This window comes from Manis javanica, chromosome X (genome assembly GCF_040802235.1).
Source record: "Manis javanica isolate MJ-LG chromosome X, MJ_LKY, whole genome shotgun sequence".
In the NCBI taxonomy this organism is placed as follows: Eukaryota; Metazoa; Chordata; class Mammalia; order Pholidota; family Manidae; genus Manis; species Manis javanica.
In genome coordinates, this window is record NC_133174.1 from 124,866,529 (window position 1) to 124,938,617 (window position 72,089).

Below are 72,089 nucleotides of genomic sequence, written 5' to 3' on the forward strand. Positions count from 1 at the left end.
TGACCTTGGGAAATGGCCTCCCAGAAACTGCATCCCAGGATGGGGCCTAGGGCCTTGTTCTGGCCTTTGTGCGCTGGGCTGGGAGAAGGGAGCTCCCCGACAGAAGGGCCTGATAGGCCTGCACGCCCGTCCACAGGGGCAGGCAGGAGACGTGTATCATGAGGGCCTGCCTCTTCTTCTGGCCTCCCCACCTTTCCAGGATCTTCCCCATGGGCTTAGTGGTCACATGTGGTTCAGTTAAGTTACCCTAACATCTTTGGAGCATGTGCTCTGAGAAGTCAGGGGTCATCTACTCACCTGACTTCAAAGAGTTCACTTTCCCGTGGGGCAGGTTCTAGAGCCAGACAGCTTGGGTTCAAATTCTGGCCTTACCACTCCCTACTTGTGTGGCACTGGGCAAGTTCCCTAACCTCTTGGTTTCCCAGTTTTCTCATCAATAACATCAGAACACCAGTAGCGCTGTAGATCTCTGCTATTGTACAAACTACCCCTGGAGGGGAGATCCCGGCCCCTGGGCAGCCATTTGGTGTGGGGACTGTGGAGGGGGTTCCGGGATCATTAGATGACTGTGAAGCACCCCTCCCCACAAGCTCCAAGGTCCTAATACTCATGAAGGATTTAGAACAGTAACTTGTGCATCCTAAGTCCAAGTCGAGTGTGAGCTATTGTTAAAGAGCAGGAGGCACAGTGTTTCCTGGGAGCACAGAAGAGAAGGCCAAACTCAGAGGGGATCAGGGAAGGCTTTCCAAAAGATGTGATGTGGGAAGTGAGTCTTGAAGGGTGAGTAGGAGTTAGGACGGAGAAGCAATGGTGAGAGAACTTTGTGGACAGAGCGAGGAACATAAACAGCAGCAAAGAAGCTCAAAACGTCTTGGCAAGAGCAGGGTGCTGGGGGTACAATCTGTTGCTGCGAGAGCTGGAGGCCTAGAGCAGTGAGCAGTGGCATAGGAAGCTGAAAGGGGTGGTGGCTGCAATGGCCGAGGGCCCTCCAAGCCTGACTCTTCTCCCCGAGGTCTCCTTTTCCTCCCGCTGAGCCAGGCCAGCCTGTTCTTGGCATGGGGCTTGCCCTGGATCTCAAGAGAACCTTGGCTGGGGTTCACAGGAGGCTGCAACAATCTCCAGGAAATGCCGAGGTGATGAGGATGGCCCTGCGTACGGCTAATGTAACTGTCACTCCAGTCTCCCCCAACTTCCCCCACTGAAACACATTTTTGTCTCTGTCTCTGGAAAACATGTGTGCAAGTGAAGTTTGGCTGGATGGCAGATGAAACTTTCTGGACAGGAGAAAGGCATCAACAGCCCAGCTACATGAAAGGCCCCAGCCCAGCCTCAAATGCTCACCTGAAAAAGAAGTCTGAAAGGCCCACCTCCCCTAAGTGGTCCCAGTTCACTTTGGGGACTGTCCCCGATGCATTCGTTTCCCTCTGACCTTACAGCACAGACCCGGCAGCAAAGGGACCCTACTGCCTCATGCTTGAGGAATGCTGCCCGGGCCCCCTCCCACCTCCAGCTTCCTGGCTTCCAGGTCTCAACAGCTCGCCTCTTGTGGGCCGGTGTCGGCAGAAGATGTTTGCAGACTTCATAGCCTGCCACTTCCAGGGGTAATTAGTAGTCAGGCAGCCAGCGTTTCACTCAGGTCTGCTGAAGGAAACCTCAGGAATGTGAAGCTGGGTGGGAGGGGAGGGAGAGGCTGGGGGTGTTTGTCTAAGGGAGGCTTGCCAGCCTGCCTAGCTGCTGAGTTTGCTAGGCCCTGGATTGTAGTCTCTGGCACACAGCTATCCACCTGAACACACCACCCAAGGAACCTGCTCTGCCTGCCCTCCACAGAACAGAGGGTCACTGGCTAGGCCCCCTCTTGTCCCGTGGCGCACCGAGTCATGGTGTAGCCTCCCGCCCTGCCGTGCAAACAGGGCAAGCAGGTGCCCTAGCTCATACCAAGACCTACTGGTCATGGACACCATGTCCACCAACGTCCCATCGCCTTGAAGATTTGGCATCATCTGAAAATTCCCCTCCCCTACTGTCACCTAACAAAGACACTCCTGGACTCTGAGCTCACAGACCCAGTTGGGTATCAAGCACATGGTGAGCAGTTGGGGATCTTTCTGAGAAGACTATGACGTATGCTGTGCTTTGGAGTTTCCTGCACTATTTTACTAAACCAAAGCAGAGTATAATTGCTTTGCTTCCTCATTTAAAAAAAATCTTTAACCCCCGTGGCATAAAACTGCTGTGACACATTGGTTTTTGTCAGGCCTCCAACTTTTGGCTAACACCCAGTTCCTCCCTGTGATAATTCAGTGCTATTAGTTTATTATACAGGCCCCTGAGTAACTTTGCAAAGAACTTCCAATCCTGCTGAATCACAAACTAGCTTAATAAGCTGGAATGACAGGGTATTTTAGAAAAATAAAATTTAACAGAAATCAATGTAAAGTCCTGTAATTTGGTCCAAAAAAACACCAGTTGCACAAATAAAGGATAGGAGAAAACTGGCTTAATGGTACACATGTGGTGGTGGGGGAGCTTAGGGATTTCTGGTGACAGGTCAGCCCACTGTAAGTCAACTGTGTGATGTGGCCAGTAAGCCACATGTATTCATGAAAAGCCTAGTCTTCAGACAAAGGAGCTCTGCTCTGGCCCCACTGATATGCAAAATCCTCCTGATTCATTGGGTTCCATTCTGGGCACTGTAGACTGGGGGTAAGAGGACAGAGGGCCGAGCTGGGTCGGAAGAGCTCTGACACTGGATGTCTGGCTCCACGGCAGACTGTAAACTCCATGAGAGCAAGAAGCACAGTGTTTCACCCACTGCTGTATTGCCAGCACAGAGGGCAGCGCCTGTCACACGGTTCTGTGCTCAGGAAACAGAATTGAGATGGAATAAATGAAAGGAAAATCTATTTTAGTCAGAGCCGGTCAAGAATTCCAAACTATCCCTGGAGGGGACATCCCGGCCCCTGGGCAGCCATTTGGTGTGGGGACTGTGGAGGGGGTTCCGGGATCATTAGATGACTGTGAAGCACGCCTCCCCACAAGCTCCAAGGTCCTATAATCTCCAGTGTGGGAAATGTAGAGGCTGACAAAGTACCTCCGGGGGTCCCGACACCCCAGCGGGCTGTGGGCTCAGAGGAGTCTGGAGCTTGGGTTCTTGCCTGCACTTCCTCGCTCACTCTCTCTTGCTCGCTCTTCCCTCCTATGTGGAGCTTAAATAGTGTCTGGGAGTGTCCTGTAGTAGCTGTACTAAAATCAGGCAGTCCTCAGTTATTTTCCAATGACTGACAATGATGGTGTTGCTAATCTAACCAGCCACTTGGAGGCACATCCCCACGCTGAAGAAAATACCTTTAATAAATACTAACCTTAATGAATTCATGATTCTGGGAATCCCACTCCTTGGAATTTACCCAAAGAAGCACTATTTACAATAGCCAAGGTATGGAAGCAACCTAAGTGTCCATCAGTAGATGAATGGATAAAGAAGATGTGGTCCATATACACAATGGAATATTACTCAGCCATAAGAAGAAAACAAATCCTACCATTTGCAACAACATGGGTAGAGGTAGAGGGTATTATGCTCAGTGAAATAAGCCAGGCAGAGAAAGACAAGTGCCAAATGATTTTCCTCACTTGTGGAGTATAACAACGAAGCAAAAAACTGAAGGAACAAAATAGCAGCAGAATCAGCGACTCCAAGAAGGGACTAGCGGTTACCAAAGGGGAGGGGTGTGGGAGGGTGGGTGGGGTGGGAGGGAGAAGGGGATTGAGGGGTATTATGTTTAGTACACATGGTGTGGGGGGGATCACGGGGAAAACAGTGTAGCAGAGAGAAGACAAGTAGTGACTCTATGGCATCTTACTACACTGATGGACAGTGACTGCATTGGGGTTTGGGTGGGGACTTGATGATATGGGTAAATCTAGTAACCACATTGTTTTTTCATGTGAAACCTTCATAAGAGTGTATATCAATCATACCTTAATAAAAATTTTAAAAAATAAGTAAATAAATTCATGGAGCTGATGAAACAGAACAAGCAACTCTTTCAGAAGTCATAAGTGTTACCCCAAAAGGGGGCCTTATTTGAAGAAATCCCATTTCACAATACACTAGCGAACGCGGAGGGGTGATCACTGATTGTAGAAGTTGCCGCACTAACAGTGCCCTGTAATAGGTGCCTGGGTGCTGGGTGAAGAGGGAAGGCAGGCTGGGGATGTCAGAGATGAGATCTGGAGAGTTTTTCCTCTTTATTGAATGCCCTGCTAGGTATGCCCTCAAATCTTGTCATTTCAGAGGCTCCTTCAGCTGTACTATTAGAGGCAGACTTGAGACTTACTGGGGGCTGTGGGGAGGCTCAAACTCCTGGGGTAAGTCATGAGAAGATGGGTATTTTTTTCCCTCTGTATCTGGGGAATCCAGTCAGTGCTGACAGAGAGAAACACACCAGGCTGGGAAAGAAGGAAGGAAGGAAGGAAGGAAGGAAGGAAGGAAGGAAGGAAGGAAGGAAGGAAGGAAGGAAGGAAGGAAGGAAGGAAGGAAGGAAGGAAGGGAGGGAGGGAGGGAGGGAGGGAGGGAGGGAGGGAGGGAGGGAGGGAGGGAGGGAGGGAGGGAGGGAGGGAGGGAGGGAAGAGAAAATAAAACGTTGAATGAATTTATGACCGGCTGTGAGAAAGGAAATGTCCCATTATTCTGTAGCCATTTCCTTTCAGCCTAGAAACTCTATCATGTGAAAGCCTCATCATAGTCCTAAAAATTAAATTCTACGAACAGAGAGATATAGTGACCCAAATGATCCCAAATGAGAAATGGCACAGGAAGCAGAGCCCACTCCGGTCCCCAGGCCCTCTGGCGGAAGGAGGCTGTTCCCGATTGCCACCGATTGCAGAGAGATGGTGCTTATCGGTGGTGCATGTCAAACACTGGCGAGGTTTGTGGCTGGTTAGGCTGACACTGCCTTTTATCTCCATCTGGAGAAGGAGGAATGGAGCTCACCCTGTTCTCTGATATAACTTAATCTCAGAACGAGGGCCCAAAGAGCTTCTAAGAGTGTGCCCTAGGTACTGCTGGCCAATTCCCAAATGTTCCTCATTTGTCTTTACTCTTCTGTTAATGAGAAAAAATATGACTGTAATCTAGCACAGGGCCAGGCAGCATTGTTCACACAGTCTCTATCTATTTTGGAGATGAAAGGAAAAATGTTCAACAGATGGATATTTCTAAAGGCTTCCATCCTTTGTTTTTTATGAAGCTACACATCTGTTGGATATGATTACAACAATCCCCTACAGGGGTGAAACACAAGAAGCTTGCCTTGGACACCCAAATCTGGGCCCAACAGCCCTTTTGGGAGCCATTTAGGATATGGCCTTTCTGTGATATTTCACAAGTTAATGGATAAGGGAAGATACTAAGGTTCTTCAAAAGGACCTGATATCGTGGATCTTCCCCAGAAATTGTAGCTTCAGGATGACATGTAGAAAAATATTCTAAGCATTAAATCCTAAGACTCATTTTCTCAGCTTCATGCTTCAAAGTCTCTTGGGAAGCTTGAAGAGGACTCGTGGAGACACCATCTTTGCAAAGCCAAGAGAGCCTCCATCCAAGGCCATTCAGGAAAGAAATGGGTAGGGCTTGGAGAAAAGGCAGGGAAGTTTTTGTGTCTTCAATACATCCAAACAAGGAAAGCTCACACATCCAATAAAAGAAGGCCAGAGTGAGAAAGGACTCAAGACCAAATAAACTTGATTCCTAGAGCATACTTCCCATAACCTCAACTGCAGGCACCATAACCCCAGGTTTCTGTCGTATACCGAAGTGGGTAATTTAGAGTCATGAAAAGTAAACATCAACAGCCTCTCAAACAGAGGTTGACTAGGTTCTCCACTTTCCTACTGGCTATGCTGGTTTCACACACACATGGTCCAAGGCAGACCACACGAACAGCTTTGGCGCTTCCAGGTAGTGGAAGGAGCTATTTTGGCGTGCTCGAGAACTTGGAAATGGGTTCCCTCATTGGTTTCCCATTCCCTCCTCTTCCTATATAGCTGGCAGTCCATATTAGACCCAGTCTTTCAGCAGAATGGGTAAAAGAGAACTTGGGAAAAGCTCTGCTCCCATAAAAAGATCCACAGGACAAGAGTTTGGGGATGTTTAGTAAGAGAAAATAATAATCAAGGAAACACCTACTGTTTACTCTCCTCAATTCTTAGCAGAAGGTTTTGGACAAATCATGGATCTCAGTGGCCCAATGCACAGTATGTGGAGAATAATAACATCAATTCCTCCAAGGCAGGGTAGCTGAACGGGTCTTCACTTGAAATCACATCCAACTCTGTGTCTAGGATCAGTAGACTTTGTTCTGGGCCAGTAGACAGCCATTGTCTCTCAACTCTGTTAATGGCTGAGCTGTTTTATAATCAAGAAGAAAAAGTACGCTATCGCATCTCGGCAGAGTTTACCACAGTTGGTGAGGTTTGCTTGTCCCCCTATAGGCCTCCCCAAACATTCCCTCTAACTGTGGCCTGGATACAAAGAGAAGTGGCCTTTTGTCCCCCTCCCTGTTGCCTCTGTCCCCAGAGGATATGGACAACCAACACCGAAAATCTGAGCTCACGGGTTCCTTTTGAGGCAGAGATGGAGAGCCTGAATTCCCAGATGGACAAGGTCACCACGTCATTGCTCAACCCTCTGTTGTTCTGGACGAGGCAGCCTAGCCTCTTTCCGTCTCCCCCAAAGGTAGAAGGCACATTAGCAGAGGCAGGAGCAGAAGGGGAGGCAGAAACAAAGGAGTCTTTCTTTAGCAGAGTGACCTTCCATAAGTCACTTAACCCTTCCATGCCCCTTGCTGCCATGTGACTCGAGTCATAATTTATTGGTTACAAACGTTTCAGTTGCTCAATGAAAAGTAATGGAAAAAGGGTGAACTTGTATAGTTATTCTACTAAGGAAACTTTGTCCATTCAAAATCAGGTTACAGAGTGGCCTTTATTTTAATTAAAAAGCATCTGGAAATTGAAATGCCTGTTTGGCCCAGGGCTTCCTTGGAGAGTAATTGATGCATGTCATCTGGCTGGGCCATCCCATGGTTCCCTCAGTGGGGGCTGCCGGGGTGGGGGAGCGCAGGCTGCCCAGGCCTGGCGCACTTTTTGTGACAGGAGCCGATAAGCTCCGCAGCACACACTGCTCCCTCCACAGCCGTTATGGGGGCTGCCCCTGCATACCATCTTCACCTAGTCCACACCCCACTGACCTGGCTCCCATGCGTTCGGCTTTGCTAGCTGCATTCTGAGGGAAGGAGGAATCTCTGACTTTAAGCTTGTATTCCTGGAGAGATGGTTAGAGAGCCTAATGCCAGGGTGCGTTCCTGCATTCCCTGACAAGGGCACTGATAGCAAAGCCAGTTTTAGATAACCTCTTGTGACTGCGTTTCTATGCGGACAGCATCTCCCCAGGCCCTGCTCCTCACAGAACACAGAATGACTGAACAGAATGGAACGCTCATTAGATGGGGAGACAGACACAAAACCTGTCTCATCCCCGACTGGTTTTAAAGGGGTCTGTTCTCTTGTCTCTACTTCAATGTCCTCATCAGAGAAATTTTATCTATGGGCCCCAGATACAGCTGATCACAGAATCTACTGTGCAGAGGCGGCATAGAATGGCAGTTATGAGCGTGGACCGCTTGGGTTTGAATTCTGACTACTACTTCCTACCTGGGTGACCTTGGGCAAATTACTTAACCTCCCTGTGCCTCAGTTTCCTCATCGGTAAAATGAAACTGTGACAGTATTATTGTGAGACTTAAATGAGTGAATATTTGCAAAGTACTTAGAACAGTAGCAGTAAGGGCTATGTAAATGTTACATAAGGAAACTTGTTCAAGATTCAGAGGTCTAGACCCTGCATGGGAGATTTTGATTCCATGGGTCTGGAAGGGGCCTTGGCAAAACTGACTTTTAAAAAGCCCTCCAGGTGATTCTGATGCCCAGCCATTTGATGGTCCTTAAGCTCCCGTGCAGCTGTGCACTGTGACAGAGGTACATCCACTCAGCAAACATTAATGGAAGGTCCATTGGGTGCCAGGCACTGTGCTGGGTGCTGGAGATTCAGCAGCAAATAAGTTAGGTATGAACCCTGCCTCAAGAAGCTTACCTTCTGATGGCAAGAGACAAATATTAAATAAGTAACCATGTAAATATATGATAAATTAAATAAATACAGGATATAATATAATTACAGACAGTAGTACATACTCTGAGGGAAAAAAGAAAATAGGCTGACTGTCAGGTTCCTACTTTCATGAGGGTAATCAGGGCAGCCTCTTGGAGACAGTGATAGCAGCTGAGAACACCTATAGTACTACCTAGTGGAATAGCTAGTACAAAGGCCCTGAGGTAGGAACAAGCTAAAAGGGTTCAAGGAACATAAAGGAGGCCAGAGTAGTTGGAATGTGGCAAGCCAGGGTGAGAATGGTAGGAAATGGGGACGGGTAGGTGGGAGCCAGGCAATGGGGACCTTGGTAGAGTAACTGCACTCTATGCACACTGGAAAACCACTAAGGGTTTTAAGCCAGAGAGTGCTGTGTTCTGATTTATCCTTTAAAAAGATTGATTTGGCTGCTGTTTGGGGAACAGACTAGGGAGGCAAGGGTTGAAGCAGGGAGACCAGTTTAGAAGGCTGTTCTGGTGGCCCAGGAAGAGGCGGTGGCTTGGACAAGGATGGTCTTGGTAGAGGTGGTGAGAAGTGGTCAGACTCTGGGTATATTTTGAATATGAATCTAACAGGAGTTTCCTGTGGATTAGATGTCGGGGATAGGGAAAGAGAAATCCGGAATGACTCCCAGGTTTTTGGCCCGGGTAACTGGATGGACGGTGATACCATTTCTCGCCTTGCACTGGCTGGAATCATCACCTACGCCTTACATGCTTGCCCTGCTGCTGCCCCTCATTCTCCGCCCAGCAGCTGGGTGATCTCAAAATGCAGATCAGGTTGTCATTTCCGATCGCCAGCCTCTAATGGTTTCTCATCACACTTAGAATAAAAGCCATCTTTTCCATGGCCCAAAATTCCCTACGTGCTCTACTTACTGCTAACCCCTCCGAACTCATTTCCTGCTGCTCTTCTGGTCACTCCCTAGGCAACAGTCACCCTGGCCTCTTTCTCAAACAGGCAAAGAGCCTTTCTAAAGGCCTTTGCATGGGCTGTTTCCTCTGCCTCTGGCACCGTCCCCCAGCCCTTCCCATGGCTCCTGTGCTTCAGTTCTATACTTAAATGTCACCTCTTCAAGAAGCTTTCCCTGAGCACCCTATCAAAAGCAGCAGCTCCTGTCATTTTCCAACTTCTAACCCTGCTTTCTTTTTCTTCCTAGCACTTTCATATTATATTGTGCTGTTATGTTGTAATATTATATAAGAATATCATACTACCCTATGCTATACTATATTATATCCTGATATTATATATTATGTCCTATCATTATATATCATAGTTATCCATTTATTACCTATCTCCCTACAATCTAGTATAATTTCCATAAGATCAGGGACTTTACTTTCTTCTCTACTGTATCTCCAGCACCTATAACATCCCTGGTATATATAATAGGCACAGTGGGTTGAATGATGGCCCCTAAAAAGATATGTCCTTATCCTAACCTCAAGAACCTGTGAATGTGACCTTATTTGGGAAAAAGGTCTTTGCAGATGTAATTAGGTTAAGGATCTCGAGATGAGACCATCCTGAAATACATGGGTGGGCCTTAAATCCAATCACAAAGTCCTCATAAGAGACACAGAGGAGAGGCCCAGGGAGAAGAAAAGGCGATGAGAAGACAGAGGCGGAGACTGGAGGATGCAATCAGAAGTCAAGGAAGACCTATGGTCCCCAAAGTTGGAAGAGGCAAGGAAGGATTCTTTCCCACAGCCTTTGGAGAGACTGAGGTCCTGCTGATACATGGATTCCGAACTTCTGGCTTCCAGAACGCTAAGAGAATAATTTCTATTGTTTTAAGCCTTACCAAGCTTATGGTAATTTATTACAGCAGCCACAGAAAACTGATACAGTAGGTGTGCAGTATTACATAATGTAAGAATGAATCAATGAATCAATGAATCAGTGAATGAATATGGCCAAAAATGAGATGGGAAAAGGGCAGGGTAAAGAGTCAGGAGTTTGGTGTTGGACATATTATCTGAGATGACTGTTACATGTGCAAGGCAATGAGAGGTTAAAGCTAGGGACACCCACTAGGGAGCCACCAACCTGGGACCGGGTGGTATAACCACCAGAGGCAGAACAGTTAAGCCTGAGGAGAGGGTTGATGGGGAAGCATTTACAGTGCTGGTCTGATTCAGCAATTGGTCTCAACCTGAGGTGATTTTGATACCCCCCCACCCCCAATGGGGGACATTTGGCAATGTCTGGAGACATTCTGGTTGTCATGGGTATAGGCAAAGAATGTTACTGACATCAACTGGGTAGAGGCCAGGGATGCTGCTAACCATTGTGCAAGGCCCAGGACAGGCCCCACAACAAAGTGTCATCTGGGCCCAGATTGTCAATGGTGCTCGAGTTGAGAAATGCTGGTATGTAGTGCCTGGTTTAAGTCTCTTGGATTTGTGTTTTTTTAACCTGCTTGTGCTGCACACATTTTTTCTTAACTCTAATTTATAAAAGATTCAGGAAAAAGATCCAGAGGTGGTAACCAATTCTCCACCACCAGTTTATTGTGTGACCTCAAGCAATTCACTTCCTGTCCTTTTTCTGAGATTCTGGGTCCTGTGGGAGGCTATGGGTGAAGGTGGGGAGGAAGTTGATTGCATTAGCTGCTCTCTGAGCTTCCTGCCAGGCCCTAGAGTCTGCATGTCTCTATTCGTTCTCCCAGTGAGAGGCAAATTACTGGTTGGTCAAGCCATTCAGCAGTTTTGGGGATTAGTTGGCAAAGAGAAGAATGTAATAGGCACAGACTGAATTTCTAGGACAGCTCCTATTTCAAACATCGTATCATCCTGAATCCCTAGAAGGACATGGTACTATTGTGTCCCAATATTTTGATTTGGAAAATTTTCTTCTCACAGAGACAGAGCACCTACTAAGTGACAAGCACTGTTTTAAGTGCTCCATGTACATCATGTCATTTAATCCTGACAACAACGCTGTGAAGTAGTACCACTATTATTCCCTTTTACTGATGAGGAAACTAAGGGTCAGAGGTTAAATAGCTCGACTAAGGTCATGCAGTCAACAAATGGCAGAGTTGAGATGTAGACCCAGGTTGGCCTGATGCCAGAGTGTCCCATCTTATCTACTCTACTGCCTTGCTTCTCACATCACATTCCAATGTGCCCTGTAGCTGTTGAGCAGTAAGGGGAGAGAAAAGGAGAAATAGGCTCTGCCTCAAATGTTAGCCTTTTCTTGGTCTTTGGAAGGGTTCCTACATGAGCCAGAATTCTAAAAAATGAAAACACTTTCCCTTATCCCTACATTACCTGTGTGTGGCCTCTTGAGAAAATGACACAGTTTAGGGCTTGGAAACCTGTTGTATATGTGGGTCACTGGCTGTAATTCCAGACTTTTCACTTGGCAGCCTTTATTTTGGCCAATATCCAACTGTCCATGCACTGCACTTTTAATTAGAACAGGGAAGACAGGGCGATGCAGAGGACTACCGGAGGAGGCACTGTACCTCTAATAATGGCTATTTCCACCCTTCCTGAGGGAGAAATCAGGCTTAATAGACAACTGCAAAGGAGTCCAGTGCCCAGAGGTCGACCCTCTTAGGCTCCAGGTGATACTGAATTTCAAAGGCCTAAGCCTTGCCCAGAATCAGACAAGAACGCTGGAGGAAAAACTGTGATCAGACTCACGTGACCAGGCCAGGAAAATTCTGCCTGTTGCAGGGTCCTCATCAGAGAACGGGTGGAGTGTCCCTCTCCCTCTGCTCGGAGCCTAAAATAGCATTAACTGCTCTTTTCTTAGGCCATCGTTGTTCTTTCCACAGGCTCCCTGGGAAACTGGCAATTATTGTACATTGGAGGCACCTACCCAAATTCATCAGCGGCCGCTAACATTTAGATAACCAAACTACAGCTTCTAAAGGTGTTGCAGTCCTGTGGGTGATGAGAATCAAATGAGCGGTAAATGCTTTGGCTGTGAAGAGGAGGTGATTCTCCTGGGAAGACGTCATTGAGAAAATGAGGCTGCCTTAAAGAGCAGTAAGAGAGAAGTGGAGGGTGCACGGAATGAGCTGAAGTGCTGGCAGGGAATGGTAATATACACCCAGTCTCAACACACATGCACACTCGCACACACTCATTCAACAACTATTTATTAGCACCCACTCTATGGTAGGTCATGTAGATCTATCTATTTAGGAGTCTCTCTGTAAAGGACCGCCAGAGTTCCAAGCTCAGTACTGCAACAGGGTGGGGACTCAGAAAAATATTTTTTGAAAAAAAAAATGATGCTTTTTTTTTCTCAGTTTTTTGTTTTTAAATTATTACATAAATGATGCTGTGTCCTCATTACATCAGGAGACACATAATGTAAGTTTGCTCCATTGTTACTGAGGTTACGTTTGTCATTTTGAAGGGGGAAAGATTTTTGTATAATGGAGAAATCAGGCAGACACCACCATAAAGAAGAAATCAAACTAGCATAGCCTCACACCCTAGAGTTTTAGCATATATTGATGATCACTGCTTGAATCCATTATTAAGATGATGGTTGCAAAATGATGATTGGATCATTGGCATTTCTCCCACCATCTGCAAAGATCCTAGAAATGTCAGCTAAATCACCCTTTCTCCACTGTGGGCCTACTCCCCCTCCATCATAAACAGCAAAAATGGAGATGTGAATTTCACAAGCTGGTTCAAATGGGCCTACTCAGGGAAAAGTCGAGAATCTAGGCTCCTTTTCTAGAAGAAATTCTGGTCAGCTCTCACACGATGGCACAAAGATCTGAGTGTCACAGATTTTTTTCACTATGGGTTGCCAGAGATTCGCAAACAGTGGCCTTGTATCATTTATATTTGCTTCTCATCACAGGCTAATGCAGCTCAGATTGAAAATAGATGATAGGGCAGGCTTTTGGTGAAGCCCCGGATAGGGTTCTTCCAGAGTCCTGTCCATAACTCTGAGCCCATACATGGAATGTCTATGTGACTTGAAAAATACTACAAAACTATCCATGCTAGCTATTGTGGCAAGAGGCTTGTAAGGATACTTATTCTCCCATGAAAGGCCTTCTGCTTCTGGAGCTGCCCAACCCCTCTTGGTGCCAACATCAGTCTGAATGGGTACCATGTATAAGGCCCAAAAATGGAGTTGGGCATCTGTAATCATGTTGGCTTTGATCTGAAGAAAAAAAAGCTAAATTGGCATGCCCTTAGGTGTGGCAGAATCCTCTTGTACACTGCCTGGCTGGACTGACCTAGTTTGGAATGCCTAGTCAGAAAGAGAGAGGGTGATCTCCTTGTCACCTGATGGGGAACTGGCCACATTAAGTGATGATCACTTTTGGACCAGAATTCAGTGGATGGGTGGAGTGTGAGAAAAGGACTGAGGATGGGACTTCGATACAATGTTTAAAGGACTGGGTAGGCTCAGCAAGACTTAGCAATAAGTTGAGTTCTAAAGGAAGGGGGCCCACCTGGTGCTAAGTATTTTCCCCCATCATCCTCAACAGATGGATCCCTTTTTGCATAGCTTGGCCTGACCCCAAGCTACGTGACGGCAAATGAATGTCCCTCCAAAACTTCTAATGGGAACTCAGGATTTGGCATCATTCAGCAACTAAAACAGGTCTAGGGAGTGAATGTCATCATCTCTTCAATAGCCAGAATATTATCAAATGCTCTGCCATTCAAAAAAACCAGACACAGCAGTTGGTCTCAGCTTTGATCTAGTCTAGCCTTCTTATTTATATTTCTGATACCAACAAACTGAAAATCTCAGTATTTTCCCACTTACATTCTAGGGAGACAAGAGACAAGTTGTGTATCCCAGCTACTTCCCATTGCCCTACTGAGTAGTTTTCCTTGCTAGGCCCCTTCATGCAAAGGTCACCCATCAGCTGATAGACTGACTGTCTGTGGGTCAGGTGCCCATCCATGACCTAAGAAGTCACCACTCAAGAAACAGACCAGGGCTGTTTTCTTCAGCAAGGGACTATGGGCCATGTAGTTCCCTTTAGAAGGAAATGGTAGAGATGGCAGACTCCATAAGTGACATGTCTGGTCTAGGATTTCTGACAGTAGAATGGCTTAAGTGGAGAGTTCACTAGAGCCCTATCAGACAGCCCTTACATCAGAATGTGTAGATGGTCACCTATTTCAGCTTTGCCTAAAGTGGGCCCTAGACATAACTCTCAAATCCCATAAGGTATATGCAGGGCCATTCCTGACTTGGACTGTGTAGGAGAAGGACAGCCTCACCCAAGCTGCCCTACTGATGGCAGAAGGTGATGGTGGAGAATAAAGGGCTCTTTCCATCTTGGAAGACTGCCTAGCCCCTCCAAAGGGCCTCAGCAGAGCAGCTGTGAGCCTCTATAGAGCAGAAGCCTTGGCCCTGCTGATTGAGTGGTCACGTGTCATGTGCCCTTCCTGGGAAACATGTTCCAACTTGAGTCCCCTGGTGTATTTGAGCAGTTGAAAGTAGCCCCAGCAGGAACTAAATTTCTACGGCATTAGGTGGCAACCCCAGATCATTACTTTTCCTGAGCCTAGCACTAGAGACACAGGGATCCCTTTTCAAATTCCTCACTCCACTGCCACCATCTTTTCCCTTAGGTTAGCTCCAAAATTAGTGCCCATGCTGCGCTGCAGGCTGGTGGGTACTGGGAGGTGAAGTGTGGAATTATATGGAATACAGCAAGCTGGCTGAAATGGCATTGTTTCCTTTTTTGGTCAGGACCGGGGAAATATCGGTTATTTCATGTGAATGGAAAAATCTGTGTCTAGAGTCTAGAAGCTGGTGGAAACACAGGTAAGGTCTTCTGACAGTTATTCAAGTTTGGACTTAAAAGCCGCTTTTCCAAAAATACAGGGCCAACCAGGCTGTTTCAAGTCAGAGGACTCTGCACACATCTTCTTTGACAAGGAGAAATCAACTTTCTGTACATCTGGTCCTGTGGGGGAGAGGGAAGACGGCAACAGCAGCTCTTTTGCACTCTCCAAGCTTGTGTTCCCTTATCAGGGCTTGTAACCGATGTTTTCCCTGCCCGGTATCTAAGGAGTCATTTCGAGACAGACATCTGTTTAGTAATCTGAGAGCCCCAGACAGAAGACAGAGACATTCATTCTCCTTTACTCACAGTGTAGAGGCCAGGGAGGACTGATTTTGTGGCAGTGTTCCATCCTGGCCTGCATTGCAGCTGATCTGGGAAGAACAATTCAGGATGATATTTAGGCACTATCCAAATGGCCTTGGATTACCAAACGTGTCCCAAAAGCCAGCTAGGAGAATACTTTGGAACCTGAAATGGATGTAAGCCAAGAGGCCCTTAATCGGAGGTCTGTAGCTGATGAGGTTACAATGCGGTGGAGTGGAAGAATGCTCGTCCAGGAATCAGGACATCTGGGTTCTAGCCCACAGCTAACTCTCTGCATAACCTTGAGCAAATTCAGCTCTTTCTCAAGCCTCTCTGTCACCCATCTGTGCAACTAAGGGTGGCATTTAATGAGTTATGAGTCCCTTCCAGCTCTGTAGTGCTATAGTTTGAAGGCGGCTAGGTTGGTGGCCAAGAGTATCTCTTGAAGGGAACAATGCCAAACCCAGGGTGTACCAAAGCAGGCAGAATTGCTGGCTTGACTTTTGTGTGGTTGGTTAGTTTTATTGAAAAGTAAATAAACAAAGAAAGACGTCTTTCTCTAGAAACATCCCCCTTCATCTCAACCAGCCATCTTGTTTGGCCCAGGGAGGACTAAGAGAGAGAGTATGAAGCCCTTGGTATGAGTCCTGTCTACTGCTGGACCAACACCTTAAAACTCAACCTACTCAGGGTGAGTCAGCAGCAGTCAGCTTCCCCAAGGTAGGACAGCATTTGCATTATTATAATATTTTTTTAAAGATCCTCCTTCAGCCTCCTGCACATCAGAGGCAGAAGACAAACAGTCCTAGTTTGAGCTCTGCATTGGTCAGCCATATAGACAGCAATGTGCTCACGGCCAGTGCAGACCCTTGATGAATTTGGTGGGAAGAAGCCTAGGCTTCTCTTGGTTGCCCAAGTTGCAGCTTGACCCTTACCCCTTTTCTTCTTCCCACATGACCAAGACTTGTGGTTCTTAGCCTTGGTCTTGGGTAACAATGGGATGAGCTAATCCCAATAAGGAACTGGGAGATAATTCAAGAATAGATGATAGCCTACCCTTTTAGAGGACTGGTAATTTAACAGGAGGATAAATGCAAATCATAAAGCTTTCCCAGTGCCCCTGAAATCTTGCGCCACTCTAAAGACTAATGTATCAGTAGACAGAGATTATGAAAGGGATGTTGACATTAAGGTCTGTCACAGATCAATCATGGGAGGGGCTAGATAGAAGTAAAGTGCGAACTCAAAATCATCTGGAAAGCCCAAAGAAAATGTGTGTTAGAGTTTCTTCATCTGAAAGCATCTAAAGAGTGACTGGAAACTTCTTGTCAAATCAAAACTCTACCTTTACTCATGACAAGGGTAGAAAATGTCTTTCCAGTTTCCTTTAAGCCATCAGTGGAGTCTGTCTTGGGGGCAGCTTTAAGGGCTTCTGGGAAGTTCATTGCTCAATATACGATGTGAGAGTCTACTGGTTGCTAGAGTTGATTTTGCTGCTTTCACTGGCTAGGTTATGCCCTTTCTCTTTCCTCTCACTCTGTGTGACAAAGAGTGATGTAGCAGAAAGAGTGCTGGACTTGAGTTTGTACCTTAGTGGAATCTACTTAACCTTATTAAGTTTCACTTCCCTAACCTGTACAACGAGGGAAATAGCAGTACTTACCTCATAAGTCTGTTTGAGGACTAAATGAGATAATGCACATATAAAGAACCTAGCAGAATATCTGGCACACTGTCAATTCTAAATACACAGTAGTTAGTACTAGTTTTAGTGAGGCTTCACAGTGGGGACGTGGGGCTGTGTGATAGCTCTGGGCACTTGGAGGCAAGCCTGGGGACTACTGAAACTAGTTGTGAGGAGAGAAACAGAAGACCAAGAGAGGTGAAGGAGCCAAAGAGAAATTTTACGTGTTTCCCTGATGACCAGTCGTGACCCCAAGAAACAGGTTTAGGAGAAAAAGCTCCCACAGTCCTTCTCTCCATAAATGTGTCCACAGCAAACCATTTTCCCTCTTGCTCTAAGAGCTCACTGGAACATCTGCTAAGCCTGTTTCCCCCAGCCCATACGTTTCCCATTAGTTTGACTCATCGAAATCAGAGATGAGACTTTGTGGGGGTTAACAAGTCCGAGAGTGTGGTCAGTCATGCTGAAAGGGGGATAGCCTTTCATACACTGAGTGAATATTCAGTAGACAACACAGCAAGTACTGTCAGTACTCCCATTCTCACTGTGTTACGTGATGTGGCATTACATGACGCTCTGATAGGAACCATTCAGGTAGCTGCTGTCCTGCATTAATTGCAGAGGAGCTGGATTCCACGCAAAGGGTTCCCAAAGGTTCATTACTAAGTACTCAGCCAGCAGTTCTTTGAAAGGTTGCATTGGGTGAAAAGGACACTGAATCCTTCTATGTGTTCAAGCTCTAAGAAAGGACAACTGGAATTAACACCATGGTTTTTCTCTTTTCTTTCCAGAAGAGAAAATTTATAATTACTCACTTGGGCCATTCCCACCCTTTCCTTGATGTTTTCTGGCTTTGAAGGCACCTAAATGCTTGCTCCCTTGTGTTTAGTCTTACACCACAATTTCTTTATGAAAACAATATATTTTTTAAATTAATGCTAAAGAAAAGTGAATATGTCACTGGAAGACCATCCTAATGTAAAGTTTCCAGAATTAAAATCAGTTTAATGACCTCTAAAGTCTAACCCAAGCTCCAATCTTGTATTTCAAGCTACCTGGAGACAGTCTCTGCTTGGATGGTCGACTATCACCTCAGACTCTCTATGTCGAAAACTAAATATTTCACCTTTGCTCCAAACCATCTCCTCATCCTCTTTCTTCATTTCAGTTGAGGGCACTGCCATGCCTCCATCACTGAAGCCTGGAAACCTTGGAGTCATCCTAGATCCCTTTCCTCCCTTTACCTGCCCTTTCATAGGCTACTAAGTTCTGGTTTTTCTACCTTTGACTTGCCTCAGCCTCTTTATTTACACTGCCACCATCTCGGTGCCGGTTCTTGTCACACCATGGCTGGACTCCTAGAAGAACCCAGTCACTGGTCTGATTTCATTCTATCCTAACCACTGCCAGATTAATTTTCCTACAAGCCTGGTTTTAGCATGTTACACCTCTGCTCAGAATTCTATAAGGGTTGACTACTGTTTATTGTATTGACTCTAAATTAACCATTCAGGAGCCTTCTATTATTTCAGAACATAAACCCACAGCTCTAGCCAAGGTTCCATTTTCACTGTGTCAGTATAAACCACAAACCACATTCGTTCTTATGTGTAGGCCTGTGTTTGCGTTTGTGCCTCTTCCCATCTCCTGTAATTTACACATCCTTCTATCTTTCAGGGCCTATGTCAAGTCACAGTTCCTCCATCAAGCTCTCCCTGACTTCTCTGGCCTACGTGGAGTGACCTGTGTCTGTGGCCTATACCATGATATTGTCACACCTAATCAGATGATACAGTAACACAGTTGGGAAAACTGGGTGCCAGCCCTGGCCATGCCTCTGACCCAATATGTGCCATTGGAAAAGCCCCTCCCCTTCTTTGGGCCTTGGTGTCCTCTTAAGAAAAATGAGAGAGTTTAACTACAATACTGTTTCTCAAACACCAGTCATTTGCACAGCATCTTCATGTTTGCTGTACGTATGATCTGCCTCTACTTTTACTTAAAATTTTTCTATCTTGCTTTTTTATTTAAATACATTTTTATTGTGGTAAAACATATATACCATAAAATATGCCATTTGAAACATTTTTAACTGTACACTTCGATAACAGTAAGTATATTCACAATGTTGGACAACTGTCACTGCCATTCACCTCCAGAACTCTTCCCATCTTGCAAAACTGAACAGACAAATTAAACACTAACTCCCCATTTCCCCCTCCCCAGCTCCCGGCAACCACCATTCTACTTCCTGTCTCTCTGAATTTGACTACTCTAGGGACCTCATATAAGTGGAATCACACAGTATTTGCCCTTTTGTATCTGGCTTATTTCATTCAGCATGTTCTTAGGGTTCATTCATTTTGCAGCACATGTTAGAACTAGGTATATTCTTAATAATAGGAAATTATTGTATCTCTGAGCTCATCGTTTTGTGGGATGTCTATTTTTCCCAATATACATAAAAATAAAGTTTGTGTGCCTCTGTTCCATCAATAGTATGCCCCACACTCTGGGAAACACCTGACTCCATCATCCCCGCAGGCCTGTCAAGTCCTAAAAATACATGGATCGCTGGAGCAGGGGTTTTCAAACATGACTGATTATCAGAATTCCTCAAGTGACTTTGAGAAAAGACCTGGGCTCTATCCCAGACCTACGGAATCAGAATCTCTGGGGATTCTGTGAGTCTGGGAACCTGGGAGTCTGTGTGTTAACAAGCTCCTAAAATGTTGATGATCAACCAGTTTTGGAGCCACTATTCCATGACTGACTTGTGGGCAGGGTGCCAGAGCTATGCCTCTTACATTTGCAACAGCACAGTGCTTGTCACAGAGGTCAAATTAAAAAATATTGTATTGACTGATAAATTGAGAATTTCCAGAAATAGAAGGGAGATAAGACTTTAAATTAATTTCTTCCTTTTCAGCAGTGTTCCCCCCTCCACACACAAGTTCCTCTGTAAAATAGGAGTAGTGACACTCTACCTTATGGGGTTGCTCAAATCAGATAACACGTGGGAAAGCAATGGCTGTTATTACATGAATAGTTGTTATACACTTCCCATAAGCCCAGCATCATGCCAGGAGCTGTGGAAGGTAGATAAGAAGTTTAAAACATGATTCCTGCTCTAACAGAGCTCAGGATCTGAGGATCTGCTCAAGGAAACTAAATTAACACAGCTGGAACAAGCGAGGAGCAATGACTTCTGAGTGGGGCAGAAATACAAGCCAGGTGTACTCTGGGTAGGCTTCATGGGTAAGACTTGAGCTGAGCCCTGAAGGAAAAATAGGATACCGAGAGAGATGGGAGAGGCCAGAATATTCTAACAGAGGGGAATGGCATCAGACGTGACTGAGGCAGTTACCTATGTGATATATTTAAGTTGGCCCAATAAAGACTTGTCTCATCACATAACACCCTGAAATAACTCTGGATATTTGACTGTTTAGAATTCTGTTCCTTAGGATGGCTCTTCTGGAAATGCAAACACACCTGGGCTAGTTTGTGTATGACTTCATTTGCACCTTAGTGTGCGTTAGTTAAATCAGTATGCTTTCTCCCCAACATCTGGACGAGATGGGTGGGCTGAGGGATGGGACTCTGATTGGTTGAGGTGCAAGAAGGGGTCATTTTGGAGCCCCAGAAACAGTTTCAACTGGGAATCAAGAAAACAGCATAGGGGCCCAGAGAGGGCAGCAGGTATCAGGGCTCTAAATTGTCAATGATGACATCACTTGGAGTATGAGGAGGGGGACAAGTCCTAACCAGAATCTGTTTCAAATGGCTTCTTTCATTGACGTACTTGGAGGCTCTTGCAAACCAGGATAACACACAGATGTATATTAGTAAAGTATCAAGCTTCCACATTGGGCAAATGAAGATTTGTCACAGACGGATTATTTCATTTGATGATTGTTTGGGAGGATGGACTGTGACAGGCATGGAGATGCGGTTCTTTGGAACTAGGGGTGTAAAAGGCTCTTTTCTTTCACTTCATACCCAGGCTTTCTCTCCCAGTTCCTTTCCAGTTTGACTCCTGGGCTTGACCTCAGGTTGGAACAAATTTCCTTTGGAAAGGCTCTATTTTTTTCACCCGGAGTCTACTGCTGACAGCAGAACGTGTTTCTCAAATAGGTGTGATAAAAGACAGAGGCCATTTCTTTTCCTTCTCTGGACTCTGAGGAAGCTGGTCTCCCCACAGGGCTATACTTGGGGCATCTCTTCCTGACCAGCCCTCCACTCTCTGCAGCCATAATACCAGTGAGTTCAGCCAGCTAGCCAGCCTTTATTTGGCTTGGCAGTTCCCCGGCTAACATAGGCAAAGGTATTTAGGAAAATGTTCAAAAATCTTGACACTGGGACTTCAGGAATAAGCCTATGACAGGAAGGCCTGTCCACCTTTCTTTTATTTTACTACTTTCCTCACAGAGTCAGCACTTGCCCTTCCTATGGGGCACTTTGTTTTTCTGCCCCTATTAGGCATGACATATTCAAGCACTGAATTAATTCACAAATTAGTCCTTCCAAGCTCACACTGTACTAAGCTCCGTGTGGTAGACAGGATCTGGAGGGCAAGGTCACATCTTCAGACAGCAGATATCTCTCTTTCTCCCCTCCATACACACCCACACACAGAGAGAAAGAACATTTAGTTCCCAAGATGAGGCAGTAGAAGGTTAAGGTCAAAATTATTGTGGGGGAAGAGCAATCAGTGTCAACAGAATTTGGAAAAGGAAGGGTGAGATCCAGGAGGGGAAGTGGTTCAGTAAGGTTTCCAGTAGGAAGTGGCTGTGAGCTGGACTTTGACAGATGAGCTGCACTGGGAATGTATCCTTAGGTAAGTTTTGTCATCTAACACCCTTGAGGGAAGAATTTCAAATAATCCCTGAGGAATCACAGCCTACTATTCAAGGCCTTCAATTATATGGCCCTACATCCTCACCTTCCCCCTCCAAGAGCAATCCTAATGTTCGACTACCCAGGCTTCCTCACCCACCTCCATTTACATCTGGTCTCTTGAGCATCCCCGTTCATCCATGCCTTGGCTTTCTTTGCACTTCACTTTTACAACTTCATTCCCCTCCAATTTTCCAATGTTACCCATTCCTTGCCAAGTTCAAAAATCATTTCACGACTGGTCCCTCCTTGCCAACACACATCTAGTCATGTCTCCTCCCATGAACTTCTTCAACACATAAGACAGGTCTCTCCCATTTAATACACCACATATAAACCACTTGTTGTAACAGTTAACAATGGGATGTGACTGGATGCAGCAAAAGCAGTTCTAATAAGGCAGTTCATAGCAATGCAAGTTTACATTAAGAAACAAGAAAAAACTCAGATAAACAACCTAACTTTATACCTCATGGAACTAGAAAAAGAAGAACAAACCAAGTGCAAAGTTAGTTGAAGGAAGGAAATAATAAAGATCAGAGCAGAAATAAATGAAATAGAGTCTAAAATGACAATAGAAAAGACCTGTGAAACTAACAGCTGGTGTTTTTAAAAAAGGCTAAACAAAACAGAAAAACCTTTAGATAGACTTACCAAGAAAAAAGGGATAGGAGTCAAATAAATAAAATTATAAGTGAAATAAGAGGCATTACAAATGATACCACAGAAATACCAAGGCTCATGAGACTACTATGAACAACTACATGCCAATGAATTGGACAACCCAGAAGAAATAGATATATCCCTAGAAATATACAACCTACTAAGACTGAATTGTGAAGAAATAGAAAATAAGAATAGACCAATTACTAGTAAGGAGATTAAATCAATAATCAAAAACCTCTCAACAGAAAAGTCCTGGACTAAATGGCATCGGGGTGAATTATACCAAACATTTAAAGAAGAATTAATACCAATCCTTCTCAAACTCTTCCAAAAATACAAAAGGAAGAAACACTTCTAAACTCATTTTATGAGACCAGCATTACCCTGAAAACAAAACCAGAGACACTACAAGAGAAGAAAATTATAACCCAATATCCTGATGAACATAGAAGCAAAAATCTTCAACAAAATATTAGCAAACTAAATTCAACAATACATGAAAAGGAGCAGATCTCATGGTCAAGTAGGGTTTATTCCAGGGATGCAAGGATGGTTCAACATCTGCAAATCAATCAGTGTGATATACCACATTAATAAAATGAAGTATAAAAAACATATGATCATCTCAACAGACGCAGGTAAAGTATCTGACAAAATTCAACATCCACTCGTGATAGTTCTCCAATAACTGGGTTGAGAATGTAAGTCAACATAATAAAGGCAATATATGACAAGCCCACAGTTATCAGCCTTAATGGTGACACTGTAAGCAAACCATTCTTACATGAATCCATTGATATACAGAAAGAAAGCTTAAGAGAGAGAGGAAGCAATTGATAGCATGTGGGTAATTCTATCTATTGTTCCATTCAATAAGCTTTGCCCTGTGAAAAAGACAGATGCACCCTCATGTTTATCGCTGTACTATTTACAATAGCCAAGATATGGAAGCATCCTAAATGTCCATCAGTAGATGAGTGGATAAAGAAGATGTGGTACATATACACAATGGAATATTATGCAGCCATAAGAAAAAAACAGATCCTACCATTCGCAACAACATGGATGGAGCTAGAGGGTATTATGCTCAGTGAAATAAGCCAGGCGGAGAAAGACAAGTACCAAATGATTTCACTCATATGTGGAGTATAAGAAAAAAGGAAAACTGAAGGAACAAAACAGCAGCAGAATCCAGAACCCAAGAATGGACTAATAGTTACCAAAGGGAAAGGGATTGGGAACGATGGGTGGGAAGGGAGGGGTAAGGGTGGGGAAAAAGAAAGAGGGCATTACGATTAGCATGTATAGTGCGTGGGGGGCACGGGGAGGGCTGCACAGCACAGAGAAGACAAGTAGTGATTTTACAGCATCTTACTACGCAGATGGACAGTAACTGTGAAGGGGTATGTGGGGGGGGACTTGGTGATGGGGGGAACCTAGTAAACATAATGTTCTTTCTGTAATTGTAGATTAATGATACCAAAATAAAAAAAAATAAGCTTTGCCCTGGAGTTAACTTGAACTGTGAGATGTGAATTCACTCTTCCCTTATATGGTCTCAGTTCCTGTGGGCCTCTCACTGTGTGATTCTCATGCTTAAATATATGTGCTTTATAAATTCAACATGGCCCCTAAATGCAAGCCAATTGGCTTAGTTCTCAACTAAAGAAAGAATGATCTGGTGTAATGTTGGTATAAACTTGTGTTAGACTTACTAAAAAATGGTATGTCTCTCCAATGTAGCACCTTTCAAAGGAATTTTTGAGGGGTATTTTGTTTGTTTGTTTTTCATCAGGAATCTAACGCCTCATATGAGAGGACTTCCCCATACTTGTCTTGTTTCCCCAGCTGGTGTGAAAACTGTGTGAGCAGGACCTATGTTCTAAACTTCTTTGTATTCCTCCAAAGTGCCTAGCAAAGTAACTTGAAAATAATAGGAGCTAAACAAGTCAATGTTAAAGAGTATTCACTAGACACACATTAATTTTTGCAGCAAGTTTAAGGTTACTGAGACACCCCTAAGCTCCCTGCAAAATGGAAGGAAAGATTTGTGCTATCAATCACGTATATTCCATGACTTGTTGGCATCCTCTGGGCTATTTCTAGAGATGGAATCTGTCTGTCCCCATCCCTAGCTGGATCAACTGAGCACCTGGCAGTTTCCTATTGATGCCTGTTCAGCTGTCACCTTCAGACTCCTGGTTGTGTTTGCTCAATGTGTCTCCTAGAGCAGGCCTGACTATTTTGGGTCTAAGCTACAGCTGTCAGCGTTTCAGGCGTACCTCACGTATTTCTAGTATTAGCTGGAAATACTTGAAGCCTGAAAAAGTAACTATAATGTTCTGAGTATGAAGGAAATATTTAGGCAAGTATCAACTGGCAGCATATAAGGCTAACTAAGAAAAATCAAGTCCCTGGTGATAAAATGAGATGAGAACAACATAGCTAAGCCATCTTGGATTACTTGCATTTTAGTAGCGTGGGGTGAGTTACCGAACTATATTATTTTTATTGGTATGCAATTATGGGCTTACCAAATGTAAGATGGTTTGCCTAAATGTGAAATGACAAATTGAAAGCATTTGTTTTGCTCTAAAAGAGAATAATTATAATTCCTCAGTTTAAAAAGTCATTCTGTTTATACACTTGTCCTAAGGATGCTTTAAAAGTCAAGTTGTACCTCTTGACCTCATTCTTTTAAATATTTGATAATAATTTCTGCTCTCCATTCTGACAGGATACAGTATTGACCTGGGGCAATTATGCTGTGGCTCTGTACCAAATTATTAAGATATGATTTGTTCTCTTGGACTCAGGCCCAGGAAAAGTATAGAGTAAATTTTATGGCATGGCTAGGCACCAAGGCAAGATGAAGGTGATAGAGACTTCTTCAACTTCCAAGATCAAATTAAATTTGATGATTTAATGTAAGCCAGTTCAGTCACATGTTCTCTTACATTTAACAGTTATTTTGGATTGCTTTATTTAGGTGTGTCGGGGAGGTGTCAAATCGCTCTTCATTTTTGTCTCTTAATAATTTTGTTTTTTCACAGTTTTGTTTATATAATGTGTAATGGGAAAAAAACTTTAAAAATAACCAATAAATCCTCTGTCACTAAGATCCTCCAGATAAGAGCTATTAGTGGAACGAAAGGTTCTGGACATGAAGGATGAAGTTATTATGGCACGAGTGAGACGAACACCATAGGCTCAATACTTGAAAGGACTGATTATCTTCATTTTCTGTCTATATTTACAGACTTCTTCCCAGATGATTTTGACCAGGTAGTCCAGGGACTACACTTTGAGAGTCACTACCTTAGAGACTAAACACAGTCATGTCCATGGTCTAAAGAAAATTAAAACCTTAGGAGTCATTGCCTTTAGACACTTTTTAAATTTTTCTTTTCACGGAAATATGTGCCTTTATGATAATTCTAATCTTGCTTCCTTCTAGCCAATAAATTATTGATAAAGAGATTACTGAAGTAGATCATGTGTTGACAAATTTGAAAACTTAAGTTTTCAGCCCTAGCACTAATTTATGGTCTAATTTTGACTTAATCAGTTACTTATTTTCCCTTTTTGTAAATTGAAAGTCCATCTAAGAAACATATGGCAAATTCTGGGTGAAAACCACTGAGAAAATGCTTCTTGTATCACAAAATGATTTTTTTTCCTAATATGGTTTCCAGCAAAAAAAAATAAAAATAAAAAGACACACAGTTAAATTTGAATTTCAGATACATGACTCATTTTTGGCATAAGTATACCCAGTGCAATATCTGGGATATACTTATACTAAAAAATTAATTGGTTATCTGAAATTCAGATTTAACTGGGCATCCTATATTCTATCTGGCAACCCTATCTCTACCAACACCCTTTTCCTGGAGCCCACACTTACTTTCCAAGACCTGGGGCAACCAAAGAAAGCATTTTTTAACTCAAGGCCAGGAAGGAAATGAGCACTTATTTAGCATAATATATAGCACAGGAGAAATGCTAACAGGAGGTTAACCTTCCACACATGAGAAATCTAGGTGTCTTCTGGTAATGAGGTGGGAGGGACTACTGTGGGGGAAGGGAAGGGAGGACAGAGAGTGACTGGACAAACACACACATGAAATCCCCAAGTGCGTCCAATCAGTTATTCAAAGAAGGTGACCCAACTTGCTGTTCTTATAGCCTCAGAAGAAAACGGAGAACCAAGGACTTCTTCAAAGAGAAAACTTCTGTCACTTTTCCACAGTCACCTCCAAAGGGAATATGGCATTTCTATACCAGACAGCATCATCTGGGAAACACCGCTTGGCTCTTCCATTAACTCCTATGTCCTTCCACAACTGTGAGTCAAGAATTTAGGTGGCAAAACTCACTGTGCTCTCTGGGTTCCACAAGCTCCACTCCCCACAGGCAGGTTTTGCAAGGGGTGCTCAGTCTCTTGTGTTATGCAGCTGTATTTTGAAAAACCCATCTTAACTCCTCTCTTTCCTCCAACGCACAGGTCTTTCTTCCTTGCAGCTCCTGTTGGTCTTCACCAACTAGTTCACTTTTCTTGCCTTCAGCTCTCCAAGAGCCAACATATCTCTTCGCTGTCATTCTGATCTTCCTGCCAAGATATGGATTTACAATGGCAAGCAACTGCTTTGCTCTGAATTCAGCCAAATAGGGGTACTTGGAGGTCACAGGTAACTGATGAGGGTGGAGGTGGTTTCAAAAAGTACAAGAATTTTCTTCATGATAAAAAGAACGAATGCTTGATAGTAACTATACCAGTTGGTGTGAGGATTTAATAATGTATATAACTTTTGAATCACTATGTTGTATACTTGAAACCAATATAATATTGTATATCAACTATACTTCAATTAAAAATATATCAAAAAAGAATGCATGCTTATTGGAAAAAATTCAAACTAAATATAAAAGAAAGGAAAATAAAATACCTTTAATCATAAGACCCGGAGATAACTACTCTGAACATTTTGCTGAGCATTTTTCAATATTCATTCATTTCTTCAAAAAGTATTTATTAGTGCCTCTCAGGCACTAAACACTGTTTTAGACTCAAAGGGAACATCAATAAATAAAGCAGAAAAACAAAACTCCTACCCTCATGGCCCTACTTACATACACACAAGAAACACATACATACATATAATTTTACATTAATGGGCTTATATTATATATGCTATTTTATAACCTATTTCATGTAATAATATGTTGAGGACCTCTTTATATGTCAATAAATATTGATTTATGGCACCCTCTTAATATCTGTCCAGCATGTTTCATAGTGTATATACCATGATTTATTTAACCTTTAATCGTCTCCCAATAGACATTATTTCCAGTTTCTCTATTATAAAAAATAGTGTGATGAGTGTACATGTACATGTACACATTTGTATGCTTGTCCAATCATCTTAATAGGATAAATTTCTGGTTTTACTCCTACCTTGCTTGCTATTTCTTCTCAGTCTCTTTTGTACTTCCCCTTCTCTGCTTGACCTCCAAACGTTAATGCATTCCAAGGCTAAATCTTTAGTCCTCTTTTCTAGCTTCAATACACTATAGATTGTCTCATATAATCCCATGATTTAAACAGTATATGCTGATGACCTCCAAATTTATATCTACAATCTTAGCATCTCCTCTTGAGCTCTAGATTCATATATCCCAGTGTCTGGGAATATCCACTTGTATATCTGTCACAGAATCTCAAATTTAATGTGACCAAAAGAGAATGCTTAATTTTACCACCAAAATGTATTCCTACCTCAGTCTTCCGTACTTTAGAAAAATGGCATCACCATGCACACTTATTCGGGACTCGAACAAAGCATCAGATCTGATTTCTCCTCTTTTCTTTACTCTCAGCCCTCTTTCAAGTCTACCTCCAGAAGATAGTTCAAATCCGTCCCTTTCTCTCTATATTTACTGCAACATTCACTTGCTACCACCTTAATCCAAGCCATTCCAGCCTTTCACCCAAGCTACTTCATTAGCCTTCTAACTGGTCTTTCAGCTTCTGCTGTCCCTCTACAGTAGCTCAACTTATCTTTTAAAGATATAAATCAGGTCTTGTTACCTCCATGCTTGAATCCTTCTAATGGTTTCAAGTCACACTCAAAATCAAATAAAAACTTGTTACAAGTCTACAAAATCATCTAGCCCCCATTTAATTATTCTACCCCATCTCATGCATGCTTCCTTTTGCTAGCCATACTCCAGCCACAGAGGCCTTTTTTTCTATTTTTTGAACACAGTAAACTCATTGCTGCCTCAGGTCAGGAAAGTTGCCTCTGCCTAACACACTCTCCTAAATATTCAGATGCCTGCCTCCTTATTTTTCAGGTTGTAGCTCATATATCACTACTTCTAAGAGGTCTTTGCCGATTATTCCATATAGAGTTATAGAGTAGCCTCCACCCTGTCATCCTCTATTTCATTACCCTGTCTTACTGCCTTTATAGTACTTGCGATTATATGAAATTAATTGTCTTGTTTGTTTATATATTTACTTGTTTATTCTCTTCATTCCATGAGAGCAAGTGCTTTGTACATCTTGTTTGCCACTGTACTTCCATATCCTAAATCAGTACTTCACCCAGTGTAGGTGCTCAATATAGTAAAACTTCTATTATTTAATCCCTTCTTTACTTACTGTCCTGATTTATCAACTCTTTCCATTCCTCCTGTAAAATATATTGACTGATATCTGCGAAATGCTGAATGCTTGAAGCTAGTAGGCCATTCCTTAATACATCTGTACACTTTTGCTCACACCAGTTGAGCTGTATATTTACAAGAGCCAGTTGTGTTGTCCCCAGTCTTGTGCTCTGTAATTTAAATAACTATTCTATAAACTGATGACAAAAAAATGTGAAAATGAAGAGCTCTTTCTATAAAATTTGAATGCTTTAGAAAGTCGCAATAAGGAAGACCCCCCCAAACCCCAACGCATGTTGGATTGTGTATAGACAAGACAACCATAAAAGCCTGTGGAAAATAATAATGATTAGAAGGATTGCTTTGTAAGTGTCTTTAAGACACTGAGCCACTTTTAAAAATTGGAAACTGCATATTGAAAACAATGTATTATGAGTATACTTTACGTAATGACAATAGGAACTAAGATCGAAGAAGTCCAAGTCTTCAGTAAGATAAATAAAATAAATACAAACCCAGAATATCATAGTGAAAACAAATAGAATGCCCTCAAAATAACCACAAAGACAAACTACAAAAACTGACTGACATAAAAAGAATAGACTGAAAATAGATAGCAGACAATAGACTTCCCATCAGCAACAATAGAACTCAGAAGACAATGGAATATTTGCAAGTGCTAAGGAAAAATAGCCATTAACTTAAAATTTTATATAGAGAGTTGAATTATCATTCATGAGTGAGGGCAAATCAAATAAAATCCTTTTCAAACAAGGACTAAGAGAGTTCATTAGTCAAAGACCCTCATGAAAAGAACTATTAAAGGATATATATCAAGAAGAAAATTGAACCCAGATTAAAGGAGTAAGGTTGAAGAAACAATGGAGCAAACAATTTGATAAACATATAGGCACTTGTAAATAAGCATCAGTGTAAATACAGGGTTTCTTTTTGGCATAATCAAAAATCAAACCAAATTCACCTGTTCTAAAATTGTAATTTATATCTCAACAGGGCTTTTTTTAAAGCCAAATAATAATAATATAATGACCAGTTTTGGGTGGGTATTGAAAAGTAAGGTAGAGCCAAGTTATTGTTCAAGATAGGAAGTAGAAAACTGAAGATAAAGAGAGGTAGTCTGCCCAAAAAAAGAAACCATCAATAAAATGAATAGCTAACCTACTGAATGGAAGAATATATTTGCAAATGGTATGTCCAACAAGGGGCTAATATCAAAAATATATAAAGAACTCATACAACCCAATACCAAAAAATAAATAATCCAGTTAAAAAATGGACAGAAGACCTAAATAGCCATTTTTCCAAGATGACATAAAGATGACCAACAGACACATAAAAAGATACTCAAATTGATAATCATCAGGGAAATGCAAATCAAAACCCCATTGAGACATCACCTCACACCAGTAAGAATGGTTAATATCAAAAAGACAAGTAATAAGAAGTGTTGACAAGGATATGGAGAAAAAAGAACTCTTGTGCACTGTTGGGAATGCAAATTGGTGCAGTCACTATGGAAAACACCATGGAGGGTCTTTAAAAAATTGAAAATAGAAATGCCATACAACTCAGTTATTCCACTTCTGGGAATTTACCTTAAGAAAACAAAATCACTAATTTGAAAAGGTTTATGTACTCCTATTTACAATAGCCAAGATATGGAGGCAATCTAAATGTCCATCACAGATGAGTAGATGAAGAAAATGTGGTACATATATACAATGCAATATTACTCAGCCATAAAAAGAATGAAATCTTGCCATTTGTGACAATATGGATAGACCTAGAGGATATTATGGTAAATGAAGTAAGTCAGACCGAGAAAGACACATATCATATGATTTTACTTATATATATAATCTGAAAAACAAAACAAATGAACAAATATACAAATAAAACTCATAAACATGGAGAACAAACTGGTGGTTGCCATGGGGGAGGGAGATGAGGGAATGGGCAAAATAGGTGAAGGAGATAAACTTCCAATTATAAAATATATAAATCACAGGGATGAAAAGTACAGCATAGGGAGTATGGTCAACAATATTGTAATAACTTGGTATGGTGATAGATGGTAACTACATTTGTCATGGTGAGCATCACTTATTGTACGTAATTGTTAAATCACCTCTGTTATGCACCTGAAACCAATATAATATTGTATATCAACTATCCTTCAATAAAAAGATAGGAAGTAGAGGATTGAAGATAGAAATTAGAAGGCTGTAGTTAAAACATACTAAGTTTATTTATTATTCAAGGGATGAATAGAAATATATATTAACCAAAAGCTGGGTCCAGTCAATGGGTGCATGTAAAAATTTTACAGGTAACCATTCAAGTAACAGAAATACAATTTCCAAAATTTTAGAGAAACACAGGAACTATGTAAAAAATTAATCCAAGGCAGGAAAGAAAGAAAAGAGAAGAAATGCAAAACTATAGTAACAGAAAATAAGATGTAAAAATAAATTTAAATGTAACTGAAGCACAATAAATAAAAAGAGATTAATGCCTATTTAATCACATTTTAAAGAAACACCTGTAAATGATAATTTCATAGAAAGTTTGAAAGTAAAGGAATAGAAAGGTATAAACCAGGAAAATATTAACCAAAGGAAAGCTTATATAACTATATCAGATTTTAAAGCTTAATGGTAAAATATCATTAGGAATAAAGAGGTCATTACCCATTAAAAGGAACACTTTAGCAAGACACTATAATAATCCAAGTGTATCTGGCAATAGATGCACTAAAGATATAAAAAAAATCTCATAATATTTTAAACCCTATGCTAATAAATTTGAAAATGGATGAAATAATCATTGTCTAATCCAGAGAACAGCAAAAGAAAAAAGTTCTGTCACTCATTTTATAAGGCTAGTGCAATTTGATCCTGGAATCAGACAAGAACAGTACAAGAAAGGAAAATATTGGACAAGTTCACCTGTAAACATAGATGCAGTATTCTGAAATAAAATAAAATAAATCCAAATCCAAATTTATGCATATGATCATGTGACCATATTCCAGGAATGCAAGGACAGTTTTACACTAAAAATATCTGTTGATGTAATTCACCATATAAATTGATTAAAAGAGCAAAGCCAAATGATCGCTGAAATAATGAAAAAGAAGTTGATAAAATACCCATTCATGATTAAAAAAATATCTTGCAAATGAGCAATAAGAGGAAACTTCCTCATTCTGATAAAGGATATCTACCAAAAAGCTACATGAATTATACTTGATAAAAGATTACAAGCATTTACTTTAAAACTCAGGAAAAAAAAGATAGGGATAACTGCCATTACCGCTTCTGTTTGACATTGCAACTGAAGAACCAACAGACAATAGCCTAAGAAAAATAAATAAATAAAATATATGAGGATTGGAAAGGAAGAAAAAAATCATAATACTTGCAGATGATATGGTTGCCTACATAGAAAATACAATAGAATGCACAAACCATTAGGGCTACTAAGAGAATGCAACAAGGGTGCCGGATATAGTAATATGAAAAATTGGTATCATTTCAATACACCAGAAACAACTATTTAGAATATGCAACTTTTTAAAAGGAGTGATATTAATGAAAAATATATTCTTAGCATCAATGATACTTCAATAATATATAGGCTCTAGGAATATATACAGAAAAGTTGTGTAAAACCTTTATGGAAAAAATTATGAAAAATTCTGAAAGTCATAAAAGATGATCTTATACTTCCATTCCAGGACAAGATGATGTAGAAGTACTTTTCCCTATTCTTCTCACTAAGTATAGCTTAAAGCCATGAATATTATGTATAAAACAAATACAAGAAGACTCTGACAGGTGGAAAGGACTCAGACTAGCTAGGGACCTTGGGAATTGAGAAGATACATCAGTGAGTTCCTTGTGTTTTCCTTTTGTCTCATCTATCCAAGACTGGGTTCTGGAGAAACTGGCAACCCAGAAACACCAACAAGAACAGATCAGAAAAAGCTCTAACAAAAGCCTGCTCTCTAACCAAAGTACCAGAAAAGGAGCAACCTGGTAGGACAGAAAAGTTTTAACAACTGTGCTCTATTCCAGCTAAACACACCCAGAAAAACAGTGTGATCCCACTCCCACTCACGCCAGCAAAGGCCAAGTGGGGAACCTGGACTTCACCCTCCCCAGGCTGTAAGGAGGAGCCTCAGTCAGTTGGGTTGTTACCAGAAAGGGACTAGCAGGAAGCCAGGATGTAACTAGATACCCATTGCCATGGTAACAGTGAAGACTACGTGGAGAGCCTGGACTTCCATCTGCAGCTGGCAGTAACAAGTGATGCCTCTTATTCCTCCACTGGAGCCATGTCAGAGGAGGCCTGCTAAAACAGAAGGCTTGAATAATATAATACCCCAAATACTGAAATTTCAATCAAAAATAACTTGTCATACCAGGAACCAGGAAAATCTCAAATGAATGAGAAAAAAATAATCAACAGATGCCAAGATTAAGGTGATACATATGTTAGAATTATCTGATGAAGATAATTTTAAAGAAGCCATCATAAAAATGTGTGAACCAGTAATTACAAATACACTTAAAACAAAGGGTAAGAGAATCATAGCAAAGAAATAAGACAATATAAAGAAGAACCAAGTGGAAATTTGGGAACTGATAAAAATAAGCAATCAAAATAAAAAATTCAATGGATGGGCTCAAAAATCTCAATTTATGGGCTCAGTAGAAGAATATAAGATACAGAGAAAAAAAGCAGTAAAATTAAAGATAGAAAAATGGAAATTATGCAGTATGAACAACAGAAAGAAAGTAAACTGAAAATATTTTCAGTTTCAGTAAACTGAAAGTAAACTGAATAGGGCCTCAGGGACCTATGGGACTACAGCAAAAGATATAGTATTCGTGTCATCAGAATCCCAGGAGAGAAGAAAAAAGATAGGGCTGAAAAAGTTGTCAAAGAAATGTGGCTGAAAAATTTCTCAAATTTGGCAAAAGACACAAACCTAAATTCAAGGAGGTTAGTGAATTCCAAATAGGATAAACCCAACAAAGTCCAGGCCATGATACATAGTCAAATTTCTGAAAACTAAAAACAGAAAACATCTTGAAAGCAGCTGGAAATAAATCATACCTTACCTAGAAGGGAAAAGCAATTCCAGTCACAGTGGATTTCTCATTAGAACCTATGGAGGTTACAAGGAGGTGGCACGATGTTTTTCAAGTACTGAAAGAAAATAATTGGGAACAAAGAATTCTACAACCAACATAAGTATTCTTTAGGAATGAAGGGGAGTTCAAGACATTATCAGATGAAGGAAAATTAAGAGAATTTGTCAGTAGTACACTAACCCTTAAAGAATGGGTAAAAGAAGTTCTCCAAGTGGAGAGAAATGGTAAAAGATAGAAACTTAGAACATCAGGAAGGAAGGGGGAACAAAGAAAGAGCAAAAAATACAGGTAAATACAATAGGCTTCCTTTCTCTTGAATTTTCAAAATTATGTTTGATGGTTCAAGCAAAAAGTAAAACATTTTCTGATATATGTACATGGAAGAAATATTTAAGACAATTATAGACTGGGGGGATGTAGTAAAGGGACATAAAAGGAGGCAAATTTTTACATTTTATTTTATTAGGTAAAATGATAACACCAATAGATTGTGATAAGTTTTGCATATAGCTCTACAAAGAGATACACTAAAAAACTTGCAGATGAATCAAGATGAAATTCTAAAAGGCATTCAAGTAAAAAGAAAATAAAGCAGAAAAAACAAGAAAATAAAGCCAGAGAAACAAAAGACAGAACAAAAACACCAAAAACAGAGACGACCAAAATGTCTTTCAATAAACAAATGGTTCAATAGACTTTGGTACAGCCATACCATGGGCTACTACTCAGCAATAAAAAAAGAGGAAAGTATTGATATACACAGTATCTTGGATGAATATCCAGGTAATTATGCTAAATAAAAAAAGACAACCTCAAAAGGTCACATATGTATGGTTCCACTTATATAACATTCTTGAAATGACAAAATGGTAGAAATGAAGAACAGAGTAGAGATTTCTGGGGATCAGAGATGGGTGGGTGTAACTATAACGGAGCAGCTTGAGGGATATCATTGTGGTGATGGACTAGTTCAGTATTTTGATTACTGTAGTGTTTACACAAATATACATGTGGTAAAATGGCTTAGAACTATACACACATTGTACCAATGCCGAATTCCTGTTTTTCATACTGTACTCTAGTTATATAAGATGTCATCATTGATATAAAGTTTTAGTTATACAAGATGAATAAGTTCTAGAGATCTGCTGTGCAGCATTGTGCCTATAGTCAACAATTCAGCACTGTACAATTAAAATTTTAAGAGGGTAGGTCTCTTACCACAAAATAGCCAAAAAAAGGGGGACACGAGGAAACTTTCAGGGGTGATGGATATGCTTATTACCTGTTTGTGGTGATGGTTTCACAGGTACATGCATGTCTCCAAGCTCATCAAATTTTATACATTAAATGTGTCCAGTTGTTTTAGCATATCAATTATACTTCAAATAAAGCCGTTTAAAAAACCAAGATGTAACCACTGTGAGAGAATAGGTGAAAAGTACAGGGGATGTCTCTGTACTACATTTCCATCTTCCTGTGAATCCTTAACTGTATCAAAATAAAAAGTTTAGAAAAATGTAACCTCAAAAAAGAGACATATGCAATGATCATGTATGGGAAGACTCAATATCAACTGGCAGTTCTCTTCAAATTGATCTATAAATTGAATTCAAACTCAATCAAAATCACAACAGAATTTTTTATGAATCTTGCAAGGTGATCCTAAACTTTACACAGAAGAGAAAGGCACCAAGAATAGACAAAACAATTTTGAAGAAGAGCAATAGGGCAGATTATGAAGACTTACTATAATGATACAGCAATTAAAATAGAGTGGTATTGGCAGATGGATAAACAAGTAGACCAACAGACTATCAAATAGCCTAAAAACAACTCATATAAATTTATGAGAACTAGGTACATGACAGAGGTGGATTACAAATCATGGAAGACATGATAGAGACTATTCAGTAAATGGTGTTAAAATTATTCATGGGAGAAAAGATAACATTAGATAACATCTTCAAATCCTACCTAAGAAACAATTCAAAATGAATGAAAGATCTAGATGTTAAAAGCAAAATTTCATAACATGTTGATGCAAATATAGAATGCTTTTACAACATCAGAGTAGGGAAGAATTTATTAATCACAGACACACAAAAAAACAAATTTTAATAGAAATGTGATAAATGTGACTGCATCAAATATTAAAATATCTACAGAAAAAAATAATACGATAAAGTGAAAGACAAGCCACATGGTGGGAGAAGACATTTGCCACACATAAAACTGAAAAAGAAACAGCATCCAAAGACATATAATAAATCAATATGAAAAGGCAATCAACCCAAAAGAAAAATGGGCAAAGAATACCAACAGGAAACAGAAGAAACTGGAATGACTTATAAATATATGAAAATACAGGCAGCCTCTCAGGGAATACAAAAAACAAAAAAAGATATACTATTTTTACTTGTCAGATTGGCAAAAATTAAAGTTCAGAAGTTGTCAATTGTGTGGTGCTGTGGGAACACACAGACCACTGGTGGCACTGTTACTTGATAGAGCCACTTGGGAAATCCACCTGCCAAGACCCAGGAAAACTTAAAATTCATATACTAAAGACTATCAGCAATCCTACCCTGCTTTCTAAAAGGTCCACATACCCTGAAAGAAGTTCCCATCCAGTGTACAAAAACACCTGGACACCAGTGGTTCATTGCAAGTTGTTTTTAACATTAAAAAAAATTGAAAACAACTTAAATATCCATCAATTGGGGGAATGAATAAATTACATGTGTCATGGTTGTACTATAGGTTACTGTTCAGCAGTGAAAATGAACCAGGTAGATATGTACCCACATGGACTGATCTCAAGAACATAATGCTGAGGGAAAAAGCATACACAAAGCCATGAATAATGGCCTAGAAGAAAACGTATCAAATTAAGGAAAATGGGTTGACAGGAAGGGGGAGATAAAGGGAACTTCAGCTTTTCCTGTAACATTTTATTCTTTCTATTTTAAAAAATGGAAGACAAAGTAAATATGTAATGTATTTCTACTCTGTGTAGCAAGAACACAAGTGTTTGCTATATTCTCTGTATTTTCCTTTATTTTTAAAGTTCTCAGTATAAATGAAAGGTGGGGTGTCAGATGGTTCTGATAAATACTCAGTTTGGTGAAACACTGTATTAAGGTACTAGTACCTTTTCAGGTTCACCTTCCCAGGGACATTTTCATTTTTAAAGAAGGTTGTAGTGTTTAATCCAAAGGCTGAGGCATTGCAGTGTTTGCTGTCACTTATGAGTTGTGGGTTATTGAAGTTTCGAAGACAAAACATCAAAAGATGTTATTTCCCTCCTATGGGCTAGTCCTGCAATTTGGGTAAGTTGCCACCGCTTTGACAGAATGATAGGCTTCCCTAGGTTGGGCAGTCAGAGAGAGGGAACAGTGTACATTTCCCCACTCAATTATACTCCCATTCCTTTTAAATAAAACTGCATTTCAAACAACTCCACATAAAAGAAAATTTAGAGCAAGATTTAGAGCAACACGGACACCTCCATGGAAACAAATCCATTCAAACTTTATCAAGCACTTATTCTACCTTCTTCTTCAACCTTGAGTAGATTTAACACAATTTAAATATTTCTTGGCTTATCTGCAGGGTATTTGAGGCTTGTAGGTGGCTTTGAGACTCCTACTCCCTTTACCCCCATCAACTCTACCAGTCGCTTAGACTGCTCAAATCTTTCACAGCCACGGTTTTCAAGTGAGTCTTTTTATTGCTTTGGACATGTTCCTTCTCCAAGCCAGTGCTCAGAATTTTAACTAACTATTTGATTTCTGTCTCTTTACATCGGGGAGAAACTGGATTTCTGTTCCACACAGTTTGGCAAAAGCTAGGTGGGAGTGAGAGATTAAAGCCAGATGTACATCTGCATGTCAGCAGCAAGGTCTGGGATGCTGCTTTTCAATCAGAAGGGAGTCATTTTCCCCCCTTGTGAAGGAGAGGGCCTCCTCCCTCCCACCAGATATTTGGCTGCTAGATGCTCACCAATTAATTACTGAGGTCGCATCTACACACAATCGGTCTTCTTAACAGCAATTTCAGCAGGCTTCCGGTTCATTCTAAAATGTGCTTATTTTTAAAAGAACTATCCTCCTTTTCCAAAGCATACATTTGAAAAAAGAAAAATAGTTAAAAGAACAAAGCATAGTTTTTGAGCAAATGAAGTGATTCCACCACAATTTCTAATATTAGAAAATCAAACAGCAGTGGGAGAGTATTTTCAGGGGCAAGGAAACATTTTGCGTACTGTTCAAATCAGAATACCAAGCCAATCGTTTATTCTATTTACACACGAGGTATCATTCCTAATATCTTCTGATCAAGTCCAGAAATCTGTTTTGTATTGGAAAGGTATGGCAACATAGGCATCCCTTCTCTGTACCCCAACGGCCCTCCACATGCCAAGTAGAGATAGCATATCAAGTTCATTATTAGTAAGTTTCATTTCTGGTTTGACTTATTACTGAGAATTTCCATCTGTTTTCCAAGACAGATATATGAGGTCCACAATACAATCACTCCATGAAACCTAACCTGGAAACTGCCTCTTAGGCCCCATTCTCATTTCTAAGGAGCTCAACATGCCAGGCAGCCAGTGTTAGTAGTTGATTGTTAGTATAATTATGGTTTCTCCAAGACAGGCTACATTTACAACTATGGGCTGACAGTCACTACTTTAAGATCCCATCTCTGTATTGGGAAATACTGGATCTGATCAATGAACAGTAGCTCTATGATATCAATGACAATTAACTGCAAAATTTGGGAGCAATCCAGCTGAGAAGTGTGTTTATTCAAGCTCTGGAAAGCTATACTTGCTCATTCTGCCTCCCCAGTTTCATCTCTCTTCATTCCCCCAGATAGCACACACCTTAGGGGCCACTCCAACAATTCTAAACTGTGATACAACTGACAGATGATATTCACATGTGTGACACACTCCCATGGGTGTAGCTGGGGAGTACATGATTGTTGTCATGCCAGCTACTCATTGGGCCCTTTTCTCTAACTCTCATTAAAATATAATGAAATCTAAGCAAGAGTGATGCTGTTATTATCAGTATAATCTTGAATCCTTTCCAGCTTATAACTAAAGTAAATCATTCAGAAACTGGTATGTTCACTATGACCAGTAACAAATTATTCCTTACACTTTAAAGCCAACCATGACACATCAACTGTGGTTGACACTGGCTACACTTGTCATATCGGCAACCTGCCATGCTCTCTCACACCTCTGAACATGCTTTTCCCTCTGCTCCAAAAGGTCCTAAACCTCACATAAGTCCACACAGTTTGTTGTTTGACTGAAGGAATGAATGAATGAAGTGCTTGAGACCTCCAATAAGCCACCAGCTGCATTTCTAACATTCCCACAGTGGGCCAGAGCCATGCATGCATGGAACATAATATTCTGTTACGAACAGGAAAGTCAACTGTGATTAGGGGCAATTTTCTTAACCAGAAAGCATCAAGTAGTAAGATGCTTTGCAGCTGTACATTTTTATTAAGCACTGTTTAAATAAACATAAAACATGTTTGCCAGAAGAGGGTAAAAAGACAGATGCAAATTTCAGTCAGAAAATAGGTACTTTCATTATTTTTTGCATTTGCCTTAAAATGTGCCCCTAAAATAGCAATTACCCTTGGATGTCATTTTCCACCAGCGACAGGGACTAGAAATAGTGACTTGATTTGGGCAGGAGTTTGCTGGGACATAATATGGCTACTGTGCCTGGAGTATTTCTTGGTCATAAAAGCAGTAAGGAAGTATGATGTAATGGTGTGACGGTAAATCATAGCCTGAGCCATTTTGGTTGGCAGAATTTGAAAGACAAACATTACTTCAGAAGCAGAGAAGACGTGCCTAATTACTTCCGTGCCTGAGCTGGGATCCCTGAAGCTTGTGTCGCTCCTGGACTCAGGTGTGTCCAAACAGACAGGGGCCATGAGTGCAGGGGCTAGGATGGTCCAGTGGGGAGGTAGGTCTGCTAGGGATGTGAGGAATGGCAGTCGAGTCTCCACAACCTCACACACAGGCAAGTCAGGCAGCTGAACCGAAGGAGAGGGCACGTCCAGAATGAGGAAAGGCTGGTCCCAGCCATTCTACCTTGGAAGGCGTGGGGAGTTGAGGAGCTGATCGCAGTCGTGAATCTCTGCCATTCTTATGTCAGGCCAGCCCAAATTACCCCTCCTTCCCTTCTGAGGTCTCCCTGCCTGGCTGTGGCCCAAATGGGCTTGGGAGCTCACCCCAGGTGACCACAGCCTAGGGGTGGAACCTTCTTTCCTCACTTGCTGCATTTTCAGAGCTCAGAAACCTGCATTCTTCTGTATCTTCTGTTTTACACTAAAGCCCCAGGCCATCCTCCTCCCCAGCTTCTGTTTCTGTCTCTCTCTGCCCCTTTATGGAAATCAGCTGCCCCCATATTAGGGTTGGATATGGTAGAACCCCAGCAAAGCTTTCACTGGGGCCCTCATCTATTTACCAGAGCTTTTCTTTTCTCTCACACATACCTTAATCCTATCAATTCTTGAACTTTTTTTTCTAATTGTGGTAATAGACACATAACATAAAATTTATCATTTTAACCATTTTTAAGTATACAGTTCAGTGGCATTGAGCACATTCACCTTTGCAACCATCCATCTCCAGAACTCTTCACCTTCCCAAATTGAAACTCTATACACATTCAACAACTCTTCTTTCCCCGCTACCTCCAGCCCCTCCAGAACCACCATTCTACTTTCTGTCTCTATGCATTTAACTACTCTAGGTCCCTCGTGTAAAGGAAACAATACAGTGTTTCTCTTGTTGTGACTGGTTCATTTAACTTAGCATTATCTTAGGTCCATCCATGTTGTAGCATGTGCCAGAATTTCCTTCCTTCTGAAGGCTGAATAGTACTCCATTGTATGGATACACCACATTCTGTTTACACTCATCCTCCATTGGATACTGGGGTTGTTTCCACCTTCCAAACTTCTCTTCGAACTGAGAAAACATTAGGAATGAACACCCAAAGTACTAAAGCTCTCAGGCACCCCATCCTCTGCTCCCCAGAATCCTCACCTTTGATCACACAGATCAGTTGCTACGTGCTTGGCATACTTGATCGTGCTCAGTCTTCAATCACACAATGCAGTGAGGTACGTATTACTTCCATTTAATAGGGTGCTACTGAAACTCAGAAAAGCTAAGCAACTTATTTGCCTAAGGTCAAACAGCAAGTATCAGAGCTTGGGTTTGAAACCCCCCATTCAGGCCTGTCTGCCTCCAAAGCCCCCACACAGAACCACCACTCTCTAGGGCCTGCTCAAGGCCCAAGGACCCTTTGCCACCAGTTGCTATATCCTTCTGTTGGTTTCAGGTTGGGTTGGTTTCTGAGAAAAGCAGAGCTGACTCTACACACTGGCAGACCACTGACCACATGTGCCTGGAAGTGCCCTTTGAATCCTGAAATCCTTACTCCTACTTACACACATGCACAGACACACACAAACACACAGAGTTCTGAAATCGTTCTACTTTAGAAATCATTCTGCTGCCAAGACTTTTCTTTTGCTGTTTAAACCAGGCAGTGAGTATTATTGAGATGCCAGGATTTGTTTTAACTTTGTTCGTCAATTAGCAGAAGACTGGACTAGAAGACCAGTGACTTGATTTGTGTTCTTGGATCTGTCACTCTTATGTAAGCTATTTGTTCCTTTCTTTCTCCTGAGGCTTTCTGCTCTTGTCTACCTTGAATGGATTAATTAAAGATGTGTGCAGCATTTTAAAATGCTAGAAGAATTAGGCTTGAGGCTGTTGGCAGATGTTTACCTGTTAGTGTTTGTCTTAGATTCCTGAGTGACACCAGGCTCCATTAAGAAGATGGCCTGAGGGATTTGTGGCTGAGACTGGGGTGTGTGTGTGGAAGGGGTGCCCCATGGAGGTGAGAAAACACCCAGTGGGGCAGGGAAGTTGCAAACATAAAACAAATGCCACTACCTCAGTTTTGCCAGAAGTTGGCTGAGTCCACAGCTCTCTCTGACACCACCCTAAAGACTGGCCAGAGTGGCTGTGCACATGCTGGTACCCTGGGCAGCAGCAGGCCCAGCTGGGTAAACAGGAGTGCAGGAGCAAAACAAGCCAATAAATCATGGCACAGCTCTGGCCCGTCCCAATCCACTCCTCCCCCTTCCTTTCCAGCTCCCCCGGGTCTCCCTATCAGGCAAATGGGGCCAGGTGTCCTTTGATCTATCTCCTTCCCCCATTACAAGGGAGAAATATATCTACAGGAAGGGTGGGCTCAGCCCCACCTGTGACCTGCCCCCAGTGTTCCTTGCAGGGAGCCATGAGCTTCACACATCTAGCTGCTAAGCAAAACAGGCAAGCAGACATGGGGTGCTTGAGAAACTTAGAGTTGGCCTATGGTTAAGGGGGCCCTGGGTGTTGACCTTCCCCTAGCTATAGAGATGAATGGAGCATGTTCTTCACCTCAAGCACTGGAGCATGAGTCACAGACTATACTAAGCACACAGAGCTTGGTTAGGACCAGAGTTGAGCTCAAACTCTACCACTGCCCCTTTGCCTCATGGCTTGAGTGTTTCATACATTAACTGTGTTCAAGTTGGAGCCCTCACATTTTTGAGATCCTTCATCCTGCTAGAAAATGGATGGATCATCCATTGTTATGTCACCAATCCCCAGAGGGCTTATTCCTTCAGGAGGTGCACACAGTGTCATGTTCCACTGAGCAGAGATCTTCTGACTGCTGTATCCACAGTGCCTAGAACAGTGCTCACACATCATTGGTGGTGACTAAATACTTGTTGAGTGAATGAATGAAATGGCATAGGGTAATCTTTAAGAGGTCAGTCTCTGGAGTCAGACAGATCAAAATTCCAGCCCAGGTTCTGCCAATTTGACCTTGGGAAAGATAACTGCTCTTGGCTTTGGTTTCCTTGTGTGTAAAATAAGTATAATAGCATAATAACAAGACTAATGTGTGAATTAAGAGAGATAATGTATATACTGCATTTAGCCAGTGCCTGATCCCTAAGTGCTCAGTAAAATGTTAGTTATTACTATTATTTTGTATACCAACTCCAGGCAACTGGTCCAGACTGCCAGGGGTGCTGGATCAAGGATTCTGTGGTTCCATCCTGACTCAATGGAAAAGAGTGTTGTAAGGCCTGCTATGGGTGAAGACAGTGAAAGTGGGAGCTTACTTGCAGGGGATTTGCCTTTTCTAGTTTGGCCATAAAGATGGAGTAGTCTTCAGGGAACAAAAGTACATGGCCTACATATGACAAGTAGCTTTCATCAGCCATGCACATGTGAGAGGAAAAACATGCCTTCACTAGGGACTGTCCCCCAGAGTGAGGGCAAGGGTTGAGGAGAGGCCTGCCTACTAAAATTCTGAAACCATTCAAATAGCCCATTACCTGCCAAAGGGCTGGAAACAGCATTCTGATTCCTCATAAAAGAGCTCCCCATCCTGAGTCTACCATCAGTAGAAAAGCAGGCCTCAGTGGGAAGTCACTTCCCTAATCTTGAGTGGAGTCCTTGGCTTTAAAAGAATGGCTGCCTTACCATGTTGCTTGAATTTGTCAAATGTCACACACTGTATTTCAAACATGTGAGTTGACATAATGTGAGCAATAGTGTACTCATTGCCAACACTATTTAGACTTCAAAGGACATGTCAGCCATATTGGCCTCACCTAAATGTCTGGCACTTTTGATCAACTGGTACCTGATGACCAAGAAGACTTAAAGGCCATGTGTAATTAGAAATGGAACCAAGAAAGGGAATTTTTGACTAAAGGTAAATGAACCCAAGTCTTGTAAAGTTTGAGTTCAGCTGTAAACACAAAGCACAAAAGGTCAGAGCAAGTCTTAAATTCTCTATCTGAAAACATTCCAATGACATCACCTTGAGTCTGGGAGTGTCCTTGGGTTCTGGAGAAGTGTGAACCAGGAAGCCTCTCTACAGAAAAAAACAATTTCCCCATTACAAAGTCTCTCCAGAGACTTTAAGCTCTCAAAAAAGCTGTAGGGTGGACTTGGACCATGAGTGGCACTGTGAGGTTAGGACGACAACCTTTCATTCCCTATTCTCTGAACCTTCTTCACTACATAACAAATTTGCCTATGTGCATTACTTAAAAATTATATAAAGAGCATCTCCAGAAATACCTTCTTCTTGGCCTCCAGCAAGACAGCTTTTTACAGCTTTGGGGCTTGACAGTCCTCATGGTCAGAGAACTTGGACAGGGTAGCTTAGAAGAACTTTAGCAAATAAGAACACGTGGTTCAAGCAAATGAATGCCACCAGTTAGAAAGCCTTGTAGACAAGAGACACTCAACAGGAAACCAATTTAGAGAGTAGTCTCAGGGCCTAAGGCCCCAGCTAAGGAGCAGAGACCTCAGAGATATTGTCCTGGGACCTGGCTACTTGAGGCCCCCAAGGGCTGGACACAGCATCAGTAAGGAGGGATTAGAGGGCAAAGAAAACGAATGTCTACATTTTGCCTAGAACCATGCTGGGAAGCCCTCCTCCCATATGGTCCTCCTTCTACCAGAGAGAAGGGAAAGCTGAAAAACTGCTCTCCTTCTCTCTGCCCACCTGCCTCTCTTGCCAAATCAACTGAGAACAAAGGGACCTGTGAATAATTGCGTTTGACAAAAGTAGGCCCCCTCTTTATAAACATTTGTAATAGTCATCCTCTAAATAGAAAGGATTTTACCCAAACGATTTTCCCCTCACACCTAGGCAAAAATGGCAACAAATATCCCCTATGAATATAGATGTAAAAATCCTCAACACAATTCAGAATAGGTAAATCCATAGAGACAGAAAGTTGACTAGTGGTTGCCAAGGGCTAGCGGGAAGAAAGAATGAGGAGGGACTGCTTATTGTGTATGGGGTTTCCTTTTGGGGTGATGAAAATGTCCTGCAACTACATAGTGGTGATGACTGTACAAAAGTGTGAATGTACTAAATGCCACTGAATTGGACACTTTGAAATGGTTGAAATGGTGAATTTTATGTTATGTTTATTTTACCACAATAATAAAAAATCCTCAACAAAATACTAGTAAGCTGGATTCAACAACATATAACAAGGCTTATTACATACAATGACCAAGTGGGATTTTTCCCAGGCATTCAAAGTTGTTCAACATATGAAAATCCATCAATGTAATATACTGTATTAATAGAACAGTGGACAAAAACCACATATTCATCTCAATAGATGAAGGATAATCATTTGACCAAATCCAGTATCATTTCACGATAAAAAAAACTCAACAAACTTTCTAAGAATATAAGGTCATGTCCTCAATCTAACAAAGGACATCTATGAAAAACCCAGTGTTGACATCAAATGTAATGGTGTGAGACTGAAATCTTTTTTGCTAAGATTAGGAACAAGACAGGGATCTATACTCTCACCATTGCTATTCAATAATGTACTAGAGGTTCTAGGCAGGCCAACTAGACAAGAGAAAGAAATAAAAAGTATCCATACTGGAAAGGAAGAAGTAAAAATATCCCTATTCACAGATAGTATGATATTATATGTAGAAAATCCTAGAGAATCTACCAAAAAACCCTATTAGACCTAGTAATTGCATTCACCCAGGTTGTAGAATACAAGATCAATATATAAAAATCAACTGTATTACTATACACTAACCATGGAAAATCTGAAAATCAAATTAAGAAAATAATTTCATTTACAATAAAATAAAATAATTAGGAATAAATTTAACAAAAGAAGTACAAGATGTGCACACTGAAAACTATAGAAAACATCACTGAATGAAATAAGAGAAGACCTAAGAAAATGGGAAGACATTCCTTGCTCATGGATTAGAAGACATAATATTGTTAAGATGGCAGTACTCCCTAAACTGATCTAAAGATACAATGCAATCCCTACCAAAATCCCAGCTGGCTCTTCTTGCTGAAATTAACATACTGATCCTAAAATTCATACGGAAATGACAAGAGACCCGGAGCTAAAACTGTAAAATCTAAAACTAAATCCCTTAGAAGAAAACACAGCTCTAAATCCTCATGACCTTAGATTAAATAATGGATTCTTAAATAGGACACCAAAAGCACAAGTGACAAAAGAAAAAAAACAGATAAATTGGACTACATAAAAATTAAAACAAAACAGAAATAGACACATACACACAGAGAACAGACTGGTGATTGCCCTAACCGAGGTGGTGGGGATGGGCGAAGTAGGTGAAGGGGAAAAAATTACTGAGAATGTTCAATATCTTGATCTGGGTGAGGTTACATGCATGTATACATATGTCAAAATATATCAAGCTGTACACTAAGATTTGTGCATTTTATTGTATGTACCTTAATTTATAAATAAATAAAGGCAGGAGGAAAAAAACAAAAAGGTCTTTTGTATGGAAAATTATACTATCCAGAAAGTGAAAAGACAGCATGCAGAGTGGGAGAAAATATTTGCAAATCATATAACTGATAACAGATTTGTATCTAGAATACAGAGAAATCTTACAACTTAATCATTAAAAAGTGGGTAAAATATCTGAATAGACGCTTCTCTAAAGAGGATATACAAATGGCCAATATGTACATGAAACGATGCTCACCATCATGAGCCATCAAGGAAATGTTCATCAAAACCACAGAGATACCACCTTCCCTACCAGGATGACTATCATAAAAAAGACAGATAACAACACAAGTGTTAGCGAGGATATAGAAAAATTGGAATGTTCAAACACTATTGGCAGGAATGTAAAATGGTGCAGTCACTTTGGAAAACAGTTTAGCACTTCCTTAAAAGGTTAAACATAGAGTTATCATATGACCCAACAATTCCACTCCTAGACATACATACCAAGAGAAATGAAAACATACGTCCACCCCCAAAACTTGTACACAGATGTTCATAACAACAATATTTACAATAGCCAAAAGGTGGAAACAACTCAGATGCCCATCAACTGATGAATGGATAAAGAAAATGTGGTTTATCCTTACAATGGCATGGGAGTCAACCATAAAAAGAATGAACCTTGAAAACATTAAGCACAGTGAAATAAACCAGACAAAAAAGGCCAGGTATTATCTGATTCCGTTTATATGAAGTGCTCAGAATAGGAAAATCCATGGAAACAGAAAGAAGATTGGTGGTTGCCAAGGGCTGGGGGATGGGAAATGGGAAGTTGCCAAAAAGTAAAGGATTTCATTTTGGTGTGATGAAAACATTCTGGAATTGGATAGTGATGATGGTTGTACCACTTTTTGAATATACTAAAAGTACTGTATTTTATACTTTGAAGGGTGCATCTCATGGTACATGGATTATATTGCAATAAAATACTGGGGGGATAGTATTTAGATTCCATTTAATACATTAAAAAGAGTGAAGCAAGTTTTATTTCAAATGCTCATATTTACGATAGATTGGAAATAACATCTTCATAACTATTTACACTTAAGACTTTAAAATTGTATGCCAAAAATGTGTAAGGGGACATTTAGGTATTAAAAGGTCAGGGAACACTGAGAATGGCACAGTATCATTTATTTGGTATTTTTGTCAAAAATGTATAAACTTCATTTAATCATGAAAAAACATCAGACAACCCTAAATTTGAGGGCTATTCTACAAAGTAGCTCGCCAATATCGTAAAAAGCATTAAGGTGATGAAATGATGAAAGAGAGAGAAAGACTGAAGAACTGTTACAGATAGAAGGAAACTGAAACAGGGCACCTCAATACCATGAGGGATCCTGGATTGGACTCTAGAATGAAAAAAAAAACTTCAGGGGAAAGACTGGGGGATTCTGAATAAATTATTTTGTTCAGTGCAATGGATTGAATGTATCCCCCACTCCCAAATTCATATGTTGAAACTCTAACACTGAATGTGATGATAATAGGAGCTGGGGCCTTTGGGAGATAATTAGTTGAGGGTGAAGCCCTCATGAATGGGAGAAGTGCCCTTATAAAGGAGGCCCTAGAGAGCTCTCTCTCCCTCTGTCCACAGTGTGAGGACACAGCAAGATGGCAGTCTGCAACTCAGAAGAGGACCCTCACCCAACCATTTTGGCACCCATTTCTCAGACTTTCAGCCTCCAGAACTGTGAGAAATTAATTTCTGTTGTTTATGAGCCACCCAGTCTTTGGCACTTCATTATAGCTGCCTGAACCAGGACGTTTAATTAGTATTATTGTCCCAGTATTAACTTCCTGGTTTTGATCACTGTACTATGGCTGGTGCGTTGTCCACTGACTTTAGATCGTTGGAGCCTATAGGCAAGAGAGTCCCATTAATCTGTCCATCAATGAGCATGCTGTTAACCTTCATTGTTAGAAGCCACTGTGATTTGTAGACCAAAAATTGGCCATGGAGTCGGATTTGGAATTTAGTCTTTCCTCTACCCATTGCTTAGTTGTGTGACATTGCACAATTTCTCTTTGTGAAGGAGCCACAGTGTGCTACAGGAAGCAATATGCCCCAGCAGAAGAAACATAGGCCCTAGAATCAGCCAGAGCTAGCTCAAATCCCAGCCATGCTGCTTGGCCTCTGTGCACTTTGGGGCAACCTTATGTCCTCTCAGCTTCCATGTTCTCATTTTTAATTGGAGGATAATAATGACACCTATCTCACAGGCCTATGAAATTCTGTGAAAGTTACTAGAACAGTATTCAAAAACGTTTGCTGATTCTGACTTACTTAAAGGTAAGCAGAATTACTGAATAGCAGAGTCCTCCAAAATCACGTGTTTCCAACGCTCTCACTCCACAGATGAGCATCTTGAGGACAAGATCTGGGAAGGTGGATTGTCCAAGACTACACCCTGAGTTCCATCTCTTCTATAAAGTCAGCAGGTCTGGATTCTCATTAGGGTGCTATATTATCTCCAGGTAAATTCCCCTTAACCTTGTAATAGACATTTAATATTTTTCTACATATGAGGAAAGGGAAGGGAAGCTGAGAGGAGGGGAAGGAGGAGAGGGGAGGGTAGGGGAGGAGAAGGGAGAGGAGGGAAGGAGAAAAGCCATGACACTAAACTAAGGCCCAAATCAGATATAAAAGTTCAGCCATCCAGAAGGAATTTTTTTAATTAAGTTATCATTGATATACAATCTTAAAAAGGTTCCACATGAGCAACACTGAGGTTATTACATTCACCCATCTTTTATCAAGTCCCTACCAAACACCCCATTGCAGTCACTGTCCATCAGCATAGTAAGATGCTATAGAGTTACTACTTGTCTTCTCTGTGCTATACTGCCTTCCCTGGGCCCCCACTACATTATGCATGCTAATTATAATGCCCCTTAATTCCCTTCTCCCACCTGTCCCACTATCCCCTCCACCCCCTTCCCTTTGTTAATTGCTAGTCCCTTCTTGGACTCTGTGAGTCTGCTGTTGTTTTGTTTCTTCAGTTTTGCTTCATTGTTATTCTCCACAAATAAGTGAAATCATTTGGTACTTGTCTTTCTCCGCCTGGCTTATTTCACTGAGCATAATACCCTCTAGCTCCATCCATGTTGTTGCAAATGGTAGGACTTGTTTTCTTCTTATGGCTGAATAATATTCCATTGTGTATATGTACCACCTCTTCTTCATGCATTCATTTACTGATGGACACTTAGTTTGCTTCCATATCTTGCCTAATGTAAATAGTGCTGTGATAAACATAGGGGTGCATATGTCTTTTTAAATCTGGGATCTTGTTTTCTTCGGGTAAAATCCTAGGAGTGGAATTCCTGGGTCAAATGGTATTTCTATTTTTACTTTTTTGAGGAACCTCCATATTGCTTTCCACAATGGTTGAACTAGTTTACATTCCCACTAGTAGTGTAGGAGGGTTCCCCTTTCTCCACATCCTCGCCAGCATTTGCTGTTCCTTGTCTATTCAATGTTGACCATCCTAACTGGTGTGAGGTGATACCTCACTGTGTTTTTAATTTGCATTTCTCTGATGACTAGCGATGTGGAGCATCTTTTCATGTGTCTGTTGACCATCTGAATTTCTTCTTTGGAGAAGTGTCTGTTCAGCTCCTCTGCCCATTTTTTAATTGGATTATTTGCTTTTTGTTTGTTGAGGTGCGTGAGCTCTTTAAATATTTTGGATGTCAACCCTTTATCGGATCTGTCATTTATGAATATATTCTCCCATACTGTAGGATGCCTTTTTGTTTTGTTGATACTGCCCTTTGCTGTACAGAAGCTTTTTAGTTTGATGTAATCCCATGTATTCATTTTTGCTTTTGTTTCCCTTTCTCAAGGAGATATCTTCAGGAAAAAGTTCCTCATGTTTATATTCAGGAGATTTTTGCCAATGTTGTTTTCTAACAGTTTTATAGTTTCATGACTTACATTCAGGTCTTTGATCCATTTCAAGTTTACTTTTGTGTATGGAGTTAGACAGTAATCCAGTTTCATTCTCTTATATGCGGCTGTCCAGTTTTACCAACACCAGTTGTTAAAGAGGCTGTCATTTCCCTATTGTATATCCATGGCTTCTTTATTGTATATTAATTGGCCATGTATGTTTGGGTTTATATCAGGGCTCCCTATTCTGTTCCATTGGTCTATGAGTCTGTTCTTGTGCCAGTACCAAATTGTCTTGATTACTGTGGCTTTGTAGTAGAGCTTGAAGTTTGGAAGTGTAATGCCCGCTGCTTTATTCTTCCTTCTCAGGATTGCTTTGGCTATTTGGGGTCTTTTGTGGTTCCATATGAATTTTAGAACCATGTGTTCTAGTTCATTGAAGAATGCTGTTGGAATTTTGATAGGGAAAGCACTGATTCTGCAGATTGCTTTAGGCAGGATGGCCATTTGACAACATTCATTCTTCCTATCCATGAGCCTGGGATGTATTTCCATTTATTGGTGTCTTCTTTAATTTCTTTCATGAGTGTCATAGTTTTCAGGGTATAGGTCTTTCACCTCCTTGGTTAGGTTTATTCCTAGGTATTTTATTCTTTTTGATTTCATTGTAAATGGAATTGTTTTCCTGATTTCTCTTTCTTCTAGTTCATCATACTGCTGATGAACTAGAATCAGAATGCCACAGATTTCTGTGTATTAATTTTGTATCCTGCAGTTTTGCTAAATTCAGATATTAGTTCTAGCAGTTTTGGAGTGGATTCTTTAGGATTTGTTATGTACAATATCATGTCATCTGCAAACAGTGACAGTTTGACTTCTTCTTGCCAATCTGGATGCCTTTTATTTCTTTGTGTTGTCTGATTGCCTTGGCTAGGACCTCCAGTACTATGTTGAATAAAAGTGGGGAGAGTGTGTATCCTTGTCTTATTCCCAATCTTAGAGAAAAAGCTTTCAGCTTATTGCTGTTAAGTATGATATTGGCTGTGGGGTTTTTTTGTGTATGGCCTTTATTATGTTGAGGGACTTGGTCTCTATACCCATTTTGTTGAGAGTTTTTATCATAAATGGATGTTGAATTTTGTTGAATGCTTTTTCAGCATCTATGGAGAAGATCATGTGATTTTTGTCCTTCTTTTTGTTGATGTGGTGGATGATGTTGATGGATTTTCGAATATTGTACCATCCTTGCATCCCAGGAAAAAATCCTTCTTGATCATGATGGATGATCTTTTTCATGTATTTTTGAATTCAGTTTGCTAATATTTTGTTGAGTATTTTTGCATCTATGTTCATCAGGGATATTGGTCTGTAATTTTCCTTTTTTGTGGTGTCTTTGCCTAGTTTTGGTATTAGAGTGATACTGGCTTCATAGGATAAGTTGGAAGTATTCCATCCTCTTCTACTTTTTGGAAAACTTTAAGGAGGATGGGTATTGGGTCTTCTCTAAATGTTTGATAAAATTTAGTGGTGAAAGCATCTGGTCCAGGGGTTTTGTTTTTATGTAGTTTTTTGATTACTGATTCAATTTCATTGCTGGTAATTGGTCTGTTCAGATTTTCTCTTTCTTCCAGGGTCAGTCTTGGAAGGTTTCATTTTTCTAGAAAGTTGTCCATTTCTTCTAAGTTATCCCATTTGTTAACATATAATTTTTCATAGTATTCTCTTAACAATTCTTTGTATTTATGTGGTGTCTATATTGATTTTTCCTTTCTCATTTGTGATTCTGTTTATGTGTGTAGACTCTCTTTTGTTCTTGATAAGTCTAGCTAGGGGTTTATCTATTTTGTTTATTTTTTTGAAGTACAAGCTCCTGGTTTCATTGATTCTACCGTTTTATTATTGTCAATTTTATTTATTTCTACTCTGATCTTCATTACGTCCCTCCTTCTACTGACTTTGGGCCTCATTTGTTCTTCTTTTCTAGTTTCATTAATTGTGACTTTAGACTGTTCATTTGGCAGTGTTCTTCTTTCTTCAGGTAAACCTTTATTGCTATGTACTGTCCTCTTAGAACTGCCTCTGCTGCATCCCACAGATTTTGGGGTGTTGAGTTGTTGTTTTCCTTTGTCTTCACATATTGCTTGATTCCTGCTTTTATTTGGTCATTGATCCACTCATTATTTAGGAGCATGTTGTTAAGCCTCCATGTGTTTCTGGGCTTTTTGTTTTCTCTGCATAATTTATTAGTTAGTTTCATACCTTTGTGGTCTGAGAAGCTGGTTGGTACAATTTCAATCCTTCTGAATTTACTGAGGCTCTTTTTGTGTCCTAGTATGTGATCTATTCTTGAAAGTGTTCCATGTGCACTTGAGAAGAATGTGTATCCTGCTGCTTTTGGGTGAAATGTTCTGTGGATGTCTGTTAGGTCCATCTCTTCTAATGTGTTATTCAGTGCCTCTGTCCATCCAGAAGAAATTTGTGAGACAATAACATTCATGATAATGTCTCACATATTACGGACCAGGTATTATTTGAAGTATTATTATGAGCACTTTTTATATTAATGTACTTAATCCTTACAACTTTATAATCCCCATTTTGCAGCTGAGGAAAGTGGGGCTCAGAAAGATTTCAGACCTGCCCACGTTTATACAGTGAAAGAGCTAGGTTTGCAAACTAGGTAAGCTGTCTAGGACAGCAGTTCTCCAGCCTGAGCCTGTATTGGAATAACCTAGAAAGCTTGTTAAAACACAGATGACTGGGCCCCACCTTCAGGGTTTCTGATTGCATATAGGTCTGGGATGGGGTTCAAGAATTTTCATTTTAAACAAGTCCCAGGTAATGCTGAATGTGCTGGGAGAGGGGCCACGATGTGAAAATCAGCAGTATACAGCGTCTGCACTCTTACCCACCTTATTAAACTAACCAGGTAATTCCCCTACAAAATCCTTCACTGACTCCCCCACAACCTTCAGGATAAAGCACAGATGCCTCCTTAAAACATGCAGGGCATTTCATGATCTGACCTTATTTAGTTTACTAATCTCATCTCCATCTGGTACTCTCCATACACCCCATGTCCATCCTCCAGAGCTATTTTTTTAAATTCCAGAATGTACCAGAAGCTCTTTTTGAATTTTCTCTTCCTTCTATGATACCCACACCCTAATACACTTCTCCTGCCAACACTTGATAAACTTCTTGTGCTCTACAATTAGAGATCACAGATCAGCATAATGAATATAATAATAATGAAATGTCTGAAATATTGTAAGAGTTACCAAAATGTGACAGAGATACAAAGTGAGCAAATGCTGTTGGAAAAATGGATTAGGAAAGCTGTGCTTAATTGGAAGAAATTAAGATTACAGATTCATGTTAAGCAATACCTCCTTCCAGACGTCTTACAGAACCCTACTTCCTACCCCCACTGCAAGCCTCCTCCGGGCTCCCAGCTCTCTGGCCTTCTCTCAGTCATAACCCTGCTCCCACTATACTGTAGTTTTCTATACATTGGTTTCCTCAATAATCACAAAGGACTTGTAGTGTTCATATCAATATTCCCAGTGCCTGACACTTCATAAATGTTGTTGAATGGATATTTAACCTTTACTCTTGAGGAACATCTCAAAAACACAAATAACAATCCAGGCATGCCTCATTTTATTGTACTTTGCTTTACTGCATTTCACAGACATTGCATTTTTTACAAATCGAAGGTTTGTGGCAGCTCTGCATCAAGCAAGTTTATTGACACCATTTTTCCAACAGCATTTGCTCACTTTGTACCTGTCATTTTGGTAATTCTCACAATATTTCAAACTGTTCATAATTACTATATTTGTATGGTGATCAGTGATTCTGACTCATTGAAAGCTCAGATGATGGTTAGCATTTTTTAGCAACAAAATATTTTAAAATTAAGGTATGTACATTGTTTTTTTAGACATAATTTCACACTTAATAGACTACAAAACAGTGTAAACATAACTTTTACATGCACTGGGAAACCAAAACCCCTTGCTATGCTGTGTAAGGAAGAGCCCTGGGCCTCTCCACCTAGCTGCCAGATGTGGCTCTCTGGAGGAAGCTCAAAGCATCCTGCCAAAGAAGGTCTTTAAGAATAAACAGCTCCTCCTTCATAGATTTCTACTGTATTCCTCACAGTGTCCCCAGCACAGGGATAGCCACACAGCAGATACTCAATAATTCCAGTTGAACTGAGTTCCCAAGAGGACCTACATAGTTCAGGGACCTAAGGAAAAGGCAGCTTTAGTGAGGAAATGCCAAGACTAGATATCATTCATTAAGTGCTTCCCATTTGGCCAGGCACCATGTTAAGTGTTTATTCAAGTTATTTAGTTTCACTCATATAAGAACCTGGTGAATTAGGTAGGTTCCATAACTATTTTCTTTTATAGAATGAAGAAACTGAGGCACCAGGCATTTAAGTAACTTATGTAAGGTCTCCCAACTGGTAAGCAGCAGAGCTGGAATGTGATCTCAGACAGTTTGACTCCAGAGCCCATGCCCTTTCCTCTCGATCATGATAGAAGTGTCTGAGATTTTTCCAGCTACAGATACTAGTTCCCAAATGAGGAGCTAAAATTCAGAGCCAGTAGTATAATTTCAGAAGTGCCAGAAAGGTGCCTTCTCCCAATATTCCCTTATTAACCCTCCAACTTGCTAGTTGATGCCTGAAATTCCACTGTTAGAAATTTGTTCCTTCGGCAAAGTTCCTGTCCCCTGAAACAAAGATTCAGGAAGGAACATATAAACCATTATGATATTCTTTCCAGGGAGACGCTTTTATTGTGCACATGAACAGAGCCAACATAAGATGCATTCATAGCCAGATTAGGGAGAAAACATGAGACCATAAGGGCCCAAGAACTCCATGGAAGAGAAAGGAACAAGGTAGAGAGCTGCAACAAATGTCACCACTTTGAAGAGGACCAGTCTTTGTCAAATGACAGTCATTGCTCTAGAAAATGCTCATAGACAGTACTGAGTTTCTGAGAAGGAACGTCAAGTGGGAGTTTCTGAGAGGGAAAGTCAGGGGAAGTGGTGTTGAAAACCCTGGAGTTGTCTGTTTATTCCAGAATTCCCTGTTAGCTGTCAAATATTACTCAGCATGAATTTCTGATTGTCAATACTGTTACTGCTACCTGGGAAACAACTCCTATCTGTAAAGCAAGAGGAAGGGGGTCGGGAAGCAGGATGAGGGACAAGTGGAGCAGCCTCTTGGTGTGGAGGTGGCCGCTGAGAGCTGCCCTTTCCCACTGAGCTTAAAGGAGCACCGATGGGGATATTGCTCTGGACTGAGCTTGGCTCTGCCCTTAGTTGCTGCATGACCTTGAGCAAGTCATCCTCTCATTTCTACCAGACTTCACTTGCCTTCTATATGCTTTTGACTCCTGTGCCTATATCTTTATACTAAACCATCCCACTAAGCTAGAGCTGTTGTCCTAGGTGGGCTGAGGACCCTTCCAGGGAACACTTACAAAAAGAAACATTCCCTTAATCTTATACCTCTGTCTAGAAGAAAAAGGATGCTCCCTGCAGCCTGACTTCAGAACCTGTACTCTACGCTATGCTGTGTTTTAATTCCAGTGCCACCACTTGAGAGCTAAGTGACCCAGATTAATGTGTCTGAGCCTCAGTTTCCTGATCTATAAAATGAGGATATAATAGTATCTGCCTGTCACATATTAAGCACTGTGCTTTGCATATATTAAGAACTCAGTATGTGCTTTTAAAAGTGAATAGATGAGCAATGGTTGGATTTGATTCCCAAATTTATGTTCTTGTATCAATAGAAGATTGGGTCTTTTCCCTATTTTTGAGACATTTAAATCAAATGAAGCCAATTTAAGCTTTAGAAATACTGGGTAAAGCCTTCACCTTTTCATCTACACTGTAAGTGACCCTAAACTTGCAAAGGCACGTGTGCCACCTGGTATTGTGTAAACACTCTCTACCGCACAGCCAGGGCAGAGTGCAGCAATCGGCACTGTCCGGCCACAGACTCAATGTGGCCTACTTGGTGGAATTTCTGGGGCATTGGGAAGCCCCCACCCCCCACCCCGTCCCATTTTCCAATCACTCCCTCCTGATGCCTAAAGTGCTCACAGTGTCTTTTGAAGAGTTTCAATCCAAAAGTGTCTACACTGTCAATTCTCTTCCCAGCACTGGGGCCTCCATCCATGGAGGTGTCCTGCCTCTCTAAGCCTCCTGTTAATATGCAAGCCTGCCTGTTATGCCCCAGGCTCTTACCAGCTAACTTCCAACCACAGTGAATTCCTTAGCAGACCTCCACAGAGGGGGCGCAGACCGAGGATGTGAACTAGAGGGCTGACTGACAGCAGGAAGTCACATGGTGGTGCTGGAGGAGGTGAGGGCCTGGGGACCGGAGCCTATGCCCCAACCTCACTGCACAGAGCCTTGGTGTCCCTCCCTCCCGTCTACCTAAAGCTCCAGACAGAAACTGAATCCAGCATCTCAGCAGCATGAGAGTGGACCATCAAGTCATAGCAATTTTGGCTAACGGGTGCCGAGAAGGCTGGTCTACATTAAGGAACATTTTCCAAAAAAGATACAGTTTTATTACTGCCCAGCCAGTCCATTAGTAGCATGGAACTAATTGCTAACTAAGGGCTGCCAAGTCCCAGGCCTGCCAGATCCGCTTTAATGACAAGATAAGAACCATTGATAATTAGCATACTTGGTCTGTAAATGAGCCCCACTACACTCCTAGCCAACAGTTTGTTCCCAGGGTTGTGATGAGCATGTACTCCCAATACTTACTCCATTTTTAACTCAAAGAGGGATCTCAAAGAATACCCAAGTTTTCTGAAGCTCAGCTCCTGAAAAATGCTCTCAAACGCTGAGATCGGGCCATCCAAAGCAGTGACCGAAGCTTGGCTGCTGCCAGATCATGAAAAAGCAGTACTGTGGGGTGGGAGAGCTCCAGGCCTCTGTTGGAACGGAACACCGGCACCCTGAGAAATGGATGGCCCCAGACTCCCTCAGGCGCTATGCAGAGTCTCCCCAGACATCAACTGAACATGCTTTTCTCTGGGCATCAAGTGGGGACCAGGATGTAGTCCGAAACCAGAGATGTAACTTTTTTGTTATGCCAAACCAAACTGCTACTAAAAGGTATCCCAAGCAAGCTGGAAGGAGAGATGGTGGGGAGATTCTGCCACTGCCCCCTAATACTGCTAGGGGTAGACACCCACTTCTGTCTCCTCCCAAGAAAAGTGACAGTACAACAAGGATCTTGTGTGTATCCTCCTGCCACGCGCACACACCCCCTACCCCCGTACGTAAGTCCTTTGTTGAGATCCAGGGCAGGAAATGGGAAATTTAAAAAAGCCTGAGAAGCCATTTTATTTCATTTTTAGGGGGGCTTCTTGCCATCCTGCAAAGGAGCCAGCCCCAAGTGGTACAGACCGGAGCCCCTCATGGAGTCTTATTTCTCTTCCTAGACACAAAGGAGAGAGCCTCTAGGGCTCAGGACAGGAGAAGCTCTGCCTGATGGGGAAATCGATGCAGGCTCTGGAAGTGACCCAGAGTCGGTCTGTGGGTGTGATGGATTGGTGTTTTGGAGAGGTGAACATAAAAAAGAGGTGAGCGTGTGCAAGAAAACAAAAATCACAGGAAAAGTGCCAAGAATCCACTCAAGCTGGGTCTGAAGGAAGGGGTAAGCAAACAGAGAGGCTCAGCTTTCTCCTTTTGAGTTCTTTGTCCTCTGCACTAGTGAGCGAATTTGGAGTTTATGAGGATGAACACACAGGCAGCATGTACCCTGGAGCCCCGATCCAGGCGATAATGTGGGGCCTAGTGGTACCTGGGACTGTTTCCTCAGAGAACTGGACATGTGAAAGGACAGAGAGGCTTTGGCTCATCAAAGAGCAAGAGGATTCCAGATGGAGGAAAATAAAGCTTACAGGCAAAAATGAGCATGGTGGGGTGGCGAGGGTGCTGGGGACTGGGATGAGGCCAACCTTGAACAGACGGCCCCAGGCCAGGAACTTTGAGGTGAGGAAGTGGGAAAAAACAAACAGATTGTACTTGTCAGATACTACAGGTTATTGGCATGACAGTGCTCACTGCCCTTCCCTCAGGGAAAAATGTTTGCAGACCTATGTGAGTTTATGTGTTGGGCGCTCCAGCATGAGGTCTGCTCAGTGGCTTCACCTTTGGGGAACATATCTCTTGCCTTCAAAGATCTGCGTAGGTCCTAGGAAACCTGGGTGACGTTCCTTCTCGGATGATATACAGTGAGCCGGGACAGCGGAGCCTGACATCTCATGAGTCAAGCAAGGAGGGCTGCGCCTGGCTCTGCCTTGTCTGGGAGCAAAACCTTCCAGGGGAGGCCCCCACTCCCTGCCCCTTCTAGGCCTCCCTGCTTCCACTCTGCTCCCTCAGCCTCAGCGTGGGGAGCCTTCTGAAATGTGTTGGGTTGAAGGCTGAGAATAAATCCTAGATGTGGGTCCTTTCCAAACTCCATCCAGGGTGGCCCTCCCACACTGAGCTTATTGTCCCCAGACCACTGACAGTGACCTAGGTCTGACCTCAAAGGCAAAGCCTGGCTGGTTTCTGGAGAAGTGTAAGCACCGGGAAAGCATGGGAGTCAGGGGTCTCAGAGCCCAGCAATCCTAGTGCTGTCTTTCCCTGCTCGTGGAGCCTCCAGGAGTTAAAATGCAGGCTCAGTCCCCTACTCCACACCTGCGGAGGGAAGCAGGCCTGATCTTCCCCCAAAGGCTGGCATACAGGGACCTCATTCACAATTCACTGCAGTCAAGGGCATTGCCTCTCACAGGCTGCTCTTCCATGGCGCCTCCTTCTAATGAGTTGCTGCTGCTCACAGGCCACTCTAATCTTGCAGATAGGCCTGAACCTCCCTCCCTCAGCACATTTTTTAGAAAGGGTGTTTTCTCTCTCTCTCTCTCTCTCTCTCTCTCTCTCTCTCTCTCTCTCTCTCTCTCTCTTTTTATCATCATCAAAATATATTCACAAAACACCCACATCTCTGTCCACACTATAAATCAGGGTGGGGAGCCTCTGGCCCACAGCCCAGATCTGGCCTTCAGCTTGATTCATCTGGCATGTGGGGGATACTGTACTGGCTGCCACAGCTGCAGCCCAGAGAATAATGCCTGCCTCCCTCCCAGCACCCCCCACCCTGGACTGCAGGGGCCAGCCCATTCCAAAGGGGGCCTCGAAAATCACCAGATTCACATGGGGGTGGCTCCTGTGACTCCTTCAGTTGCTGTTAAACAGGAAACAGGATGACAGAGCCAAGGAGGTGATTTTCATAATGAGAAAAGTCAATATTTAGTGGCTACTTGGCTAATTTCCAGGACTGACCTGACAAAGCCCATCACCTACATTTTCTCATTTAACCTTCCCAACCATTTTGTGCTAAGAACTCTTGTTTTCATTGGAATGTAAGAAGCAGGGGCTCAGGAACTTGCCTGGCCCCAGAGCTAGCAAGCAGCCCAGCTGAGAATCCACAGGCGGCTTACATCAGCGCCTCTGCAACCATTCGGCACTACTGTCTACTGTATCACTGTGACACGCTTGCTCCCCAATTCTAGGGTCGTATCTTTTCCCTGTCTCTTCAGTATATGCAATAACCATGTGGTACTTTTAGGGTGACTGTAAATTGGACTCCAGTTACTTAAGTGTGACAACTTCTGATCTAAAGACTTATAAAGCAAACAAAATTGAAGGGTAAACCATCAGTAGATGAATGGATAAAGAAGATGTGGTCCATATACACAATGGAATACTATTCAGCCATAAGAAGAGGACAAATCCTACCATTTGCAGCAACATGGATGGAGCTAGAGGGTATTATGCTCAGTGAAATAAGCCAAGTGGAGAAAGAGAAATACCAAATGATTTCACTCATCTGTGGAGTATAAGAACAAAGGAAAAACTGAAGGAGCAAAACAGCAGCAGACTCACAGAACCCAAGAATGGGCTAACAGTTACCAAAGGGAAAGGGACTGGGGAGGATGGGTGGGAAGGGAGGGATAAGGGGTGGGAAAAGAAAGGGGGCATTATGATTAGCATGTATAATGTGGGAGGGGCAAGGGGAGGGCTGTACAACACAGAGAAGACAAGTAGTGATTCTACAGCATCTTACTACACTGATGGACAGTGACTATAATGGGTATGTGGGGGGGACTTGGTGATGGGGGGAGTCTAGTAAACATAATATTCCTCATGTACTTGTAGATTTATGATACAAAAAAAAATTGAAGGGTCGAGATTATGTTTGATCTACTTAGAATTAAAAAAATTGTAAAAATTCCAGAGCCCCAAAGAAATAAAAGAATGCTAGGGGAGTTTATCACAGACTCCCCTTTCCTATTTGCCTAGATAGGTCATGACAAAATAGGGGTGGGGTTAGGTGGGAAGGGAGAGAGAGAGAGAAAAAGGCCGAGCAAGCCCTCTCATCTGACTCTCCAAGACCTTCTCAAACTTTCCCATGGTATCTCCATGCACCACTGGCACCACTCTTCATCTCCAAAAACACTGTGTTGGGATGGCATCTCTGGACAGGTGAGCTGGAGCTCAGAATTTATGCCCCAATAAAACAGAGTATGGCTCTGGGGGCCAAGAAAGATGTCATGCATCCAGAAATACCCAGCAGTTGAATGCTTAAAAAACGAAAAGGGAGCAGAGGAGTAAGTTCAGTGTCAGACCATCTGTCTACCTTAAAAAAAAGAAATATAAGCTTTTGCCTGAGGTAAAATCTGCAAAAATACCAATGGACCCACAAATACCCTTTGCTGACACTCTAAGGCAGCAGACAACTGCTTGGGTTTAGGAAAAAGTGGGGGAACTCTAGACTGATCCAGGAAAGAAGAGGCAGCTGCTTGTTGACAGAGCCCCAGAGCCCCCCTGACTCCTAATTCTCATGGCCCAAGTGACCAGAGGTATAGAATAAGAGAAAGACTTGGCTGGGCCCCTAACTCCACCAACAGGGTGGTCCCAGAATGCAACAGCTGGTGCTAATAGCCCTAGCAGTGCGATACTCCAAATGAGTACATCTCATCCTCGCAAGATCCTTGGAAATGGAAGCTTTGTTATGCTCATTATTGAGAAGGCTCTGGCACCCTCCAACCAATTTGTATCTCCTCATCCTCTCTCTAAACATTTGTTGTCTGGCAGGCACAGCTGCAGGCTCCTAAAATCCCTGGCCTCAGACCTCCAGGAGACCCCACCAAAAGGGGTCAAGGTGAGGAGCAGCAACCTGAAGGGCTTCTATGTCTGATTCCTGGAAGCAGGGAGACCTTGCAGGCCTGACCACATAAAACCCGAGCCTATTTTCAGAACCTGCTGCATCTTTCCCCGTGTAGCACTCTAGGAGCCAGTAACCAGGAGTTTGATTCTACCCAGAGAGAAGTGTATAAAAACTGCAAGAGTCTAAGGAAGTAAATCAAAATAACAGTGCATCAAGCAGCCTGGTGACCTACTTCCTGAATTGGATGTTGGAACTGCCTTCCCACAGAATGGCCAATTGTGATGTGTTAGTATTTTCATGCGGCGCAGCCCTCTGGCATGGAGGCGCTGCCCCATTCCTTCCCAAGGAAATTCCACTGCAGGCAATGTTATGATTAGTGGACTAATAACACTTGTCGTTGGAACACTCCAGACAAAGCTGCAGTGTGGACTGGCCTCCAAGTCCCTTAATCACCTATTTCATCATCTCGACACTGGAGCCCTGGCAATGGGGATGGGCTTGTGGATCCCAATAATTAACCAAAGGGACAGCTGCTTGCTTGCATGGGGATCTCCCTTCCCTTCATTCATAATCCCAAGCACATCTGGGGTGTTAACTGGTGTGGTTACCACGTTCAGTACTGGATGGCAGCTAGAAAAAGAGAGGCTGCAAACTACTTCTGAAACCGGCCGTCTGCACGTTCGCTTCTGACATTCATGCACACTTTTTCCTTGTGATGTGCTTGCTGAGGTTCTGAGAAGGGGCCAGAGGACAGTCCGGGAAGTATGTGTGTGTTAACGTACCCATGACCTGATGGGGGAGCACTGCCGATTCCCAACACTGCACTGACAAGCTCCTTTACCCTCGCCTGTGACATTGCATGGGGCTGTGGTAGAGATATGGAATCTCTAATCACACCAAGGCCTCCAAAGAAGCCAATAGAGTCTATGGGAAATGAGGTGGAGGCTGAAGAACAGGCTGCTCTATTCCTTCATTCTGGCCCTTTTAACTGGGCTTTGAACCAAATCAGAGTTAATTAGCTGAAGGCAGACGCTTACAGCCTTTGAATGAACTGATTAAGTGAGCAAATAAAGAAAGAGAATATGATAGTGTAGAGCAGTAGGGGAGAGTGAAGCTGATACAATCATAGAGAGAGGAAAAGAATCTCCTGGGACTTACTGATTTCTCAGAATTGTTGGCTATCCTGAGACCAGTGGACTTGACCCCCTTTCTAACCCTGAGAGCCATCAGAGCTTCCTGGCCACATCTTTGAGGAAAGGAATAAATATATAAAGAGAAAACTGAGTTGGGGGGTGGGAAATGAGTAGTGAGAGCAAGACAGAGGGGGTGAGAAGAAAGAAAAATAAAAAAGGAGAAAGGTCAGTTATTGTTGGAAGGTAGAGTGCTAACAGCAACATTTGCAGGCCCTTAGCAGAAGCACCGGAGCTCTGGGGTGCCTGCAACTGGCTTCAGGGAGAAGTGCTTTCCCAGTGCACACTATGTGATTATTTGAAACACATCAGCGGTTCTCTAGATAACAAGACAGAAGGCAGACAAGCCTCGGCAATTTTCTTCCCACAGATGCTGTGTTCATTCTCCAAGGTTCTTGATGTAACTGTTCATGGGGTTCCCAGGGCGAGATGGCTGCCCCCAAGCAAACTAGGCAAATCCCAGGTGTGCAGCACCATTGCACCCAGGTACCAAGAGAGATCAGCTCCCTCCCTGAGAAGTACAAACTGTCTGGGTGACCAGACAACTCATGGAGCAAAGGCGCAAACGATCTCTGGGAAAGTCCCACCCCAATCCCTTTCCCACTGACCTTTCCAAAATTCATTTGGCTTTGTTTTGGGCTCCACAAGTTATGAAAGTTAGCTTCCAGGGGAGCTAGAGATGAGGCATTCCCAATGTGGGATTTAGAACTCTCTTAATTTCCACCAAACGGCCAGAGTATAGTTTGGGGCTGTTTCTCCCTCATATTTAGACAATGACGCAAAATCTGTTGATTTGTTTAGACATAATTGTCCCTCAGCAGGACAGATGGTATTCAACAGAATGGAATAATTAGGAGATTTTAAAGAAATAATTATGTGGGAAAATACAGTTGGACTCAAATATGTCTGGTAATCTATATGAAGAATTCACATTTAAAATGTGCAAAAAAATTGTCATTATAGATTCTGTTGCCTTGTTATCCTGAGGTAAAACAACTCTTCTTTATCGACAAGAGATGTTTCGTATCATGCTGTTAAAGACAAACATGATTTTTTAAGAATCGTGGGAACAGTGACATGAAACGTTCAGTTTATTTTCATCTCTTCCTGGGGAAACTCAAGTTCCTGGTGAAACAACTTTATGAGGCAATGGCTTAATTACTCTAAATGGTTTCTAAAAAATAACACAGCAGGGTGGGAGTGGGGGTGGGAGGAGCTATCTTGTGAAATTGTTTTGTTTGACTTTGAGCTGCCTTGGGCTTTCCAGAGCTCAGGGTTCAAAAGACGGGACTCTTTTCTGAAACTTCTTCAAATGAAAGCTTCATGCGTAATGCTCTTTACCTGGCACATAACACTCCACTGTGCCCACGAATGAGGATGAAAAAGCCTGCCTGAGACACTTAAGCCTGAGCCAGCTGACTCCAGAGCAAACAGGAGGCCTAAATGCCAGGAGGAAGCCAATTAACTCCAGCTAACACTCTCAGCCACATGGTTTGCTTCTTGCCTCCCCCATGGCCAGTGCCACCAAGCTCTCTTCACTTGTGATCTGACCATGCAGAGTGATTTGGGCTCAGCACCTGGCTCAGGTACTAAGCCAGAATGACAATGTGCAATAAACTCTGCCCAATTCAAAAGGTCTGGGGCCAAGGGGGAAGAGTAGGCTTTGAATCAAGTGGATTTGGGATGACTTGATTTTCATTTAAGTGAGTCATCTGGTCTTGATCTCAAAAATTCATTCCACCTTTAGCTGTAACTGTCTGACACTATCTACCAAAGCTGAACATACACACAACCTAGGACTCAGTAATCCTTCTCATAGGTATACTCCACAGGAATGCATGCACAAGTGCTCCAAAACACATGTACAGAAACATTCATAACAGAATTATTCATAATAGCCAACACTGATAATAACTCAAAGGTCCACCAAGAGTATAATGGATAAATTGTGATAAAGTAATTCAATGGAATACTATACAACAAGAATGAATGTTCTATAGCTATAAGCAAACATGTACATAAGTCTAACAAGCATGGTGTTGAGTAAAAGAAGCCAGACACAAAAGAATGCACCTTATATGATTCCATATATATCAAGCTCAAATGCAGACAAAGCTAATCTATGCTGTAAGTAGTCAGGACAGTGGTTAACTTTGACAGGGAGTGGCTGGAATAGGAGATGAGGGGTGTAGTATGTTGAAGGGTGGCCCCCAAAAAGATATATCCACATTCCAGAACATGTGCGTGTGACATTTGGGCGATGGGCCTTTGCAGATGTAATGAAGTCAAGGAGCTTGAGATGCGATCATCCTGGATTATCTGGACGGGCCCTAAATCCGAAGACAAGTGTCCTTATAAGCCATGGAAGAGAAGACACAGAAAAAGGAGAAGGAGAAGGGCCCTGTGAGGAAGTGAGCAGAGACTGGAGTGAGGCAGCCACAAGCTGAGGCCCACATGGCATCATCAGAGCTGCAAGAGGCAAGGGAGGATCCACCCTTGGCACCTCCCCGAGGGGAGCATGGACCCTGATGACATCTTGATTTCAGACTTCTGTCCTCCAGAACCGTGAGAGAATAAATTCCTATTGTTGTAAGCCACTAAACTTGTGGTAACTTGTTATGGTGGTCCTAAGAAACCAATACAGGGAAGTTGTTCTGTTTCTTGATCTGGGTACTAGGCACATGGGTATGTTCATTTTGTAAAAATTCATCAACTTGTACACTAATACTTTGTGTACTTTTAAACATATATAGTATACTTCCATGAAGATCAGTTTAAAAATCTGTCATTCTATAATCTAGTTTCCAATTACCCACCATGGTGAGTAAACAGAGGTTGGCTTTATGAGGTTTTATTATTTGTGTTTAAGCTGCACTTCACAACAGGAAGGAAAGCCTTTCACCAAATCAAAACAGTCTGCCCCTAAAAAAAATGTACACTTGTAGTCTTTCCCTCTACTGCAGTGTGGGGAGGGAACATTGGAAGACAAATTGTCAGCAGCAAAGAGTGGACATCTATTTTTCATCTTTTCCTTTTTGTTGTAGGTAGCGGGGTAGCTAAGGGATAAGAAATCTCCAGGACAGGCACTGTCTGGAGGTTTTGGGTAATGACAGAGTGCCCAACACGTTACTTTTGCTCTAATGGGATCAGTTGTGAACCCTCTGTGACCAACAGTAGGAAGCCAAACCCTAACCCCACTTTATCTGGCCATTTAGCAGTGACTGAGAGAAACCCTGCATTTAGTTTGTGTGTCCTTAAGAATGAGATTCAAAGATGGTTTCCTCTGCCTTGGAAAAAGAACACACTTGGCAGCCTACAAACAGTAAACCAGTGGAGGTTTCAGATTTTTTCCAAAAGAAGAAGATGCCTCCAAAATGAACATGTTTTCCATTTTCCACTCACTCCAACCCCAGGCAGATGATTTTGAACATGCACTCTCCTCACACTGGCTTTGAGGAAGTCCGCACTTGCCAGAACTGTGGACTCAAGGCGAAAGCCAAGTGCAGATGGAAGTGGCTGTGGAGAGTGGGCCCAAGTTCCCTCAGCGGGGATTACTGAGGAACAAAGCTGGCAGGGTGGGGATGTCAAACAGTCACAGGTGCCGAGAGGCGCAGGGCAGGGGATGGGGCACCAGGGGAGGGCCTTTTTCTACCCGCAGAGATGTCAGTTCTCACCCATCTCTGCTTAAAGGGGGCCACTGCTTCCTAGATCCAGTTGTTGAACTCATCAGTTCAAGAAGACCTCATCACTGGCGGGCAGCAGACAGGCCTGCAGTTTCCTCTGTGATAAAGGAGACCCTCCCCAATGAGCCCTGCCCTGGCACCAGGAACATGGGTCTGTGGCCACATTGTTTGGGGCATGGAGCAGGAAGTGAAGAAGACAACAGTGGTCTTCGTCCAACTCTGAGAGTTGTTTCGAAGCCCACAGTGGGAATAAGCGAAGTTTTGGTAATGATTTGGGTGCTGACTCCCTTAAGGGGCCAAATTAGGTTAAAAGCAATGGCTCCTCTAAGCTCCTTCCTGCACTGGAATCCTCAAACACATGTATGTGCTTTGCTCTGTGTGGATGCTGTCTTTCCCCTTTTAGAGTGTTAGCTATAAGGACAGCAAGGGCTGGGCCGTCCATTTATGTTGTCACCTTAAGAGCTTGTCATCTACATGCAGCTGTTAATGCAAAAAAAAAAAAAAAGAAGAAGAAGAAAAGTGAAGACAGAAGTGAAATGGCACATGTTGTAAATTAGGCCACTATGGGATGGCCACTATGGGATGGCCACAACAGTGACTTCTTTGGCAAGAGGACAAACCTCACTCATGGATTTCTTTGAGAGCAAAAATGTGAAATTAGGAGGCAAAGAGAAGAAAATTCCCACCTAGGAGATTTGAAAAGGAAGGCAATGTTTAGGAGACCAGATAAAAACTAACTGATTTGAAATGAAGTCAAAACATTAGGTAATGTGAAATTCGGAGCCTTACTGTAACGTATATTGCATGTTTTTTCCCTAATTCAGCTTGGTCTGCAAGGCATTGTGGCCAAATGTTCTAACCAAAAGCCCCTGAGGAAAGACTGAACATGAGACAATAGTTCATAATTCAATTCCATCAGCATTCACTGAATGCTTACTATGTGCTCAACATTCTGTTTGGTGCTGTGGGGAATGTGTAGAAAGCAGAAAACACCGTCAATGCCTGCATGGAGTTTGTCATTTTGTTGGGAGAGAGAAGATGTCCAAACATAGCACAGTTAAAACAGTTAAATTAGAAAATAAAGACATAGCAAAGAACCGAAAGAAACAGACTTTTGCAAAGACAGATGGTTCAGGCAAGAACAGGCAATTCAGTGCCACAAGAATGCTGAGGACAGAAAGGAGAGGTCTATGGGACACAAATAAGGTAAACCCCTGGACTGCAGGAACAATGCTGGCCAAGGTCATGCTCTGAAACTGACATTAATAAGAAAAACTAATGATTGGTGCTACTAAGACTAGGGTACTCTCTCAAAATCAACGAAAGAATGGCTCCTAAAATCTCAACCATAAAGCCTCAATTTACAAGGCTAACATACAAAATCAGTTATCTCAATGTAGTCGTGACAAGTGTTTGGTAACTGAGTGTAAATACTAGATAAGGAGACCTGGATCATAGTAAGTGTGCAGCACTGTTTAAGGAAGCGGACCTAAGTTCTCTGGGCGACCAGAAAGGTGTATTTTGGATCAGAACAGAGAAGGCAACCCACGTGCTACCCTTCTGTCCGTCCCTTGGTTATGATTCCCTGAAAAACAGTGGTTCCTTTAGAGTCATACTGGGTGACTCCACCATTCATTACCCGTGCGGGCTTGGGGACTTATTTCACTTCTCCAAGCCTCAGTTTCCTAAAATGGGAATGATAACAATACCTACCCCCACTTGATTATGGTGAGGATACAGTTAGGCAATACCTGGGGAGTGCTCAGCACAGGGCCTGCCGTGTGGCAGGAGCTCCAAGTTTGCTCTTGTTTTTATTAATCGTAATATCCTCCTGAAGGCCCCTTTAGTGGCTACATAAATTAGCTAAGAGCTTGAGTTTAGGATTCAGATAGATTAGATTCTAAATCCTGTGCTCTTCTACTTACTAGCTATGCAATTGTGGACAAATTGAGCCGTTTCTTGTTATTATTATTATTTACTTTGGTGGCGATTATTACTTGGTTTCTCAGGTACCTAGATGGAGGCGCTGGAAAGGCACACCTTCCACTGTCAAGGAATAAATTGGTCTTCCGAATTATTGTCTCCCCTGAGTCTGGTTAGTGTGTATCAGTTCCCCAGAGGCCCCACTGGATGATCTGGAACCTCCTGTCTCAGGGACTGGCCAGCCTCTCTTGTCACCCTATACCCCCCCAAAATAAGAAAGGTTTTGGCTCACAAAGCTGGAAGTCCAGAGGCAGGTGGCTTCAGAGCTGCCATAACAATGTAGCCTCTACTCTTTTTCCCTATTCTCCTCTTTGTCCTGACCTCCTCGCTGAGTTGACTTTATCCTCAAGCTTGAGTGAGATGTCTGCAGCAGTTTCAGACCTTACATCCATATATGACAACATATGAGAGGGAGAGAGCTCTCTCTTAACATTGAGGAAACTTTCTTCAGAAGTCCGCAGCAAACTCCTTATCTCTCATTAGTATGGACAGGTCATGTGCCGAGTCGCAAGGACTCCTTATAGCCAGGTACATCTGAAACACCCAGGGGCACGGCATTACTAGGATTGGCTTACACTAGTTAGGCTCCACCCAGTGAAGCTGGAGGCAATCCCCAAAACTACGCTTGTGCTAAACAATGTAGGAGGTAGAATAGACTGCTGGCTGTCAGAGCACAATGGCCATCATCTTAAGCATAGGCTATCCCGCCTCCTTAAAGCTAAAGATAATGAAAAATAACCCTACCACGAATAATTGGCCACTCCCTGGAAGCCAGTTAAGTTAAGGTCTACCCTAGTGACCTCTTTGGAACTATAGTCATATCCGGAGTAACAGGAATGTCACTGCCTGGAAAAACAGGGTCCTTTTCTAAAACGGGCTTTCCCTTCTGGCCAGACTCCTTGGTCCATAACTGCAGTTGATAGGATCTTTGGGAGAGGTTTCCTTGGCCTTTTGTTTGAATGTTGTGCCCCCTTTATGATTCTATACATGAAGAGGAAACCAGCCCTTTCCAGCTATGTCAGGGCCCTGATTAATGCCTCAGTGGCAAACACGACCCAAACCACAGTGAGCCTGGTTCCTTCCTTTCCCAGAAGGAAGCTAACATGGCTCTCCCTTTGTTTGAAGGTGTTGAGTTAAAAAACACTAGCTGCTGGTTCAGAGGGAGGTAAGGAGGCCTCAAATCTATTCTCCTTCTCACTCCATTACTGTTTGTATTGACTTTAAAATGAGTCACCCTGAAAAACTAAAACTGATCCAAGCCAGGGTTGAGAACTCCATACACTGACACAGGCGAGGCTGGACTACTTGGCGAGCTCAGTGTGACACCCTGTTCTGGAAGGTGTACAACCACAGGCCTGAGCCACAGGGTTCACTTCCTCCCTGACCTGTTCATAATTTTTCAAAACTCCCTCTGCTCTTGCAGAACGGTTTCCATTCCCTGCCTGACCTCTGCCTGGTCTCCCTGGGCGGGTTGCCTTGTTCTCCCTCAGCTGGCCAGGCTGGCTGGCTGCCTAATTGTCCCAAGAGACAGGAAGGCACCCTTTACGTCTCTCCAGTTTTGGTCCATTTTTACTGCCTCTCTGGAGTTAACATCAAGGACTTTAAAAACATCTTAGTAAATACAGATGTAGAGGCTAGATAGGATTGTGGTCACCTTGGCCCTCATTTTTCTTGCTGCTCACAGAGTAGGAAAATTCAGTGCTGTTTTTGGACTTGACCCAACACCCTTTCTGTCCAGAAAGCCAATAACTCACTCTCAGAGTGACTTGTTTGGCTCTGTTGGCTATATCACGTATCATATATTATAGATGATATATCACAGTCATTGGCAAAGCTACCTAATGCCCAAACTCCACTCCTAGATCCCAGCACCAACTGCCAGAGGTAACCATACATTAACATTAGTGAGACATGGTGGGCTGTTAAACCACTCTGCAGTATTTGAGGCAAAAGGGTGGAAGCGAAAGACTTCCAAGTTTCTTGGATTAGTATCAGTGTAATTTCTTTTGGACTGTAAATACTTTGAAAGATCGTATTTTCTACATTACTTGGAATTTGTTTTTCAAATCAAGTGAATATTGTGTATAGAACATTGTACTCAGTGTTCACGGGGGCTGTTAAATGTTTCAGTAAGGGATACACGCTATGTACTTTGGAAAAAGTATAAATAATCCTAAATAGCATATGTTAAATCAAAGGGAATGGTATGGAGTAGGCTGTAAGTGCAACAGAGCACAGAGGACTTTATCCTTGGTTGATGTATAACAGCTTAAACTAATTTCTAAGCCCTGCCCTTGAGCCTTTTCATTCAGGACAATGACATACTCTGGGAGACATGGGGTGGAACACCACTGACCATCTGGAGTTAAATGAAACCTCTCATTAAATCCATTGCCAGTCTGCACCAAGAGCACCCGGTTCAGTTGCTTGCTTTCTGTGGCTAAAGTTGGCCTATTCAGGAGGCCAAGAGAGAGTCTGACCAGCACTTTATATGGCAGCTTGCATTCTGATGGGGAAGGGAAGATAAATGTGGAAGCAGTTGGGGACAGAGGTGACCTGACCTCCCTGGGAAGCACACTGTTAAATTTCAAGTTGCCTGGTCATTCGGCTTAATGATTTTAAAAGAAGACATTATTTTGTTCAGTGGCCTGTAGTGAAGTTTGTACTCTGCCAGGGGAGAGAAAATAAATGTCTGTGGGAGTGGGAAAATAGTAGGGACCTCCTTGGGAAATTCCCTCCTGGTCACTCAGCTTATTAATTGTTAAGAGACAATGGGGTGAGGAAGAGAACTGAGGCCTGGAAATCAGGCAACATGCTGTGGGGTGAGCCCATTAGCAGAGGCAGAGAGAACATCAGCCACTGGGAACCCCAAAGGAGCATTCATAATGATGATAATGACACCAGTGTTACATTTTATACTTCTTTACACCTTTTAAAGCACTTCCACATTTACTACCACAAAATCATAGTATCTTAAGAGTGGGAAAGAACTTTAGAAATTACCCAGTATGGCCTCCCACCCCAAACAAGTCTCTCACTTACAACATCTCTTTCATTTAATTTTCAAAGAAGTCTTCTATACAGCCAGCTTAGCAGGTAGTACCATCTCCATCTTATAGAAAACAGCACCAAATTATTTAGAGTTTCAGGCCAAGATGATAGTCAATTAGTCACAAAACTGGCCTTAGACACCTT

At 42.1% G+C, this 72,089-nt stretch overlaps 1 long non-coding RNA gene across 1 annotated transcript; it reads left to right on the top strand.

Moving 5' to 3' along the window:
* Window positions 1–23,981: 23,981 nt before the first annotated feature.
* On the top strand, window positions 23,982–27,666 carry LOC140847490 (uncharacterized). Its single transcript, XR_012127553.1, has 3 exons — window positions 23,982–25,047; window positions 26,752–26,911; window positions 27,071–27,666. It is a non-coding gene; the product is annotated as an uncharacterized lncRNA (long non-coding RNA).
* The last annotated feature ends 44,423 nt before the right edge of the window (window positions 27,667–72,089 follow it).